The sequence below is a fragment of the Tenrec ecaudatus genome, chromosome 14 (genome assembly GCF_050624435.1).
Source record: "Tenrec ecaudatus isolate mTenEca1 chromosome 14, mTenEca1.hap1, whole genome shotgun sequence".
In the NCBI taxonomy this organism is placed as follows: Eukaryota; Metazoa; Chordata; class Mammalia; order Afrosoricida; family Tenrecidae; genus Tenrec; species Tenrec ecaudatus.
Genome location: NC_134543.1, coordinates 86392374 through 86454142, shown reverse-complemented (window position 1 = coordinate 86454142; position 61769 = coordinate 86392374). Strand labels below are relative to the sequence as shown.

At 41.9% G+C, this 61769-nt stretch overlaps 3 protein-coding genes and 1 pseudogene across 3 annotated transcripts; all 4 read left to right on the top strand.

The window, feature by feature from the left end:
• Nucleotides 1-4215: 4215 nt before the first annotated feature.
• Nucleotides 4216-5193, top strand: LOC142426119 (olfactory receptor 11H7-like; annotated as a pseudogene).
• A 12365-nt stretch (nucleotides 5194-17558) lies between these two features.
• LOC142425490 (olfactory receptor 11H4-like) lies at nucleotides 17559-18542 on the top strand. The gene has a single exon (XM_075530743.1). It carries the CDS (start codon nucleotides 17610-17612, stop codon nucleotides 18540-18542), a length of 933 nt encoding a protein of 310 aa, XP_075386858.1. The 5' UTR covers nucleotides 17559-17609.
• Nucleotides 18543-48226: 29684 nt separating this feature from the next.
• On the top strand, nucleotides 48227-49219 carry LOC142425489 (olfactory receptor 11H6-like). The gene has a single exon (XM_075530742.1). The coding sequence runs from the start codon at nucleotides 48227-48229 to the stop codon at nucleotides 49217-49219; it is 993 nt and encodes a 330-aa protein (XP_075386857.1).
• Nucleotides 49220-58430: 9211 nt separating this feature from the next.
• LOC142425983 (olfactory receptor 11H7-like) lies at nucleotides 58431-59375 on the top strand. The gene has a single exon (XM_075531471.1). It carries the CDS (start codon nucleotides 58431-58433, stop codon nucleotides 59373-59375), a length of 945 nt encoding a protein of 314 aa, XP_075387586.1.
• The last annotated feature ends 2394 nt before the right edge of the window (nucleotides 59376-61769 follow it).

The window sequence follows — 61769 nt, the reverse complement described above, 5'->3', positions numbered from 1 at the left end:
CGCAGATTACTGTTCAAATCCTGAGGGACCAAATTATCAAAAGATTGAACGAAACCCCAAGGAAAAAAAATAAGAAAGTCCTGAGGGAAAACAAGGAAAGTTACAGGAGACATGAACATTCTCCACTGAGGCTAAAATGAAGCATAAATTGAGGCTAGACCATGGTGTCCATTCACTTCAAAGTGGCTGCGAGAACCTCAGGGAGCCGGGCAGCGAAGTAAGACAGGCGTGGAGCGCTCGCGCAGGGGTTCACACAAGAGCCAAGGTCTTGGTGACGTCGCTATGGACTCTCTTCAAGTTGAACTAGGAAAGCTTCCAGGTATGCAGGGACATCGCTGGTGGCCATGGCTGCTGTGATATAACCCAGGCGAGCCTAGCCCTGTGCGTTTGATTGCTCAAAATGCTCAAGAGTTCAAACGACACTGGTTTCCCTTACAGATACATAACAATTTGTTGTTGTTGTTTCAATTCCTCCAAGTACTTAAGCCACTCAGCAATTAACACTCACCAAAATAAGTACACTAGAGGGAGCCAACATCTTCCCCCATCTCAGGGAGCCTCCGAGATACCAGAAATGATCTGATGGTCTTAGATTCTTGAGCAAAAAGGATGAAGCTCACTCTGTCTACTGAGATTGAAAATGGAGAGAAAATTGGAATTTGTGTCTTTGTTTGTTTGTTTGTTTGTTTCCTCTCTCCAGCTTTCCCCCTTTGCCCATTGTATTCCTCAATGATACTTTCTATTGAGGTGACAGAAAATTTTGCAAAACATTCACATCAAGCATGAGTAATAGGTCTATAGGGTTAAATGTTGAATATATTGGGAACAATTTCCTCCAGTTAAATTGGCAATTGTCTGTGAAATTCATTTTATTATGCTCCCCCTGTTTGCTAATAGTTTTCTGGAAGGTTGTTTGTATGTCACCCAGAGTGGTCACATTTTGGGTCAAAGTCTACGACTCTAAACTCAGGATTGTTGCTTAGGCTGCTCTGTTCCAGGGATAAATGATTGTTCACTGTTTCTCAATCTGGTTAAGAAGTTGAACTTCTTGCTTAGAAAAATGAAGAATGCATGCAGCTCCTGTAGTGGGGGACGATTTTTCTTGAAACTTCACCACAATGATCATCAAGACAGGTTACTTTACTGTTCATGAAAATCCTAGTCTAAAAAAAGGCATTTTGAAACTGAGGGACAGTTAGATTGATTGATGATCGATAAATAGACAGATAGAGACAGATAGATCATTGATAGATAGATACATACATAGATACATAAATGTGTGTGCATGTATGACCCAAACACACATGTATAATTACACTCTTCCAGTTCCCTCTTGCTGGTTTCTTGCTCATTAGACTACAGCCCGCTATGGCAGAACCAACACAGTAGGAAGGGTGTGTGTACTTCTAGAAATATGTGTTAGTAGCTTATAAATTATTAATTTGCTGAGCCTGCAACCACTATGTACAGTATTTCTTCTTTTTTTTTGTGAAACCACATTGAATAGAAGGACTTTTCCCAATTTGACTATTTTCAGTGAATACTATTAATTATATACCTCCATGCTTTTTTCAATACAGGAAACAAAATTAATCTGTTCACAGAAAAGATACTACTTCTCTGAGAAAGTTTTGAAGGCAAATTTTCGCCCTATAGGCATCGCCTGAGAAGTTTCTCTTCGGTCTCAGTGAGTTTTAGCATAAAAGCAGTTTCATTCAAATCTCCTTTCTTTTCTTTTTTTAAATCATTTTATTGGGGCTTTTACAGCTTTTATAAGATTACATTCATCAATTGTATCAAGCATATTTGTACATGTGTTGTCATCATTCTAAATGTTTACTTTCTATTCGAGCCTCTGTCTAAACTCTTTTTTCACTCCGTCCCCACACTCCCACCCTCATGATCCCTGATAAATTACACATTATTGTTGTTTTAATTTCCTACACCAACCACTATCTCCCTTCACCCATGTTTCTATTGTTCATCCCACTGGTAGAGGGAGAGAGTTGTGCATCGATCATTGTGATCGGTTCCCCTTCCTCTTCTCCTTTCCCTACATTTCCACGACCCTCCTATTATCTCCACTCCCATTTCTATTCACCAGTGGTTTATCTGACCTGGATTCCATGTGTTGTGACCTCTTATCTGTACCAGTGTACATGCTCTGGTCTAGCCAAAACTGAAACTCAGAACTGGGGTCATAATAGTGGGCGGGTGAGGAAGCCTAAAGAATCAGAGAAATATTGTGTGTTTCATCGGTGCTATACTGGTCCCTGATAGACTCATTTCTTCCTTGTGACCCTTCTGTGAGAGTATGTCCCATTGTCTACAGATGGGTTTGGGGCTTCTGCTATGATGCCCCTCATTTTCAACAATATGGTTTTTTTTTTGTTTGTATGTTTGTTTGTTTTGGATCTTTCTGGTGTCTGTTACCTGATTCCATCAACACCTCATGATCACATAAGCTGGTGTGCTTCTCCCATATGGGAGTGTTGCTTCTCTGCAAGATGCCCCCTTGTTTAACTTCAAGCTTTTAAGACCCCAGATGCTATGTCTTTTAATAGCCGGACACCATCTGCTTAATCCTCCACATTTGCTTATGTGCCCATTTACCTTCATTGATTGTGTTGGGAGGGTGAACATCACAGAATGCCAGGTTGTTAGAACAAAGTGTTCTTCTGTTGAGGGAGGCCTTGAGCAGAGGCCCAAGCTGCATCTACCTCCTCAATGTTTTGTCTTATAAACATTTGTACATATGCCAATACCTCTATTTTTATGAATTAATATATTTACATGAGGGCACACTTATGTTTATACCTCTATCCATAGCTTTGATTGCTAGATCTTCCTCTGTTTCGTTCACCTTCCTCCTTTCCCACCATCATGCTCACCCTTCTTCTGCCTCTTAGTAATTCCTCTCAGCAAGATGGCTGTTGCTCAAACTCCGCCAGGATCTCTATGTCCTCTGCATTGTTGCTTTTAATTCCCTACTTGTTCCCCTGCCTGTGGCTTTGTTTTTCAACAATCCTTTCCCCACCTCCTCCTCCCCACAGGCCCTCAGAACCATGGATTCTGTTGCTTTCACCTCAGGCTTGCTTGCCATGACTATCTTATATAAGTAAGCAGGCCAACAATAACAGAGACAAAACAAAAGCTTGAATTAAAAGGTGGGGGAAAAAAACAAAATTTTAAAACAAGAAGAAAAAACTAGCAAAAATAGGCATACATAATTCCTGATCTTTCCACTGACTTTTATGACTATTTCACCACTGGACCTGGGGGGTGAGGGGTTCTGAAAACTGCCCCCTCCTAGCCTGAAGGCTAATTGTGAGGCCTCTCAATGGTTTTGTGGCTTGGCTTTCCTCCTCTTGCTGATGTGTTATGTTGCATTCTTGTGAACCTTATTTTTTAAGAGAACAGTGTATGGCTATGAAATTGCTTGCTACTCCAGAAAAATGCCGCAGAAACTCTTGTGATGTTAAATGCAGCTTACAAGAACAGACCTATGGGAAAAACTCAAGTGGACAAGTGGTTTTCTCATTTCAAGAAGAGTGAAATGTCAATTGAAGATGTCTGTCAACTTGCATTTGGAGTTTGTTCCACAGGGTCAGACTGTTAATCAAGCTTTCTACTTAGAGGTTCTGAAAAGATTGTGTAGCAGAGTGTGATTTAAAAAAAGACCTGGTTTATAGCAGACGAGGGGGAAACTGGTTTGCCATCACCACAATGTACCTCAAGCAGCCATCTCGGTGCACGGGTTTTGTGCAAAATACCGCACGCCTCTCTTGGCCCACACACCTTACTGACCTGAACTTCCTCTGAGTGACTTCTTTTTCTTTCTGAGAATGAGGACGGACATGAGAGGATAGCGATTTGATGACTTAGAAGAGGTGAAGAAAAAAAAGAGAGGTTCTGTCAGCCATCGAAAGAGATGAGTTTGAAAAATGTTTCCAAGAATGGAATCACAGATTTAACAAATGTATGAAGTGCAATGGAGAGTACTAGAAAGGTGATAAGGTGGTTTGGTTTTAAAAAAAATTAAATACATATCTTTTGGGGAAAGAAAACATTTTTCTTGTTTTCGTGTGTGTGTGTGTGTGTGTGTGTGTGTGTGTGTGTGTGTGTAGTGTGTGTCCGTACATTTGCCTAAATGAATCAAACTCTCTGTCATAAGGAAAGTTTCAGGCTGCCCCAGAAGCAAAGTCAATTGTCATTATCTATCTGTCTTTTCTCCACAGTCTGGGAGCCATGAATAAGTCAGAGGTATCTATTGTCACACACTTTGTCCTGCTAGGATTTCCTGGCCCTTGGGAAATGCAGATTCTTCTTTTCTGGATGATTTTGTCTATCTACATCTTGACTCTGACTGGGAATATGGCCATCATTGGTGCAGTGAGATGGGACCCACGACTCCATACTCCCATGTATGTGCTCCTGGCCAACTTCTCCTTCCTTGAGCTTTGTTATGTGACCTGCACAGTTCCCAAGATGCTGGCTAACTTTCTTTCCAAAACCAAGACCATTTCGTTCTCTGGCTGCTTCACTCAATTTTATTTCTTCTTTGCCCTGGGAACAACTGAATGCTTCTTCCTTTGTATCATGGCTTTTGACCGGTACCTGGCCATCTGCTACCCACTGCATTACCCCTCCATCATGACTGTGAGGTTCTGTGGCATTCTGGTGTCTCTTTGTTGGCTCATTGGTTTCCTTGGACATTTAATTCCCATTTCAATCATTTCTCAACTACCTCTCTGTGGTCCTAACATCATTGATCATTTCCTATGTGATATGAACCCATTGATAGCTCTGTCCTGTGTCCCTGGACCCATCATAGAGCATGTATTTCACTTTGTGTGCACTCTGTTTATCATTGTCACACTTTTCTACATCCTTGGATCCTATGCCTTAGTGCTCAGATCTGTACTTCAAGTTCCTTCTTCAGGGGGTCGGCGAAAGGCCTTCTCTACCTGTGGATCCCACCTGGTGGTGGTGTCCCTGTTCTAGGGAACCATAATAGTGATGTATGTGTCTCCCACTTCTGGCAATTCAGTTGCTGTACAAAAGATCATCACACTGATATACTCTGTAGTTACACCTGCTTTAAACCCCATCATCTACAGCCTCCGAAACAAGGACATGAAATCTGCTCTCCATCATATAATTTGTGGGATGAGAATGATCCAAGGCTTATAAGTAGACTTTGTATAACCCAATGAATCTATAACTCTAAGTGGGAAAACAATTCTCTTTCTGCAATTCAAGTCAATTTTGCATTATTGACAACCATCACAGAAATTTAGTCCAAAACAAAATTTATCATATATTGATCACATGTTGATGCCCTTTTAGTTACAAAATCATGTTTCCATGGGGAAAAATACTAGTTACAAAAAAGCATTAAAAATAACTCTTTATAATCTTAATATTTACTTTCAGAAAGATTAAAACAACATGAAATATTGAAAAGAGAAATTAATAAAATTAATTATTTTCATACATAGTTTTCTATCACTTTTTTTTTTAGGAACGTAAAAATCTGCCTATTGTCTTATATTGCGGGCTGAAACTCCATATATCAATATTAAACATGTTGTAAGATTATGAATTGGTGTCACCAAACTTGTGATAGTTACATGATCTTGTGTCAACTTGAAGGTATAAGAGTGAAGGGGTGGGCTATGATAGTTGGGTTTCTTCTGCCAACGTGGCTCCTGAAGGAACATGTGAGCAGAGTTTAGCCTGTGAATCAGGGTGAAGCTTCACTGGACATCTACTGAGATTAGTGGCCCTTTGAGACCAGACTCTTCCTCTTTCTCCCTTTAAGCAGGCTGTACTCGCTCTGCCTTCACCTTCATGTTGACACTACCTGGAGACCTATGAGAGCCCTGAGGATGCTTCCACCACCACTGTACCCACATGACTTTGCACCCACTGGCCTGTGATCTTCCTGCATTTCCCATCATTGCATGTGTTGCATGAGTGTAAACAGGGACGTATGGACTGGTATTAGACTTATGTGCTAATATTGGATTTATGAACTTGATATTGACTGGGCTGCAATGTTTTCTTAATATACAATTACTCTTTCATATAGATCTCTCATACTTATATGAATGTCTCTGAATTTGTTTCTATAGTCAACCCATTGGAAGACAAAAGTCTTAGCTTCTCATCCCCCTCAGCAAGAATATTTTTGGTGAGATTTGTTAGTTATATGATGTCCCTAAGAAATGTGAATGGTGCACATACACACACACTTGACCTTGTTCCCTGGAGTTTGCGGGATGCTGTAACTTCCCTGTTTTCTATTTAAGGAGGAGAAATAAGTGGAAAGCCTAGTGTGGAGCTGGCAGTGAGAGCACAGCAGGAAGAGATGGGCTACAGAGGAAACAACTGCAGTCTGTCGAGAATAGAGCAAAAATACAGTCTAAGTTCACTCCATCATAGGTGATCCATTTGAGCCATCTTAAAAGAGATTTCATCAAAAAATACTATCAGAAGTACAGCAACCCCAAAAGAAAGTCTTTGTGAAGTGGGTCCCTGGACTGGAATGAGAGCGAATCATAAGAAGCCAGCAGGGAAAGCAATGTTCACCTCAGGGAATTGCAGTTGGGGCATTTCTATCTCGCTAGCAATCTACACACACACACACACACACACACACACACAGACGCACACACACACCGTACTATGTGAAAGAAAACTCAAAGTGCACCTTAGAATTTTGCCCCCGCAGTACATGACTGGATAGTCCAGGGAAGAACATTTCAGGCCTCGTTTTCTGAGTGGCAACAATTGGAACAGCAAATGAAAGAAGCAAATCAACCCTGAATCAGACCTACTAACAAGTTTCATTTTGATAAAAAATTACCATTTGGGATTTAGGCTGTACTAGAATTTCCAATATATGAATAAGGAGATTACATATTAATAATAAGACACCAGAAAAGCTATCGTATATTCTAAAAGTAAAAACAAATAGGAGATCAAAAAATGTTTGGCATGATCAGTACAATGAATTCCTTTGTTTTTGCACGCTACCAACACCAAATCACCCAACAATGCAGTTGCAAGTGAAAGTATTTAAACATTGCTATAACTTAAGAGTTGAGCCCTGGTGGCGTCATCGATTACGTGTTGGGCTGCTAAATTTGGGGTTAGGAGTTCAAGCCACTAACCCTTTCTTGAGGGAAAGATGATGGTTTCTATTCCAGTAAAGAGTTAACAGTCTCAGAACCCACAGCAGCAGTTCTAATGTCCTATACGTCCCCATGAGTCAATTTTAACTCATGGGAGAGTGTTTAGATTTTTATTACCCAAGTGAGGATGAAAACCCTTACCTGGAATACCTAGTGCTGCCTCGTGGAGTTCCCCAGGCAACAGGAGAAGACGCTCCCCAATAGACGGTTGCTATTGCTGATGCGTCTGCAGTTAGGTGCTATGTAGTCAATACGGACTCCATTAGACAGAGACAAACTGCCCTGGAGAGGTTCATACACTGTAACATCTGCAGGAGCAGATAACCAACTCATCTTCTTCAAAGTTATTAGGTAGGTTCAAATTGCCAACTTTTCAAATAGTTGCTGAACATTTAACTACTGCATCACTGATACATCTAACTATGAGGAAAGGAGGTCTGAAATACAGCTTCAGAAGATAGTCGAAGTAACCTTGAACGATGACCATATTTTTTGCCTGAAGTCAGTCTTCATGCCTGAGTCATTCAATGGAACTCGCGGGTTAATAGAAGCACAGGAAATGTTTTGTATATAATTCAATAACTACCATATGTCCTACTATTGTAACTTTTAACTTTGTAACTTCTAACTATGTAACTTCTCCTGCCAAACACCTATTTTTTAATTAAGATCCAACTCAGGAATCACTTCTATCAGAAAGCCTTCCTAAAACCTGAGGCGGGACTTGTGTTTCTCTTCATGCATAAGACTACGCCAAGTGCATATTCCAATCATTGTGCATATAGACTCTTAGAGATGAGTCTATGTCCACATCTCTTCCCCTAGTTTATGAGCCCTTGATCCCTTCCTTTTTTCCAACTGTCTAGCATAATGTCTGACTTGCAGTAAGAACAAGGAAAAGAAGCATTTGTAACATTGGATGAATGGGCTAGGTCTTTAATCCTGGAGCCCTGGTCGTGGCATACTGGTTACACTTTTAGGTGCTGTCCAAAAGTTGAGTGGTTTGAAGCCACCAGCCTCTCTGAGGAGAAGGATGGTGCTTTCTACTACTATAAACAGTTACAGTCTCAGAAACACACAGTTCTACCTGTGAGCTCCCAAGGTTTCCTGTGAGGAAATAGTAGTTCTACCGTGCCCTATAGGGTCACTAAGAGTCGCATTCAACACGATGGCAGTAAGTGTGGGTTAGGGCTTGGAAATTATATATATTTTAGAAGATGTTAAGTGATTATTTATTTTAAATATTAAAGGAACGTACCTATTTTCAAACCCGCATTTTGATATGTATCCTATCATACCTATTTTCAAACCTGAATTTTGATATGTATCTTACCACAAAAGGAGTACATGCTTTGTATGATTTCATATATATATATATATATATATATATATATATATATATATATATATATTCCCAACCAATAGTAGGGGTGTTAACAAAATCAGGGACAAGGGAACACAAGTGATCCAAATCGGTGGAGAGGAGGGTGTAGGAGGCCTAGTAGAGCATGATCAAGAGTAATGTAACCAAGAGGAATTACTGAAACCCAAATGAAGACTGAGCATGATAGTGGCACAAGAGCAAAGTCAAAGGAAATAGAGAAAACAGCTAGGAGGCAAAGGGAATTTATAGAGGTCTAAATAAAGGCATGTACATAGGCAAATTTATTTATATATGAGAATGGTGAAATAGGTCTATATGTATATATTTATAGGTTTAATATTAAGGTAGCACAAGGACATTAGGCCTCCACACTCAAGTTTTCCCTAAATGAAAGAATACGTTCTTCTATTAATTTGGCATTCTATGATGCTCACCTTCCCAATACAAGCGCTGAAGACAAAGCGGGTAAATAAGCAAATGTGGTGCAGAAAGCTGATGGTGCCCAGATTTCAAAAGTTATAGTGTCTGGAGTCTTAAAGGCTTGAAGGTAAACAAGTGACCATCTAGCTCAGAAGCAACAAAGCCCACGTGGAAGAAGCTCACCAGCCTGTGTGATCACAAGGTGCCAAAGTGATCAGTTATCAGGCATCAAAGAACAAAAAATCATATCATTGGGTGCTCATCTCACTGATACCAACACTGAAGACAAAGGAGTGCATAAGGAAATGTGGCAAAGAAAGCTTATGATGCCCAGCTATAAAAATATATAGCATCTGAGATCTTAAAGGCTTGAAGACAAACAAGAGGCCATATAGCTCAGAGTCAGCAAAACTCACGTAGAAGAAACATACCAGCCTGAACAATCACGAGGTGTCACAGGGATCGGGTATGAGGCGTCACCAGAACAAAAAATCATATCATTGTGAATGAGGTAGGAAGTGCGGAGTGGAGACGCAAAGCCCATTTTTATGCCTCTGGACATCCCCTAACAGAAGGGTATCAGGGAAGACATGAACCAGTCAGGGTGCGATGTAGCAACAATGAAACAGACAACTTTCCTCTAGTTCCTAAATGCTCCTTCCTCCAACACTATCGTGATTCCAATTCTAATTTACAAACCTGGCTAGACCAGAGGATGTACACTGGTACAAATAGGAAGTGAAAGCACATGGAATCCAGGTCGGAGGATCCTTTCAGGACCAGTGGTATGAGTGGCAATAGTAGGAGGGTGGAGGGAAGGTGGGTTGGAAAGGGGGAACCAATTACAAGGATCTACATATAACCTCCTCCCTGGGGGATGGACAACACAAAAGTTGGTGAAGGGAGACATTGGACAGGGCAAGATATGACAAAATAACAATTTATAAATTATGAAGGGTTCATGAGGGAGGGGGGGGAAACTGAGGAGCTGATGCCAGGGAGATTAAATATTTTGAGAATGATGAGGACAATGAATGTACAAATGTGCTTTACACAATAGAAGTATGTAAGGATTGTGATAAGAGTTGTATGAGCACATAATAAAACAATATTTAAAAAAAGAATTAAGGTTGCAGATGGACATAGGGCCTTGACTCAAGTACTTCCTCAACACAAGAGCAATTTGTTCTGACAATCCGTCATTCCATGATGCTTACCTTCCCGACAAAATCGCTGAAGCCAAAATCAGTGCAAAAGCAAATGTGCTGAATAAAACTGATGGTGCCCAGCTATCAAAAGAAATAGCATCTGGGATCTTAAAGGCTTGAAGATAAACAAGCAGCCATTTAGCTGAGAAGAAACAAACACCACATGGAAGAAGCACACCAGCCTATCTGATCATGAGGGGTCAATGGGATCAGATGTCAGGTATCTAAGACCCAGAAAAAAATCATACCCATTGTGAATGGGGGCAGGGGGAAGTGAGGGGAATGGAGACACAAAACCCATCTCTAGACAATTGGATATCCCCTCAAAGAGGGGTCACAGGGAAGAGATGAGCCGGTAAGGGCACAATACAGCACCAATGAAACACACAACTTTCCTCTAATTCTTTGGTGCCTTCCTTCACCCCACTATCACAACCTCAATTCTACCTTACAAATTGGATTAGACCAGAGCATGTACAGTGCTACAGATAAAAGCCCACAACACAGGGAATCCAGGATAGATAAGCCCCTCAGGAACAAAAATGAGAGTAGGGATACTAGAGGATTAGGGTCGGGTGAGGGGAGAAAGGGGAGAAAGAGGGAATCCATCACAAGGATCAAACTATATCCCCTACCACAGGGTAGAACAATGGAGAAGTGGTTGAGGGGTGACAGAAGACAAGGTAAGATATAAAAATAATAATCTAAAACTCATCAAGGGTTCATGAGGGAGGGCAGGAGGAGGAACGAGTGAGTGGGAAGAAATAGGGAGCTGATATCAGGGCTCAAGTGGGAAGAGAATGCTTTGAAAATGATGATGGCAGCAAATGTGCAAATGTGGTTTACACAGTGGATGAATATATGGATTGGGATAAGAGATGTAAGAGTCCCCAATAAAAGAATTTTTTTTTAAGAATATGAACCAAAAAGCTCACTCACTGTCATCAAGTCTATGCAGACTCATAATGACACCCTGTGGGTTTCTGAGTCTGTAAGAATTAGTGGTATTAGAAAGCGCAGTCTTTCTCCCACAGAGCTGCTGGTGGTTTTGAACTATTGACCATGAAAACTGCAGCCGAACACGTAACTACTACAAAAAAAGCTCACAGAGAGAAACAAAATGAAATTACTTAAATGGTTCACCATAAGACAAAGGGAATAAAGAACAAATAGGACAAATTAAAAAGAGAGAGGCTATCAATAACTAGAGTCTCACAGCAAAATTAAAGATGTTAATTGTGTGAAGACCCTTCCTCAGAAAACATAAACACTGTTCATTTTTTCAGCATTCTCTACATTCCCAGTGGAAAAGAACTTTCCTGGAAACAAAAACAGCTCTGTACATCCACACAGACATCTCCCATTGCCTATTAAAGGCATTCTTCCTGCCATCACACAAGGGGTCAATTTACCCTGAAGGAGATGCTGACTATGGCTGGAAGAAAGGGTGCTACCCAGGGACTCTTGAGGGAGTCACAAACCAGCCCAAAGGGACACAGAGAGTTTCACTACAATGTCTAAAGTGCAGCGTTAATTGTACCCCTTGAGAGCCTCAACAGCACTCTCTTCCTCTTCCATCACCTGCATTGCCCACCCCTTTCTAAATTGCCTCATGAACTCATACCCCAGTATTTCCATCAACACCAGAGCAAAAGTAACTAAGCGATAAAAATCTCATCTGGTGGACTCTCTCTGCTGGGACACACAAGAGCAAGGTCTGGGTGCCTTCAGGTGACTGAGGTCTGAGTTGTAGCAATTACGGCCCACAGCTCACCCACTGCTTGCAGGACTGTGTTTCTTCCCATTGCCCATCACTACTGCCCAACAGAAGGGCCCTCTTGTTATGACATTTTCTTTTGAGCGCCTCTGGAAGGGAGGAAGGAGGGGTTCAGTGTTTAGTTTGTGCATCCTGAGGTTTGGAATATCATCCAAGTGCACACCTTTATTCAGGAGAGCTCTCAAGGCTGAGATTCCTGGATTTGGATTCCAACAGAGGCATCAATGAGGGCATCCAGGCAGTGTTCTTCCCAGCTCTGTTCACATTTAGTCCTATCATGATGGGTAAGTAGCTTTCTACCTTTTCTTCCCAGGATTTCTCCGAAGACCTCCACACATGGAATCCTCTTTTACTATTAGTATGGATGTGGACTTTGTATATTTATATGTGATTTCACCCACAGTAAACTATCTCCAGTAACATAATAATAAAGCATGTTGTAATAACCTGCTGGCTGAGGATCCAATTGCTCAAATATTCCTCAATTCCCTTAAACTTTCGTGACTCATCGCTTACAAGGAAATGACCTCATTACTCAGAAAATTGATAACTTTTATAATTTGGTTTTAGAAGCCCATTCAGTTGGACACATAACTGACATTTTACAATCTCTCCAGTTAAGCACTCTCTTCCCAGTTACTCGTGTGTGTGTGTGTGTGTGTGTGTGTGTGTGATTTTTTAAAATTATTCATTAGGTTGGGGATGTTTAATTTTATTTATTATTTTTTGTTTTTTAACATTTTATTAGGAGCTCATACAACTCTTATCACAATCCATACATATACATACATCAATTGTATAAAGCACATCTGTACATTCTTTGCCTTAATCATTTTCAAAGAATTGCTCTCCATTCTAAGCCCTTTGCCTCAGGTCCTCTTTTTTCTTCTCCCTCCCCACTCACTCCTCCCTCATCAGCCCTTGATAATTTATAAATTATGACTTTGTCATATCTTGCCCTATCTGGCATCTCCCTTCACCCACTTTTCTGTTGTCCATCCCCCAGGGAGGAGGCCATATGTAGATCCTTGTAATCGGTTCCCCCTTTCCAACCCACTTACCCTCTACTCTCCCAGTATCGCCTCTCACACCCCTGGTCCTGAAGGTATCATCCACCCTGGATTCCCTGTGCCTCCAGCTCCTACATGCACCAGTGTACATTCTCTGCTCTATGCAGACTTGCAAGGTAGAATTGGGATCATGGTAGGGCGGGGGGAGGGGGGAGAGGAAGCATTTAGGAACTGGAGGAAAGCTGTATGCTTCATAAATGCTACGCTGCACCCTGACTGACTCATCTCCTCCCCTATACCCTTCTGTGAGGGGATCTCCAGTGGCCAAGGAGGTTATATTTTATATAATCAACTCTATATCCAACAGTTCAAACCACTCAGCAACACCCACATTAACCCTATATTCTATCCCACTATCCCCCTCCTCCATTCTCCCTTTCACTAAACTCATTACTGTCAACTGTCCAGTCCATCGCTTCATGTGGCCCCCCTGGCCTCCCTTCCCTTGGGAACCTCCAAAGTATGTTCCCTTTGGTAAGTCTTTGTCTGGGTTTTTATCTCATACAATATTTGTCCTCTTGTGATTGGCTAATTTCACTCAATATAATGATCTTCAGGTCTATCCAAGTCATGTGACGGTTTTATCATTAGTTTTCAAAATAATATACCGTTGTGTGTATAAACCAAAGTTTCTTCATCCATTTTTCTACTAATAGACATTTGAACTGTTTTCAACTTGTTGCTATTGTGAAATGTTGTCATTAATATTAAAGTGTATTTCATAAGGGTATATACCCAGCAGAACTATTGCTGGGTCATATAGCATTCCTACTCCCAGTTGTTTTAAGTAACACCATATACTCCCCACAATGGTCGTATATATTTACATGCTCACCAGCAGTGCATGAGGATTTCAATCTCTCTACACCCTCTCTGGCATATGTTGTTTTCTTTTTGGTTTGTTTTTCATTGAACTGGCCTCGTCTGTGTAAGCTGATAGCTCATCATTGCTTTTGATTTGCATCTCCTGGATAGCTAATGAGAGTGAGCATTTTTCAAATGTGTGTTAGGATTTGGATGTCAGTTTCGGTGAACTGTCTGTTCGTGTCCTTTGCCCAGTTTTTAAACTGTTATTCATTGCTCTTCTTATTGAGGTCTGTATATTTTAGAGTTTAGCCCCTTGTCCATTGTCATAGCCGAAGACATTTTTCCCAGTCCCTGCTTCTCCTTTTACTCTTTTAAAGGTGTTAACTCTTATGTATGCCCCAGATAATGTACTCCCTGTCCTTTAATCATGTACCTTCTGCATATTGGATTTCAAACACTAGTGTGGTTTCCTAAGGAGCCGTGGTGGTGTAGTGGTTATGCATTGGGCTGTGTGATAAGCATGGTCTCAAGGTTGCAGTTCAAAACCAACAGAAAGCTGAGCTTTCTATTCCTGTAAACAGTCTCAGAAAGCCACGGGAGTGGTGGGGGATGCTATGTATCACCATTGACTCAATGGCAGGGAGAGAGACAGAAGGTGATTTCATATATTCTTCCCATTATAAAATCAAGCTGTATGATCTGAGGGTCAGAATATTCAAGGTTAGCAAAATAAATATAGAGTAAGCTAGAGAGCTGCTTATAGCTCTTAACAAAATCTACTAAATTTACTTACATTTATTGTTTCACAATTAGGTTTTTAAGTGATTTTTAAACTAAGTTATTGTGCTAAACATTAGTACTCCAGCTACCTTGGAATCTTGGTGTGTAGTAGACTTCATTTCTCAATACCTTGTTATCTGACATTTCATATTTAGCTGAATCAATACATTTTTAACAATCAAATTCATTTTCAAGTATAAATGTATCGAGTTCATTATGGCTATTGAACTGACAAGGTATAACCATATTGTTTTAACATGGAAAGACGACTAAAATGTATTTTTCTAAAGTTATAAAACAGTGTATTTTGAAAATCTCATTTTCTTTTTCTTTTTTAAGACAAGAGAGGCACATTACTCCAAAAAGGTAAAACAGCTTTTTCCTCTGGGAAGTGAAGTTACTTTGCCTTTCTTTTGTTGCCTTTCTGTTCTAGCAAAGTGGCCCTGGTGACATATATTACATGTTAGGCTGCTAGGCGTAAGGTCAGCAATTCAAAACTACCAGCCACTCAGTCGGGAAAAGATGTGAGTTTCAAAAACCTAAGGAAACAATTCTTCCCAGGAATCAGAATCAACACAATGGCTATTAGTTTGGTTTTGAATTTTATATTTTTATCTTTTTAAGAGGGTTTCCTACTTTAGAAAAATACACTTTAAGTACTATGCTGCTGTAAACTAAAATAACAATTCACATGCATATAAGATTATCTGAAATTTTATACTAAAGAACTTAGAAAACATCTTTGCATTTGGATAAGCTTCATTGAATTTTTTACTTTGTGATATACATTTTACCTCTTGGTATCATCAAAATGAAAGAAAAGATGTTCAACAAGAATGATCTATGCTATAGAGAAACCTTTAGACATATACTATGCTTATTTGTTTGAGCTTTGATCAATGAGCTTTCTGGACTTATTAAAACTCAGTTACCTTGCAGATGGAATTACAGTCAGAAACGTGGAAAGGCATCATGTGCAATATCTGGACAGCAAAAGTATGATTGTTTGTAAGTAGCCCACCTATATATTTTTAAGAGAATTATTCATTTTCATGTGATTTCTGGTAGATTTATTTAAAACACTGTATTTGTTTAGGGGAGCAGTACTCTGGTGTTAGATTTCAGGAGTTTAAAATTAAAGTTTAAAGTAAAGTAAATTCAAGATCTGTTTTGAGGTAACTATTAACTGTCACTCTCTAGAAAAAAGTACTATTATATTTCCTTTTGGTCTCTATGTTGTGACTTACAGTTTACTAAAATGTCACAAAAATATTCTGATATAAAACAACTCAGATCAATGGATTTTCGCAGCTGTAAATTACCTGAGAAGTGTGTAAAGTATTTTCAACTTGGTGAAAAACATCAAAAGAGTGTAATCACTCCACTACTAATTCTTGGTTTAAAAGTCATGTAGACTATTAAGGTAGCAGATGGACATTGGGCCTCCCCTCAAGTATTCCCTCAATGCAAGAACACTATGTTCTATTAAACTGGCATTCCATGATACTCACCTTTCTGACATGATCACTGTAAACAAAGCAGGTGCATAAGCAAATGTGGTGAAGAAAGCTGATGGTGCCTGCTATCAAAAGATATAGCGTCTGGGGTCTTAAAGGCTTGAAAATAAACAAGTGGCCATCTAGCTGAGAAGCAACAAAGTCCACATGGAAGAAGCACACCAGCCTAGGTGATCAAGAGGTGTCCAGGGAATCAGGTATTAGGCATCACTGAACAATAAAATCATATCATTATGAATGAGGGGTAGTGCAGAGTGGGGACCCAAAGCCTATCTGACCATCGCCTTACAAAAGGGTCACAGAGAGGAGACGAGCCAGTCAGGGTGCAGTGTAGCAACAATGAAACATACAACTTTCGTGTAGTTCTTAAATGCTTACTCCCCTCCCCCCTCACTATCATGTTCCCAATTCTACCTTATAAATCACACTAGACCAGAGGATGTACACTGGTACAGATAGGAACTGGAAACACACGGAATCCCGGATAGATGAACCCCTCTGGACCAGTGGTGAGAGTGGCAATGCTGGAAGGGCAGAGGAAATGTGGGGTAGAAAGCAGGAACCGACCACAAGCATCTATATATAACCCCCTCCATGAGGGACAAATAAAAGAAAAGTGGGTGAAGAAAGATGTTGGTCAATGTAAGACATGACCAAATAATAATAATTTATAAATTATCAAGGGTTCATGAGGGAGGGGGAGGGGCAGGAGGAAGAAAAATGAAGAGCTGATATAAAGGGCTCAAGTAGAAAGCAAATGTTTTGAGAATGATGATGGCAACAAACACACAAATGTGCTTGATACAATGAATGGATGGATGGATTGTGATGAGAGTTTGTACGAGCCCCTAATGAAATGGGTTTTTTTAAATAATTTAGACTATGAGCTGTTCTATCAAAATAAATAACTATGGAGGGTAAAAAAGGAATGCAAACTCATAGTTACCTTGTTGCCTTTCACGGACGTGAGAGAGGGTGATTATTTCTGGGTTTTGAAATGTTTAAAGAGAAAGATTTTAAAACTAAATCATTAATAAAGAATATTTATAAAACATAAAGATTCTGTTGCTATGAACTCAATTTTATTGAAATTTATAACCAGTGGAAGCATTAAATGGTGATCATTAGGAATTGAGTCAATGAATAGATTGCGAAATGGCTAACATGTGTGTCATGCATAGGTTTTCTTTTTTTTTTTAGACAAAATGAACTTTACTTTTTTTTGTTTTAAACGTTTTATTAGGGACTCATACAACTCTTATCACAGTCCATACATATACATACATCAATTGTATAAAGCACATCTGTACATTCTTTGCCCTAATCATTTTCTTTTCTTTCTTTCTTTTTTTTTCCTTTTCTTATGCATAGGTTTTCTATAGCTTTCTTGGGTAACAAAACAACTTGTGTAACGGTGTCCTCCGTTTTGTCTACAGCCCTGGGATTCATGAACAGTTCAGTGACAAGCACCGTAACTGAGTTTGTCCTCCTAGGCTTACCTGGTGGCCAAGACATGCAAATCTTCTTCTTCTCCCTGTTCCTCGGAATCTATGTGTTCACCATCACAGGAAACGGTGCCATTGTATGTGCTGTGAGGTGGGACCAACGACTCCACACCCCGATGTATATGCTCCTAGGGAACTTTGCTTTCCTGGAAATCTGGTACACCACTTCCACGGTGCCCAGCATGCTGGCTAATTCCCTCTCAGAGACAAAAACCATCTCCTTTGTTGGCTGTTTCCTTCAGTTCTATTTCTTCACTTCCCTTGCTGCAACTGAAACGTATTTTCTCTGCATCATGGCATATGATCGATACCTTGCCATCTGCCACCCACTACACTACCCTGCCATTATGACCCTACAGTTCTGCTATATTTTGATGTCCCTTTGCTGGGTATTTGGGTTTCTTACTTACTCGGTCTCCATGGTGCAACTCTCCCAATTGGATTTCTGTGGGCCCAACATCATTGATCACTTTTTGTGTGACATGGACCCACTGATGGCTCTGTCCTGTGCTCCATCTCCTGTCACGGAGATTGTGTTCTATATCCTGAGCTCCCTCATTATCATCCTCACTCTGCTGTATATCCTTGGCTCCTATACCCTTTTACTGATAGCTGTATTCAAAGTCCCTTCAGCAGCTGGCCGAAGAAAGGCCTTTTCCACCTGTGGATCGCATCTGACAGTGGTGTGTTTATTCTATGGGGCCCTCTCGGTAATGTATATAAGCCCCACATTTGATATCCCAGCTGAAATTCAGAAGATTATAACTTTGTTCTATTCTGTGATCACTCCCTTCTTAAACCCTCTGATTTACAGCTTACGAAACAAGGAGATGAAGGCTGCACTGAAGAAACTCTTGAGGTTAGAACGAGCATAATCTACCAGACGCCAAGCAAACCACTGTCCACCCAGAGGAGATCATGTAAGAGAGACATTACTCCCAATTGCCACTGTAAAATATTTGTCCCCTCAGTGGAGTCCCTCACTAATTTATTCCTCAACTAACCAAGAAGAGCTCTGTCATAAATGACTTACATAGAAAACAATGTTTTCAATATGCACCAAGCCAGTAGATCTAATGCATGATATCTCTGGGATTTTTCTCTGTTTTAGGCTATGGGAGAAATGGGTATAGAAGGTAGAAGATCATTTAAAATTCATACCATTGTGAATAAGGGGAAGCGTGGAGTGGAGAACCAAAGCCCACCTGTAGGCAATTGTACATTCCCTAACAGAAGGGTCGTGGGGAGGAGATGAGCCAGTGAGGGTGCAGTGTAGCAACGATGAAACATACAACTTTCCTCTACTTCCTAAATGCTTCCTCTCCCTCTCCGCCCCCACTATCATAATCCCAATTCTGCCTTACCAATCTGGCACAGAGCATGTACACAGGTACATATAGGAATTGGCAACACAGGGAATCCAGGACGGATGAGCCCTTCAGGACCAGTGGTGAGAGTGGCGATACTGGGAGGGTAGAGGGAGGGTGGGTTGGAAAGGGGAAACCGATTACAAGGGTCTACATATAACCTCCTCCCTAGGGGATGGACAACAGAAAAGTGGGTGAAGAGAGAAGCAGAACAGTGTAAGATATGACAAAATAATAATTTATAAAATGCAAGGGTTTATTAGGGAGGGAGAGCAGGGCGGATGGGGAAAATGAGGAACTGAATCCAGGGGCTTAGGTGGATAGAAAATGTTCTGAGAATGATGACAGCAATGAATGTACAAATGTGCTTTACACAATTGATGTATGTAGGGATTGTGAGAAGAGTTTTATGAGCCCCCAATAAAATGATTTTTAAAAGAAAGGGTAGAAGAGCAGTTGTGTCCGAGGTCTGTCACCTTGATGTCCTTAAGGCATTTCTGAACACACTCTAATATTTTTAAGTGAATAAAGGATCACATTTTAATACTTAATAACTACAGACATAAAGGATTTAGTAACAGAACAGTTTTCCAATTCCCATGGCTCTTTCTAGTTGAGGGTCTTCTAGACGTGGGACCAACTGGAAGTCTTAGGCTTTCAAGAGTGGTAGATGTGTTAGCATTAGATTAACAGTTGTCATTCTTTCATTGAACAGTTACTATTGCGTGCCTGCTATGTTCTGGGCACTCTGTCAGTCACTAGAGGCACTCTAACCAAAATGGCTACAATCCGCTACCCTTGTAGAGCAGACATTTTAGATGGACAGAGAGAAATAATAAATAAGTGAAATATTCAGCATGTCAGAAAGAGAGGTACTATGGAGAAAAGGGAAAGGGAGTAGAACGTGGAAGAAGGCTGAAACCTTAAATAGAGTGATAAAGGAAGCCACCTGGAAAGGCAATGCCTAATCAAAAGCTCAAAGAAGGTGGGGAATGAGCCAAGTAGAGACCTGAGAGAAGAAGAGCATTCTACGCTGAAGGAAGCAGCTTCTCTACAAAATTCTCTAAAAAGAAGTGTGTTCACGGAACACCAAAGAGTTAACAGGGAGACAAGACCTTGGGAATCATTTTAAGAATTTTTATCCCTACATGAGATGAGAAGCCTTTGGAAACGGTTTGAGCAAAAGAGCGACATCATCATGTTTACATCGCAAATCACTCAACTCCTGGACTATTTTGTTGATAATGGACGACAGGAAGATATGGTCAAAAACCAGTAACCAACTGGGAGGTTATTAGAAGATTGAGTCTGAGATAAAAACTCACAGAAGAACTTACTCATCCTTATTTACTACTATTTTTCCTATGAAATGGCAATAATATTAAAAGACGAACATAATGTAATCATTTCACAAAGTAAATCTATTTTAATTTGAACCCTCTAAAATTTCCCCCAAGAAACCTTGCTATTTAATGGGTTACAAACAGAAAATTGGAATTTTCATATTTATATACATATATATGACTCACATTTAACTCCTTAATGCCTACACAATATATGTGATTCATGATCCTCGTCCTCATGATTTCATCCTTTTTTTCCATCATATGACTGACATTCATAGTGGTTACTGGTCATGATGAGACGTACTATTGAAACATCCTCGTTTACTCTAAACCATAACTCCTGACTCCTGAGTCAATCTGATTCATGGTGTTGCCTAGTAGAAATGCTCCAGAGAGTGATCTTGCACAGGTGTGGGAAAGTAGATTCAAACTTATCTTGCAAAAGTATTGTTAGATCTCTCTGGGGATAGATATACCTCGGTCCGTAGCTCTGCGGGAGAAAGAATTCATGCCGAAGCCTGGTTTGTGATCCAAGTGAGTTTTATGGGTGTTAGAAGCAGTTTCAGGTTTACACAGGCACCCACAGGGCTCCTCACTAACATGCAACCTTCCTGGAAGCTGCTCACAGAGTCATGCAAAGTCCCCAGACAAATCCGAGCTCCTGCCTTTTCAATGATTCCTCAGGAAGGCAAGGGGGATGACTCCATTGGCTGAATTGAATTCATCTAGCTTAGGTGGGCCAATCCAGATGCAGCACCCACCCATGCGTACCCAGCAGGAAACCTGAACTTCTGAGCATATGCAGTGTGCCACTCCTTTGTTTCCGTAGCTTGGACCAATGGGCATATGTTAAAGGATGTCCCAGTCTGACGCTAGCCTACCTAAAATTGCCCCCTGAAGAGAAATGGACCAAATCTTTGGGGATACTGGGTGACAACATCTCCAGCTACTTCCTGCTAACAAAAGGGGCGAAGTGGGGCTTGGGGTCAATACCCTTCCTACTCTGTTAGAAGGGGTTGTCCATTTAGAGCCCCGGATTGATAAGGTCGAGGTGGTCCAGGAGATGGTGGTCCTGGAGCTAACACACTTGGTTCAGAGGCCTTGGTAACCTGAGAACTTCTGGACAAAAAAAGGACAAACAGGTGAACCGTTCAAGTCAGACAAGGGTAAGATTGCTAGCTGGCAGTGCCCTTGAAGTTAGATTAGTGTCACAGGAAATTAATAGACATCTTAGGACTAGCAGGCATGAGTGTTTGGTTACTGTTAACACAAGAACAGGGTAAAGGCATTTACTCGTCTAAAGGCTGTGAGGGTCTGAGGTAGAATTGTCTGTGTAACCCTAATCTGCGCATTGTGGCGATTAAATATCATCCTAAGACCGCCCAGTGCCTCACAGGAGTATTCGTCTGCAGCCTCTGCCTCGGAAGGGTCAGATGGTGATGGTTTCCAGGGTTTCACCTGTGTATGGTGGATCCAAACACTCTGCCCTGGAACTTTGACAGCAGTGGGCATAGAGAGAATTACTGGCAAAGGTCCCTTCCAGATTGGCTGAAGCTGGGAATTAGGGGACCAGTCCTTCCAAGTTTTCACAAGAACTAGATCTCCTGGCTGGCACAAGGGTGGTAACTTTTCCTCCCCTTTGGTCTGAGTGAGCCCAAACTAATGGAATGCATCCTGACATTGGACTACATGGGTGGCATATTGCTGTATGAAGGCTACCTCAGCGTCTATAGCTGGCTCTGTTATTTTAAAAAGGCCACCTGTATAAAACTTCATAGGGGCTCAAACGTGTAGGTTCCCGTGGGACAATCCTAAGACGTGGCAGAGCTATGGGTAGTGCATCTCTCCAGCTATGGGTAGTGCATCTCAGTTTCTTGTGTCAGCCTTCTGAAGGTTAACTTCAGGTGTTGATTAATTCTCTCTACCTGCCCAGAAGACTGAGGCCTCCTGGCACAGTGGAGACGATAGGTTATTCCCAAATGCTGAGAGACTGCCTGAGTGATTTGGGAGATAAAAGCAGGCCCATTATTACTCTGCAGTGATTTGGGAAGACCAAATTGAGGAATTATTTCCTGAAGTAGTTTTTAAGCCACTTCATGAGGCTTTTCAGTGCAGGTAGGATACACTTCAAACCATCCAGTGAAGGTGTCTATAAACACCAGAAGATACTTAAATCCCTGGACAGCAGGAACCTGGGTAAAATCTATCTGCCAGTCTTCCCCAGGGTAGGATCCCTTGCGCTGGACAGGTTGAGCAAGATTCTGAGCACCCCTTGGGGGTTGTTGGTTTGACAGGTGAGACAATGGGAAGTTACTGACCTGATGGTTGAGGTTAAGCTGGCTCTACAGAACTGCTGAGTGAGTAGGGTCAAGGAGGGTTTATGGCTAAGATGAGTGACATCGTGGAAGGCTTTCAAGATGTTCTATTGTAACCTTTGTGGCAAAAGGAGCTTGTTGTCTTTCTCCCATCATCCATCAGGTCGAAGGCAGAATTCCTCCGTCTTCGCTTATTCCACTTCTTCTGGAGAGTAATCTGGAAGAGGGAGCTGGTTTGGGGGAATTAGGGCATTTACAGAAGCTGAAGGGCTGGTGCCCAAGGCTGCCCCTCTGGCGGCCTTATCAGCGGCTTGGTTGCCCACAGCAACTTCTGAATCCCCCTTCTGGTCCCACAGCAGTGCACTACTGCCACTTCACCTGGTTTGAGGACAGCTTCCAAGAGAGCCTTGATTTGGCTCCCATACTTCATGGGGCTTCCCTGAGGGGTGAGATATCCTCGTTCCTGCCAGATAGAAGAGTGGGCATGGGGAACCAAAAACCCATATTTGGAGTCAGTAAATAAGGTTAGTTTCTTCCCCTCTGCTAGTTCAAGGCTCCGGGTTAAGGCTATGACTTCATCCAGCTGGACTGAAGTTCCTGGGGACAGGGGATTAACTTCAATGACTTGGTCGAGGGAGACAATGGCATAACCTGCCTTGCGCACTCCATCAATCACAAAGCTGCTTCCATCTGAGAGCCACACACAGTCTGCAACTGCCAGCAGTTGGTCTTTGAGATCTGGTTGTGGCAGGATATTAGTAGAGAGCAGCTCAAAGCAGGAATGAAGGAGTATAGTGTCTTCCCCTGGATCAGGGAGTAATGTGGCTGAATTAAGTGTGCTACAAGTCTGGATAGTGACATCAAGGTTTTCTACAAGAAGAACCTGGTGCTTCAATAGGCGGCTATCAGAAAGTCAATGATAGCTTTTAGCGTATAGCACTTTGGAGATCCTATGATTAGTTAGGACATCGAAAGGTCCTCCTATGATGATCTTTACTGCCTCTTGGGCCAAGAGGGCCACAGTGGCAATTTCTCGTGACAAGGTGGCCAGCCTGCTGAAGTGGGATCTAACCTCTTTGATAGGTAGGCCACTGGCTGTGGCTGAGGTCATAGCTTCTAACCAGCACCCCCAGAGCCACCCCCTTTCTCTCATGAGCATACAGGGAAAACTTCTTGCAGCGTCTAGGAGACCCAGTGCTGGAGCTTGGAGCAGAAGAGTTCTTAAGCTGGTTTACTGCTTCCTCCAAAGGAAAACTGCTCTAACATAAGGCATCTCCGCCCATTTCCCCATTGTTCCACAAAAATGTTCCAGCTGGTTCAGGGTTGGAAGGGAAAGTGTGCCATCTTCTGATTGTCCCGCCTCTCTATATCAAATCTATCCCAATAGGACAGGATACATCCAAGGGGGCAATTCCTGGGTATCGAGCTGGTACATCCCATCTAGAAAATCACACAACAAGGAGGCTATTGAGAGCTTGATGCCTCAAGGTCAATAACCGCAGCTTCAGTGCTCACGTCTGGAGTGCCGTGAATCTGAGGCCTCAGGCAGGTGCCCCTGCAAAGGAAAGGGGTCAAAGACCAGTCGCTGCAGTTGACATTTTGGTCTGAGCATTTTCTAGACCACAAGCTAGGAGGGCAATTGTTTGGTGTGGCCCCATGGCCTTCAAAGATACCTGCTGGCAGGAGAAGACTCTCAAATCTCTGAAGGGAAGGGACGTCTATCCAGCAGCTCGGGGAACCTTTAGGAAATTGGAATTTCTGGCTGGAACATTGTGGCAGCGGAGCTGTATTAAGAGCTGTCCCAAAAAATGCCAGAGGCAGCATCGCTGAAAGGTGAAAGTGAACAGTTACTCAGCTCTGCTTCCGAACGCCTCTGGGTTAGGCCTGGGAAACAGAAAGCCAGCCGTTAGCTAGGAACAAACCTACTCTGGGAGAACACGAAAGCAGCTTGTTTGAAAAACCAGGAGAAATTTAAGGGAGTGGAGAGAAAGGGGAAACCTTCGGGTCTGGGACTAGAGCAAGGGCTAACTCCCAGGCCTAAGAAACCAGCTACCTAGGCACCACCACTCCACGTGGTTGGAGGAGTGGGGCCATCTTGGCAGGGTCACGTGCTCCGTTGCCCCACAGCCAAATTGGTGGGCCACCGGTGGTGCCATGCTGCCAGGGAATAGAGACTCACGTGGTTGGGAAAATGGCAGCTGTACCTTGTGGCCTAGCTGAAAGCCAGCATGGGGCCAGCCCCCAAAGCCAGAGCCCGGCAGAAACCAACAGGGTTTACATGGGAGCATCCCGCCAGCCAGCCAGCTGAAGCACAAAGCAGCCCACTGAGATGCGAAAAGGGTTGGGAACACGATCCTCCCACCCTGCAGGCAACAGCATCCCAGTCCCTTCCCAGAAATCCAGCCTGAGGAAGGAAGGCAAGTTCCCCGGAAGGCAGGCATAGAAAGGCACACGTATAATCCCGAACACCAGCAAGAATAGGTGAAAAGATAGACACAAAATGATGGGGCTGTGGCAATACATTACGAGTGTCCCCATGAGTCTGTTTGGGGAACCATCCACCTCCAAGGTGCTGCCAGAACGGTTCAGTCTGGCTTCCTGTCATACTACGTGCCACCTCCCAAGGGTGATGATGTGAAAAGAATCCAGCAGGTACCCGAAAACCGCGAGACCAGGATGTGAAGGCCCGCTCCTGAGGCCGGCTTACCTTATATATCCACGTCATGGTACAACTAATGGTGGATCTCTCTGGGGACAGATAGCCCTCGGTCCTTGTGTCCATGCGAGAAAGAATTCACGCCGAAGCCCGTTTTGTGATCCAAGTGAGTTTTATGAGCGTTAGAAGGTTCAGGTTTACACAGGCCCACCGCAGGGCTCCTCATGAACATGCAGCCTCCCTAGAAGATGCTCGGAAAGTCACGCAAAATCCCCCCCAGTCGACTCCGGGCTCCAGCCTTTTCAATGATTCCACAGGGAGGCGTGGTGGACGACCCCTGGTCGACCCCATTGGCTGAATTGAATTCACCTGGCTTAGTGGGCCAATCCAGGTACAGCGCGCACCCAAGCGTAGCCAGCAGGAAACGTGAACCTCTGAGCATATGCAGTGTGCCATTCCTTTGTTTCCATAGCTTGGACCAATGGACATGCGTAATGGACGCCCCAGCCCCGGGAGGACACTCCCTATACACCCTCAGTTATTATGAGAGCTTCTTCCAAGCTAATGTCTAACAAATTCAGCTTTACTTGTCTCTCTGTTCAGTTTAGGGTAACTATTGATTGAAGCCATTCATTCTGGGCAAGGACTCTGTGTTTAGAGATAATGATAGTGTGGATAAAATTTAAATATTACTGTGGTATATGAAGAAATGCTACCCTTTCATTTTACATGTTCAACATAAATAATGACAAAAGACGGGGAGTGACACACAGCAAGGTTGTGAAGCTTTGGTAACAGGATATCCAGTTTCTCCACCTCATTCTATTCTTGTTTGTTCACCCTACTGTTGGCCAGACAGAACTGGGAAAAGGGGGGAAAGAAGGTGACAATGAAAGGGATCCTAACACAAAAGGGAGGTGAAGACTCACTTGCCCCACCCCTTCCCAGAATACAGAAAGGTGAAGGGCAGATCAAATGCATTTCCTTATTTTTTTAATTTTCTTTTTAAATCATTTTATTGGGGGCTCATACAACTCTTATAACAGTCTATATATACATATATTGTGTCAAGAACATATGTATATTTGTTGCCATCATCATTCTCAAAATACCTACCTTCTACTTGAGCCCTCAATATCTGCTGTTCATTTTCCCACTCCGTGCCCACTCCCCCAACTCATGAACCCTTCATCATTCATATATTATTATTATTTTGTCATATATTATACTGTCCAACGTATCCCCCCCACCATCTTCTCTGCTGTCCCTCCCCAAGGGAGGAGGCTATACGTAGATTCTTGTAATCAGTTCCCCCTTTCTACCCCACATTCTCTCCACCCTCCAGGCATCACCACTATCATCACCAGTCCTGGAGGAGTCATCTATACTGAATCCCTGTGTTTCCAGTTGCTATCTGTGCCTATGTACATCCACTGGTCTAGCCAGAGTTGTAAGGTAGAATTGAGATCATGATAGTGGAGGGGGAGGAAGCATTTAGGAACTAGAGGAAAGTTATATGTTTCATCGTTCCTACCTTGCACCCTGACTGGCTCATCTTCTCCCCACAAGCCTTCAGTAAGGGGTGTCCGGTTGGCTACCATTGGGCTTTGAGTCTCTACTCTGCGCTCACCCACATTTTGAATGATATGATTTTTGTTCCTTGATGCTTGATACCTGATCCTTTGGACAGCTCGTGGTCACACAGGCTGGTGTGTTTCCTCTATGTGGGCTTTTTGTTTCTGGGCTAGATGGCCACTTGTTTATCTTGAAGCCTTTAAGAAACCACATGCTATATCTTTTGATAGCAGGGCACCATTAGCTTTCTTCAGCACATTTGCTTATGCACACGTTTGTCTTCAGTGGTTGTATCAGGAAGGTGGGCACCCACTGATATGATTATTAGTTCTTTGATGTCTGATAACTGGTCCCTTCTACACCTCGTGGTCAGCCAAGCTGGTGTGCATCTTCCATGTGGGCTTTGATGCTTCTCAGCTACATGGCTGCTTGTTTTTCTTCAAGCCTTTAAGACCCCAGACGCTATATCTTTTGATAGCCAGGCACCATCTTTTTTCTTCACCACATTTGCTTAGGCACACATTTTTCTTCAGAAATCGTGTTGGGAAGGTGTGCATCCTGGAATGCCAATTTAATAGAACAAAGTGTTCTTGAATTGAGTAAGTGCTTGAGTGGAGACCCAGTGTCCATCTGCTGCCTTAGTACTAAACCTATAAATATATGCACCTAGATCTGTTTCCCTACACTCATATAAATATGTTTACATATATACAATCCAATCTTTGGACTTCTATAAATACCCTTTGTCACCTAGTTCTTTCTTCTAATTCCTTTGACTTTCCTCTTGTCCCACTATCATGTTCAGACTTCATTTGGGTTTCAGTAATTTCTCTAGGTTACCTTACCCTTGCTTTTTAGCAATGCATATTCCATTGTATGTATGTACCACAGTTTTTTAATCCATTGGTCTGTTGATGGAAATTTGGGTTGTTTCCAACTCCTTGCCATTGTGAACTGTGCCGCAATGAACACTGGAGCACAGATGTCTGACCATGGTTTGTTTCTTGCCTCTTCTGGTTATATGCCCAGTAGAGGGATTGCTGGGCCGTGTGGTAACTCAATTCCCATCTGTTTGAGAAATCGCCAAATCAATTTCCATAGTGGCGGTACATACCTACAGGTCCACTAGCATGGATGAGAGTTCCTATCTCACCACAGCCCCTCCAACACTTGTTGCTTTCTGGTTTTGTGAATTGGGCTATTTTTGAGGGTGTTAGGTTATATCTCATAGTTGTTTTGCTTTGCATTTCCCTTATGGCTAATGATCGGGAACATTTTCTCATATGTTTATTGGTCATTCGGATTTCAGACTCTGTGAAACTTCTGTTCAGGTTCTTTGCCCATCTCCTCAGTGGGCAATTAGTTTTTCTCTTATTGTAAGCTTGCAAAGTATTGTGGATTTTAGTAATAAGGCCTTTGTCTGATGTGTCATTAGTAGAGATGTTTTCCCTGTGTGTGGGCTTTCTTATTATTCTCTCGGTGAATTCTTTCGATGTACACAGGTGACTTATCTTCAGTATATCCCACTTGTCTACTTGTGACTGCTCTGTATGCGTATCCTTCCCTATTTCTGATAGCCTATGTATTCCCTGTGCCAAGGTTCTCAGGTTTGTCTCAATTCCCTCATTAATGGCCCTAATTGTTTGGGGTTTTATCTCAAGGTCTGTGATCCACCTTGAGTTTATTCTTGTGCATAGAGTTAGGTCAGAGTCTTGCTTCATTTTTCTGCAGGTAGATATCCATTTTTTCCAGCACCATTTATTGAAGAGGATATCTGATTTGATACCCTAATTTGATTTTTGGATGCTTATCAAAGATCAGTTGCCTGTATGCTGCTATTTTTATTTCTGGATCTTCAGCTTTTTTCCCTTGGTCTGAATGTTTATCATTATACCAGTACCACACTGTTTGACTACTGTGGCCACAGAGTATGGGCTAACATCAGGTAGAGCAAGCCTTCCCACTTTGTCCTTCTTCTTTGGGTTCTCTGCTACTTCTGGGCTTCTTCCTTCCCCCATTCTGTTAAGAAGGGCGGTGGTATTTGTATCAGGATAGCTTTGAACTTAAATAGTGCCTTGGGCAGAGCTGACATCTTTGCTATATTCAGTCTGCCAATCGATGAGCATGGGATATTCTTCCATTTGTTGAGGTCACTCTTGATTTCTTGAAGTAGTGTCTTATAATTTTCCTCATACAAATCTTTCAATATTTTAGTCAGGTATATCCCTAGGTATTTCCATTTGTGCTTGGCAATTGTAAAGGGTACTACCTTTTTAATTGTCTCTTCTGTGGTCTTGTCTGATGTGTAGAGCAGTCCAGTAGACTTATGTTTGTTGATTTTTGTATCCTGCCACTCTGCCATATTCCTCTATTGTTTCCAACACTCTGCTTGTGGAGTTTAAGGGATCTTCAATATATAGAATCATGTCGTCTGAAAATAATGATAATATCGCCTCTTCCTTCCCCAGCTGAATACCTTTAATATCTTTCCTTTGTCTTATATTGTTAGCTAGGACCTCCAGTATGATGTTAAATAGGAGTGGGGACAAGGGGCATCCTTGTCTGGTCCCCTTTTTCAGTGGAATTATTTGCATCTTTTCTCTGTCAACTACTACATTAGCTGTTGTTTTTTTGTATATGGCTTGTATAATATTGAGGAATTTTCCTTCTATTCCTATCTTCTTAAGTGTCTTAAACAGGAATGCGTGTTGGATGTTGTAGAATGCTTTTTCCGCCTCTATTGATATTATGATGTGGTCTTTATCATTTTTCCTGCCAATGCAGTAAATAATGCTGATGGTCTTTCATATGTTGAACCATCCCTGGTGTGAATCCCAATTGGGCGTGGTGAATTATTTTTTATTAACGCACTTTGAACATTTTATCCGGAAAGACCAGAACCTGGAAAAGGACATTTACACTTGGTAGAATAGAGGGGTAACAAAAAAAGAAAAAGAGCCTCAATAAGATGAATTGACACGATGGCTGCAGCAGTGGATCTGAGCATCACAATTGTGAGGGTGGCACAGGACCAGGCAACGTTTAGTTCTTTGGTATTAGGGTCACGGAGGCAGAACTGATTGGACAACAACTAACAACAAGAATGCACAATTCAATACCGCTGGTGACACCGCTTTCAGCATCATAGCAATGCATAAGCCAACACAGTTTGACAAACTGACAAAAGTGGTGGATTTCTCTTTATGGCTGAATAATATGCCATTGTATATGTGTACCACGTTGTGTTTACCCCGTCATGTCATTGCAGACATTTAGATCAATTTCATCTTTTGAATCTGTGAAAAATGCTAACTTAAACCTAATGTATAGGTTTCTAAAATAACAACAAAACAAAAAGAAGAGGAAAATTACAGCCTTAAAAACCCTAGTGAGTCAGTTCTACTCTGTCTGTATGTCTGGGATCAATACATTGACACTGAACTTGATATCAGCAGAGGCTAGAAAACCAGTTGTACATTGTGTCCCTCTTCTTTTAAAAAAACCATTTTATTAGGGACTCATACAACTCTTATCACATTCCATACTACATCAATTGTATAAAGCACATCTGTACATTCTTTGCCCTTTTTTTCAGGTGAATTATTTTTTAATATGCTTTTGTATTCTATTGGCCAGTATTTTGTTAAAGATTTTTGCATCAATGTTCATTAGGGATATTGGTCTATAGTCCTCTATTCTTGAGGCATCTTTGCCCACTTTAGGTATCAAAGTTATACTAGCTTCATAGAAAGAACTTGGGAGTTTTCTGTCTTTTTCTATGTTCTGGAAGAGTTTGTATAGGGTTGGTGTCAGTTCTTCCCTAAGTGCTTGGTAGAATTCTCCTGTGAAGCCATCTGGCCCAGGGGATTTTTTGTTGGTAATCCCTTGATTATGCTGTCTATTTCTTCCTTTGCTATGGGTCTGTTGAGGTTGTTGACATCCATCTGGGAAAGTCTAGGGAGGGATTGTGTTTTCAAATATTTGTCCATGTCTTCCAAATTGTTTAATTCATTGGAATATAAATCTTCTTAGTACTGTGTAATTATCCTTCTGATTTCATTAGGGTCTGTTGTAATGTCCCCTCTTTCATCCCTCATCCTGCAAATGTCGTTTGTTCCTTCCTTTCTTTGGTTAGGTTTGCTGGGGATCTATCAAGTCTGTTAAATCTTTCAAAGAACCAACTTATAGGACCATTAATTTTTTCCATAGTTTTCTTGTTTTTCCTCTCCTGTATCTCTGCTCTGACTTTTATTATATCTATCCTTTTGCTATTAATAGGGTTGTTCTGTTGACTTTGCTCTAATTGGTGCAAGTTTGTGTCAGCATATCATCCACGAGTCTCTCTTCTTTTTTTAATGTGTGCGTTTATTGCTATAAGCCTTCCTCTGATAAATGCCTTTGCTGGGTCCCTCAGGTTTTGGTACAACGTATTTTCATTCTCATTGGTTTCTAAAAACTTCTTGATTTCATCTCTGATCTGGGTCCACACCCACTCCTTTTGCAATAGGAAATTGTTCATCCTCCAATTGTTTACCCTTGTTTTCTTCACTGTCCTTCTGTTAATTTCCAGCTTTATGGAGCAATGATCAGAGAGACATGTCTGTGTAATCTCTATGTGCTTAAATTTACTCAAGTTTGACTTGTGTCTCAACATGTGGTCTATTTTTGAATATGTTCTGTGTGAGCTTGAAAAGAATGTGAATTTGTTTGCATGCAGGTGAAAAGCTCTGAAAATATCTATCAAGTCAAGTTGTCCAATTGTGCTATTTAGATTTGTAGCCTCCTTGTTGAGTTTCTTTCCTGTCTTTATCAGAGAGTGGTGTATTAAAGTGACCAGCTATAATTGTTGAGCATGTGATCTCTTTTTTCAGCTTTTGGAGTATTTGATTTATGAATTTCGCAAGTCTCTCGTTAGGTGCATATATGTTTATTATGCTCACTCATTCTTGGTCTATTGTTCCCTTGACCATTATATAGTGCCCCTCCTTGTCTCTTGTTATGGCCTGTATCTTGAGGTCAATTTGGTCAGATATTAAGATCACTACCCCTGCTATTTTTTCATTACCATTTGCTTGGTATATTTTTCTCCAGTCTTTAATTCTCAACCTGTTTTTGTCTGTAAGCTTGACATGAGTCTCCTGGAGGCAGCAGATCGATGGATTCTGTTTCCTGAGCCAGTCTGTTTGCTGCTGCCTTTTAATGCCTGAGTTCAGGTCATTGATATTCAGTGTTATTATATCTATCTGTGTACTCTGTGATGTCATATTGTACCTTTTGTGATGGATAATTTTCAATCTACCTGTCTTGTTTTGTGTGAGTGGTTTATGTTTGTCTTCTTTCCACTATTGAGCTGATGCTATCCTGGGGGCTGTTTCGCCCTATGGGTGGAGTTGTTCTAGGTGATGGTCTCTTATTTGCCCTCAGTGAGTATTGATCTTCTATCCATACTGAATCAGCAAGGATCTTTTGTAGGGTTGGATTTCTTTTTATGTATTCTTTGAGGTTGTCCCTGTCAGAGAAGACTTACTTCTCCATCTACCTTTATAGATAATTTAGCTGGGTAAAGTATTCCTGGGTTTGCCTTGTTTTCCTTCAATTTTTGGAATATGTTACTCCATTCCCTCCTCTTCTTCATCGTTTCCGCTGATAAATCTTAAGATACTCTTGTTGGGGTGCCTTTATATGTCACTGTTTACTTTTCCCTAGCTGCTTTTATGATCTTCTCCTTTATCTCATAGTTGGATAGTTTGACAATTCTGTGTCTTGGTGACTTCTTCTTTTTTTTTTTAATTTATTTATTTATTTATTTTAACAATTTATTGGGGCTGATACAATTCTTTTCACAGTTCATACATATACATACATCAATTGTATAAAGCACATCTGTACAGTCTTTGCCCTAATCATTTTTTTTCTCTTTTCTTCTTTTACATTTTATTAGGGACTCAAACAGCTCTTACCACAATCCATACATATACATCCATCCATTGTATAAAGCACATCCATACATTCCCTGCCCCAATCATTCTCAAGGCATTTGCTCTCCACTTAAGCCCCTTGCATCAGGTCCTCTTTTTTTTTTCTCCCCTCCCTCCCCATTCCCCCCTCCCTCATATGCCCTTGGTAATTTATACATCGTTATTTTGTCATATCCTGCCCTATCCGGAGTCTCCCTTCTCTGCTGTCCCTCTCCCAGGGAAGAGGTCACATGTGGATCCTTGTAATCAGTTCCCCCTTTCCAACCCACTCACCCTCCACTCTCCCAGCATCGTCCCTCACACCCTTGGTCCTGAAGGTATCATCCACCCTGGATTCCCTGTACCTCCAACCTTCATATGTACCCGTGTACAGCCTCTGTCCTATCCAGCCCTGCAAGGTAGTATTCGGATCATGGTAGTTGGGGGGAGGAAGCATCCAGGATCTGGGGGAAAGTTGTGTTCTTCATCGATACTACCTCACACCCTAATTAACCCATCTCCTATCCTAAACCCCTTCTTCTTGGGATTCCATCTGGCTGGTGTTTTTTCAGCCTCTTGTATGATTTCTTGATTTTCATTTATTAATCTGGGGAAGTTTCCCACCATATTAAATGAAGGGGGAAGTGCAGAGTGGAGACCCAAGGCCCAAGTGTCGGCCAATGGAGATCCCCTCATAGAGATAGGGCAGAGGCTGTACACTGGTACATATGAGGGCTGGAGACACAGAGAATCTAGGGTGGATGATACCTTCAAGACCAAGGGTGTGAGGGGCGATGCTGGGAGAGTGGAGGGTGAGTGGGTTGGAAAGGGGGAACTCATTACAAGGATCCACATGTGACCTCTTCCCTGGGAGAGGGAAAGCAGAGAAGGGGAGCAGGGGAGACTCCGGATAGGGCAAGATATGACAAAATAACGATGTATAAATTACCAAGGGCACATGAGGGAGGGGGGAAAGGGGAGGGAGGGGGGGAAAAAAGAGGACCTGATGCAAGGGGCTTAACTGGAGAGCAAATGCTTTGAGAATGATTGGGGCAGGGAATGTATGGATGTGCTTTATACAATTGATGTATGTATATGTATGGATTGTGATAAGAGTTCTATGAGTCCCTAATAAAATGTAATAAAAGAAACGAGGAGAAAAAATGATTAGGGCAAAGAATGTACAGATGTGCTTTATACAATTGATGTATGTATATGTATGGACTGTGATAAGAGTTGTATGAGCCCCTAATAAATTGTTTAAAAAAAAAGAATTCCCTTGCTATTTTCGCTGTTGACTTCTTTGTTGTGTCTTGTTCCAGTAGTCCAATTATTCTAATATCGTTTCTTTTCATAGCATCTGAAATTGCTCTCAAGTTTTCTTCAGCTTCTTTGGTTGTCTTATTTGACTGCTTTTCCCATCTGCTTGGTTGTCCTCTAGGTCACTGGTGCGATTCTCTGCCTCCCCAAGCCTATTCGCAAGGTCTGTCAATTTGTCACTGGATTCTGTTATTTCATGCTTTAACTCTAGTGTTTCCCTTTAGTGCATTTCTATCATTTCATCTTTTTTCTGAATAGCTTCCATCATATCCTTTATGACTTTAAGCAGCATTTTGAAATTTTCTTTCTTTGACAGGTCAATATCTGCTTCTTTTATACACATCATTAAATTCATGACTTCTTCTGTCATTGTTTTCTGTTTTTCCCGATTTTTCGTGGATGCTGTTAGAACTGGTTGCTGTTTACGTGTTGTTTTAGATGAGCCTGAAGTATCTTCCTGAGTCAAAGATCTCTAGGCTCTCTCTTGGGGGACTTGTATTAGTACTTCTATGAACTACCTCCCGGTAGTTGTTCTTAGGGGTCAGGCTATTGCTATATCTTCCTGTGGTTTCCCTCTTATCTGAGCTGTCCAGAATTCTGTTACTTGGAATTTGTATTGGATATTCCTCTCATGTTACACTGATCGGGTTGTTGTGGGCCCACGATGGTGTTGCTTCCCGGCCTATCTCTAAGTAGGCTTCACAGTTCGTGTAGCACCTTGGCTATCCTGTTGTGTTTTTCTCTGCAGCTGTAGTGCTGAGGAGGGCATGCAGGTATACCCTCCTTGGTGTAGAGCTCTGTAGCTGGCAGGGGAATTACCGTAGTCACAGAGATTGCCTTGGAGGTTGAGTGGATGTTCCCCACAGTAGCGTGGAGCCCCACAAGTGGTGGTCAGGCATTTCCCCCCCATCACTTGTAATGCCTCAGGACTTAGGCTTGGGATGCCCCCACTTTTTTAGAGGAGAACTGCTTGGTGTGTGGAAGAGGACCGGTGTGAATTCTTCAGCTGCCTGCCAAACCAGTAAATGTGGGTGGGATCTCCCCCAGTTGGGCCTTCAGAGTTGCCCTAGGTAGAGGGGAGTGGCCTAGAGGCTGCTAGTGTCTTATGACAGGAATGAGAGTGAAATGAGAGGAAAAAGAGAGAAAGAGGAAGACACAGACTGGGGCAATAATGCCAAGCAAACTGACACCCACGCACAAATAAAATGCACAGAGTAAGCAAAGGCAGCCAACCGCGCAGAGAGCTCCAGAATGGGGTTCCCCTCGTGTATGGGATTCTGTCCTCTCAGCTGTCTGCCTGCAGAAATCACTGATCCTGACAAGGGCACAGAGGGCGCCTGCGGGCTCGCCAAAGCTTTGTGAGTGGAAATCCCACTCAAAAAGGGGTTCAGAAGAAACCCTGGTACCCTTGTTCTAATTTCAGGACTCCACCTCACCGTTTCCTTTGCCTTAGCTCCCAATTTTCTGGTCTGGCAGCAGGAGCTCCGGAGGGATGAGTCCTAGCTCGTTGCCATTTTCTCCCTTTCCCGCATTTCCTTATTAATGCAAGAGACTGAGAGAATGAAAGAGTGTGGGCAGGGAAATACAGGATGTTCACAATATCCCCAATATGAATAGATTGGCCCTTGGTTTCAGGGGGTGTAGGGACACAGCATGAACTCTGGGGTTCAAGGGTATATGTACCTGGAAAGAAGAGGTACACTAAAAAAAGACATCTAGTTGCAGAGGACCCACCAGGAAGCCAGCTAATGGTGGATGTTCTTCCAGTAGCATGATAAAAACCTAGCTCTGCATTCTAAGCAGGCCTCAGATTAACTTGGGGTCCTTTGGTGTTTTATACAAAAGTGCCTCCTTCATAAACTCACTCGTTCAATTCAGACCTTTTATCTGACTCTGCTCTGAATGCTGCCCATCATCGGAATTCTCCATAAAGAACCCAGAGAGGAGAGACTTGAAACCTTCAGCTGCCACCCGGAAACTCTGCTCAAGTTCCAGGGAGCCTTCTGAATCCCTTTCTACTGCTGAGTCAGCGCCTCAAAACAGAGGCACCTATGACACAGTCTTGATTTCATCCTAAGCCTTAAAATTGGTCCAAATGCCATCTAGAGTACCCCACATTCACTTTTTTACCACCAACCTGTCAAAGGGAAGTCCAAGGAGACAGGAAAGGACAGTAGCCCTGAGCAATCTCCTGGGAAATCCAGGAAGGCAGGCAGGAGCTGGTTTCTTACGGGAAAGATAGATGAAGGAGCACACGCCACATGAATGGACAAGAACATTGACAAAGAATAGAGAGGCAAAGGGACAACACAGACAAAGGTTAAGTGTAGACCTAAAGAGGTTCCTCTCAAAACCAAAATATTCAGATAGGAGAGAGCCTTCTCTTTTGTCCTCCCCAACTTTGGCCTAATGGGTCAACAAAACACCCCACCTGTTTTATCAGAAAGCCTTTGACAATGGCTTTGCAGAAGTTACTGTTTGTTACTCATCTGTTTGAAGAACTCAACCAACTCTGCATTAAAGACCCAACTGGGTCTACCTTCCTTTTTTTTTAATTAATAAATGTTTTTATTGGGGCTCATACAACTCTTATTACAATCCGTACATACATCAATTGAGCAAAGCACCCTTATACATTCGTTGCACAAGTCATTCTCAAAATTCACCTTCCACTTGGGTTCCTGGAATCAGCTCGGTTTCCCTTTTTTTCTCCCTCCCCCTCCCTCCCCGCTTCCCCCTTCCCCCTTGTCCATTGATAGTTTTTTTGTTTTTGTTTTTTTCATGTGGATCCTTGTAATCAGCTCCCCCCTTCCAACCCACTCACCCTCCACTCTCCCAGCATCATCCCTCACACCCTTCCTTGGTCCTGAAAGTATCATCCACCCTGGATTCCCTGTACCTCCAGCCCTCATATGTACCAGTGTACAGCCTCTGTCCTATCCAGCCCTGCAAGGTAGAATTCGGATCATGGTAGTTGGGGGGAGGAAGCATCCAGGATCTGGGGGAAAGCTGTGTTCTTCATCGGTACTACCTCATACCCTAATTAACCCATCTCCTCTCCTAAACCAATCTATGAGGGGATCTCCATTGGCCGACACTTGGGCCTTGGGTCTCCACTCTGCACTTCCCCCTTCATTTAATATGGTATATATATACATATACATATACACATACATACACACACTTATATCTTTTTTTTTTTTGCATGATGCCTTCTACCTGGTCCGTTGGCACCTCATGATCGTACTGGCCGGTGTGCTTCTTCCATTTGGGCTTTTTTGCTTCTGAGCTAGATGGCCGCTTGTTCACCTTCAAGCCTTTAAGACCCCAGACACTATCTCTTTTGATAGCCGGGCACCATCAGCTTTCTTCACCACATTTGCTTATGCACCCATTTGTCTTCAGCGATCCTATCATGGAGGTGTGCAGTCAATGATATGATTTTTTGTTCTTTGATGCCTGGTAACTGATCCCTTTGGGACCACTCGATCACACAGGCTGGTGTGTTCTTCCATGTGGACTTTGTTGCTTCTGAGCTAGATGGCCACTTGTTTATCTTCAAGCCTTTAAGACCCCAGTCACTATCTCTATTGATAGCCGGGAACCATCAGCTTTCTTCACCACATTTACTTGTTCACCCGCTTTGGCTTCAGCAGTTGTGTCGGCAGGGTGAGCATCATAGAATGCCAATTTAATAAAGAAAGTATTCAATGCATAGGTTTTCTATAGCTTTCTTGAGTAACAAAACAACTTGTGTAACAGTGTTCTCTCTTTTGTCTACAGGCCTAGGATTCATGAACAGTTCAGTGACAAGCACCGTAACTGAGTTTGTCCTCCTAGGCTTACCTGGTGGCCAAGACATGCAAATCTTCTTCTTCTCCCTGTTCCTCGGAATCTATGTGTTCACCATCACAGGAAACGGTGCCATTGTCTGTGCTGTGAGGTGGGACCAACGACTCCACACCCCGATGTATATTCTCCTAGGGAACTTTGCTTTCCTGGAAATCTGGTACATCACTTCCACAGTGCCCAGCATGCTGGCTAATTCCCTCTCAGAGACAAAAAACCATCTCCTTTGTTGGCTGTTTCCTTCAGTTCTATTTCCTCAGTTCCCTTGGTACAACTGAAACATATTTTCTCTGCATCATGGCATATGATAGATACCTTGCAACCTTCCACTTGGGTTCCTGGAATCAGCTCGGTTTCCATTTTTTTCTCCCTTCCACTCCCTCCCAGTTCTCCCTTTCCCCCTGCTCCCTTGATAGTTTATAGATAATTATTATATCTTATCTTACACTCGCCGGCGTCTCCCCTCACCCACCTCCCCATTGCCCATCACCCAGAGAGGAGGTTACACATAGATCTCCAAGATCGGTTCTCCCTTTCTATACCCCCTTCCATCCTGGTGTCGCCACTCCTACCACGGGTGTTGAGGGGTTCGTCTGTCCTAGATTCCCTGTGTTTCCAGATCCCTACTGCACTGCTGTACATCCTCTGGTCTAACCAGGTCCACAAGATAGAATTGGGGTCATGATAATTGGAAGGGGAGGAAGCGTTCAGGAACTAGAGGAAGGTTTTGAGTTTCATTGTTGCTACACTGAACCCTGAGTGACTCATTGCCTCCCCACTACCCCTCTGGAAGGGATGTCCAGCTGTCTACAGATGGGCATTGGGTCCCCATCACGCACTCCCCCTCATTCACGGTGATGTGATTATCACCACCACCCTGCCTTTGTTGTTTGAGACCTGGTCCCCTCTGCCCTTGACGATCACATATGTTGGTGTGCTGCTTCCGTGTGGGCTTTGTTGCTTCTGGGCTAGATGGCCGCTTGTTTGCTTTCAAGCCTTTAAGTCCCCAGACGCTATATATCTCAGTAGCCGGGCACCATCAGCCTTCTTCACCACACTTGTTTATGCACACTTTCATCTTCAGCTTTTATATGAGGAAGGTGATCACACAATGATTGTTTTTGTTCCTTGGTGTCTGCTACATGATCCATTCAACACCTTGTATTCGCTTAGACCGTGTGCTTCTTCTCTGTGGGCTTTGTTGCTTCTGAGCTAGATGGCCACTTGTTTGCCTTCAAGCCTTTAAGACCCCAGACGCTATAACGTTTTGATAGCCAGGCGCCATCAGCTTTCTTCATCACGTTTGCTTACACACACGTCTCTCTTCAGTGATCATGTCAGGAAGGTGGGTATGACCGTTTAGCAGGGCGAGGTGCTATTGTATTGGGGGAGTATGCGTGAGGAGGCCCAATGCCCATCTGCTACCCTACTACTGAACCTATAAATATATGCACATAGGTCTATTGCCCCCATAATCATAAATATATTTACATATGTACATGTCTGTATTTAGGCTTCTCTGTATGCACTTTTCCTCCTACTCGTTTCCTCTATTTCCTTTCGCCTTCTTCCCGTCCCACTACCATGTTCAGCCTTCATTCTGGTTTCAGTAATTCCTCTCAGTTACCTTGCCCTTGGCACTCCCTACCAGTCCTCCCATCCCCTCCCTCCTCTGGTTTTGAACCACTTGCTGTTCCCATGTCCCTGTGTTGGGTGACCCCTCCTCCCTTCCCCTACCTCCCATGCTCTCATGTCCCTCCAGGACCATTGGTCCCGTTATTTTCTTCTCTCATTATTTGTCCAGCCTATCTTGTCTAGGTGGACATGCTGATATAGTAATATGTGCATACAAATGCAGATCACTTTGACAGTGCCTAAGTGGCACATATGAACATGGCTTCAACAGCAGCAACACCGACACGCTGATAATCAGAAAAGCCACTAACATACAAAATTTACAAGGTAAAAAAAAGAAAACAAAAAGATGGCAAATATTTAAAAAGAAAAATTGAGGGAGGGGGGAGCGGGAAGGGAGGAGAAAAAAAGAGGACCTGATGCAAAGGGCTTGGGTGGAGAGCAGAGGCTTTGAAAATGATTAGGGCAAAGAATGTATGGATGTGCTTTATACAATAGATGTATGTATATGTATGGATTGTGATAAGAGTTGTATGAGCCCCTAATAAAATGTTTTTTAAAAAAAAGAAAGAAAAATTGCTAGTAGCTCAAGGTCAGTTCGTTGGCCTTTAGGAGTGTTTTCTAGATGTAACTTGTGAGGTGCCACGTCCTGGACCGAAAGTCCATCCTTTATACTCCCTCGGGATCCATTTGCTCTGCTTCCTCCGCTGCTCCATTGCACGCCTCCAGTGTTTTCCTCAATGTGGTGGGGTCAGCTCAGTCGCACATCCCCCACTGTGTCTCAGGTGCTGTCCCGTGTAGGGCCATGTGTTGGTGCAGGATGTCGCATCTCGCAGTGTGGCCAGCTGTATGGTCCTCTCTGTACGATGAGCCCTTCGAGCTGGTCTATCGTCCTTGGGCTTGGTGGACCCAGGTGTACTCCACTACGTCCTTTCTCCATCCTTTGTTTCAGCTTCCTTCTGGATGTGGTGTAATGAGGTTTACCTTCCTGTTGTACTCCGTCAGAAGAGACCTTCGTGGACTGTCAGTGTTTTTTTCTCCTTGACCAATATGCTGAATGAAATTCTCTTTTCTCCTCACTATTATAATCTTATGATAACTTTCCCCCAAGACATTGAAACTTAAGAATTTTCTATAATCATTTATAACATTTTCTAGGAGCCTCTCATGCCAATGTGTCCATTTTCTTGAGTATTTGCATTTTAAAACTCTTATTCTTTTTGGTTGTCAATTTTTTTTTAAGTTTCTTCTTAAAGAGTTTTTCTCTCTCCTTCACCTGCTTTGAGAATATGTTTTGGGGAAGCTCAGGAGCTTAGTTGTCCCAGAGGATTGGAAACTTCTCGAAATTCTCTTAAGGGAATTCTAATTCAGGGATGTTTACATTGCAATCATAAGGGGGAAACTTGCAAGTTAGAAACCCACCCTTTAGCCACACATAGTCATAATTATTATATAATATTTTACAAAATATTTTTATCCCATTATCTCATTTCATCCGCATAGCTCATGTTAGTCCTATGGGGAACACAAGATAGGTGATCGTGTATTTGATACTGGAGGAAACTGGAATTCACCAAACTCTTGCATATAATACGTGATAATACTCAGACTAGATCCCAAGTGTCCTGTGTCTCAGTAGTCCCTCTTTATCCCAGGTCATCCATGGTCATAAAATGAGTGAAGAATCTTTCCCACCATTGCCCTGCCTACCCTAGGCCTATTTCCAAAATTCCTCCAGTTGCTTAACTCCAACCCTGGTTGTCCAGATATGTACCTCTTAGTCTGAAATTATTTCTGGTCATGCAGTGAGTTAAGTGTTGTTAAGCTAATTCCATAGTTGACATTCCAAACTGTTACCTGAACATGTTTGCAACCAAAGGTTCCTTTATCAGCCCGGTAAGCAAGTTTATTGGATAGAGGTGGTGGGGTTGGAAGGGTGCTTTTTGTTGGAGGGAGGGTGGGGGGGAGCTAAGACAATGCAGACCACAACTCTCCCAACAAAGGAAAAGGGGAGGCTTTCAAGGAAGTCGACTTGGAATGAGCATTATGTTTATTCATGAAAACTCACTGCCATTGAGTCAATTCTGACTCATAGTGACCTCAGAGAACAGAGTAGAGCTGCCCCTGGGGGCTTCAAAGACTGAATCTTTTTTTTCCCCATTTGCTGAATTTATTTAAACAAATCAACTTAGAAGAATTACTGAGTTAAAATAAATTTCTGACCTGAAAATATACAGCCATGTTCCTGAAACAGATGTGAACACCCCACATCACTTACAGCTGAACTTGAAGTGCCAATTATCCCTACAAATACTATTTTTTACTTTTTTTAATTATTTTTGAAACTTTAAGAAATACTGAACATAGATACGATAATTCAAGTGTGGTACCTGGATTAGATAGAATTTCATCATCATTCAGTTCCAATATCAAAGTTATTATAGGTAAGACCATGACATTTCCTAACACTTGATTTTAATATGTTGTGTTCATTTTCTAAATAAAGGAATCTCTATTTATAGTTTTGGGAGTACTTATGCAAAAGCTGGCATCAAGTATATTTATAGGTATATATTCAAATATATATATGCACCTATAAAAATATATATATATACAGATATGTGTGCGTATTATATAAATAAAGAGGGAGAATCAGATTATATAAACAGCAGTAACAGAGTAGAAAGTTTGAGACACGGGATTCTGAACACGTAACATGTTGAGTGTCTGCTAATACAGGTCCAGTTGATTGGGAGAATAGGCAGTGCTACTCTGACTTACACACTGAGCAGGTTCGGGAGGGGAGATGATCTGGGAAGGCGTTATGCTGACCACAAGTTCCAAGGGGCTACGCTGATATACTGCGTCTACAGGGATGGTAGTACTTTGAGCAATCTGCAGCAATTCAGTGCAGTGTTTAATTGATTCTGCCATGCTACTTGTCTCTTCAAGGGTTTCCATTTTGTTTTCCTCTGCTCATCATCTTTGTTGTCTGGAAGTTTGTCATCCAAAAGCTTTCATTGTTCTTTCAAGATTTGTAGAGAAGCATCAGCTGATGGTGGTAAGTGTCTTATCAGATGGTGGAAGGAAGGAGGCACAGAGCAGAGAAATATTCATGCCCATGGCCTCACCTGGAGCAAGCAGCAAAAACTCTGTGGGCTAGCCTCTCTCCAAGACCCTCCCAATCTACTCACTCCAAAGTGACGAGCAAGAAAGCCACTGGCCAGACCCTTCCTTTGCCCTCTTGCTTCCAGGGAAGAACATGGGGGGCTGCACCTGAACACCCCTTGTTCTTTCCCCATAACTAGAACCCTAGGCTGCAGCACTGTGCAAATAGCCTTAACCTTCTTTTCAAACTCGGCTTGATAGGACTCCTGATTCTACTGACTCCGATTCTTTGTCTTCCACCACAGTTGTGGTCAAAGGTTCGTGTGCATCACTAAGCTTGTGAGCCCAAATCATGGACCGCTCAGGCAGAGCGTCTGACTCCACAGGTCAGGGTGGGGCCTGAAAACATACATTTCTAACAAGCTGTGGAGTGATGTAGTGCATGGACTACATTCTGAGAAAGCTTACCGTTCCTCATCCTCACTCTACGCTTAGCCATGGACTCTACCTGAGCTCTCACTGAGATTGAATTCACCTTTCTCTCAAGTACTCAGGTTCTCTGCCTCCTGTTTGTCCTCTTGCCATGCTTCCCACCTTCAAACCATTAACAGTGCCAAACTTTCAGCATTAGCATGTCCTGTCCACCAATGCTCTTACAACTCTGCTTTTAGAGAAGGCTATTTCTTTTCAAATAGATGTTTTCTAGCTATATCTAACATTGAAAAAGAGACTCTTTTAGATTGAATATAACAAAAAATTTAAATTAGGTCCATACAAAGATTTTGTATGTGATTATTGGTTAGACAACAAATATGAAGTGTCGTCAGAATCATGGTGTGAATCTGAGTGTGTGTTTTATCTTCTCCCCCATGAAGCAACACTCCCACCTTCCACACCACCTTCTTCATTCCCACTCTTCACCTTTCTCCCTTCCCCCAGAAGATTTACTCCTTAGAGAATGATGTCTCCACAAAGAGAAAAGTTTCCCTGGCTTCCCCAGAGAGACATCCTGATCTCTGTATAGCACTAGTTGAGCACCTGGGGAAATATGAACAAACATAGATCTCATTCGATGCATGCACAGCGAGGGATGCCTCCCAAGGAACACACTGGGGACCATGGATCCTGTTCAGGGGAGACTTGTCAACTCTTGATAACCACGCATTGGAAAATAAATTTCATTTTCTTCAGAGTAATAAAAACTCTTTGCACATTAAGGAAGCAAGTCTCTGATAACACAGATAATGTTCTCCATCGATGAGTCCTTTTTTAGATCATGGTAAAAGCAAAGGCTTGTGGCTAGAGTTTCTCGCGCAACTTACTCTTGGAGTCAGAAACACCAACAGGTATGTAAGGAAGGTGCATGAATCAAGGTGTCACCGCTTCTGGGCATCACTGCTGTCAGAGTCTAAGAGCATGCAGGCCCTTTTATGAACCTGCTGGCTCTTCATTCCTTATTTCTTTGTGCACATTTTCAGTGTTCTTGTCCTAGCACACTCCTGAGAGATCACATGTAGGGGTCCCAAGACATCTATCAGAGAGGGCCTACTACACAGATCACATAGGGAAATGATGATAAAACATCTTTGATATAATGTTTTGCCTATTAAATATCCACTCGATTGTAATAAGCAGCTGTTCACCAGGGCACTTGCTGTAGGGTCAGGCCTCACTCAAGGTGACCCCATGTATGTCAGAGAGCTGAACTCCACTGGATTTTCAGAAGCAGTTTTTTTTCTTTTCAGATAGAAAACCAGGCCTGTCTTCTTCAGTACCTCTTGGTGGGCTTCAAACCCCTAACCTTCTAGTCTGAACTGTTTGAACTATATTGGGGATCTGATAGTGCTTTCTTTTATTGATAGATTGCTCTTTATCACAAACAATTAAAAGTGGTGTGTTGTTTTAATCAAGTTGATGATTGCAAATTGAGGAAATAATAGCCCAGCAGATTCACTTGTCCTTTAGATTTCCTCCAAGGTTACCTATAAATACATACATGTGTAAAGGAAGAAGAATGCTTTGGCAGCAAGTGACCGATCTGACCAGGAATTGTCTGCCTCCCTTTCTAGTTTGTACAGGATGGATTGTCCAGACTTCTTGTTTTCTTTCTTCTCCACAACTGTCCATTTATACTAACTCTTGAGGTGAGTAAAAAAGTGGAAAGGGTAAATTTCATTTTCCATTTAAGATACTAATAGACAGACTTAGGAGTTAGGTGCAATGTGGTCAAAGGCAGTAAGCTTTCAAATTACTTGTGAAGTTCATTTCTCTGCCTCATCCATTTTCTCTCACCCTGTGCTCCATAGACAACTGAGATTTCTCTGCAGCACAAACCAGAACACCAAAATCTCAGACATAAAGTCAAGTGGCCTGGTAGCGCTCAACATGTACAAGATCTGGTTCCAGAGCACAGACCATGAGTTCAGATAGTATTTCTGGCCTTAGAGGCCAGAATTGCTTGGACGGTAATAGAGTGAGTTAATTTATGGCTCCTCTTTCTACCTATTGCATCAAAAGTTCCAATACATCCATTGAAGGACGCACAACTGTGCTGTATGATAAATGCCCATTCACTATCTCCTGTCTGAGAATGGGTAGAATAGCTACTAATGAGCATAAAGTAAGCTATGTGTTTTAATTTGGCCTCTAAAGAAACCCAGAACTATGGTAAGCTCTCTGGGTGAGGTTAAGGAGCAAGGGCTAGTATCTGGTACAAAATAAGTCTGGCTCACTTTGAACCAAACCAACAAACTCAAACAATGCTGTCAAGTCAGTGCTGATGCATAGAGACCCATAAAACCTAGCCCACTTGAACAGGCCTCCATTTTATCTATGGGGGAGGGGAACTTCCAACTATTTTTACCTTCTATTATAACCCACCCCCACTCGGCTTTCATTGTTCCTTCATCTATCTAATCTCTCTACACGCTTTTGGAATATAGACAAAGCTGCCCAACTAGTATTTAAACTTCGGGGAGAAGACGTTTGGAGATTCCTCCAAAGACATGAACTGAGGCAAACTTGGATGGGAGCTACTTCTGTGGAAAGGAGCCTAACTTCGGGAAACCTGGGCTGATAATAAAGTGTGCTGTTTTCCTCATTCCTGCCCTGTTTACTCCGGGAGAACCTTCATCACTCTAGTTCTGGCCGTGAAATGTATCTCATCTGTGCTCTACTCAGGAAAGACCTTCGGTAAGAATTTGTGAATATAATGTCATTGTATTCACGTTATGAAAAAAATAAGTCTGTTAGCCTGCCACTCTCACCATATGCACTTATCTAAACTGCTTCTAACGAGAATAAATATTGGTTTCCAGGTGCACAGATGACATCTGGGTATGCTTTCGAAGCACACTGCTCTGGGAAGCTCAATTACATGAACACAAAACTGGACAGATGTGGTGGCAGTACTGATCATGATTCTAAGCCACAATTCCAAAAAAGGGAGAAATTTTGGTTTTCATGTTCACCCTTGTACCCAAGAACTCACCATACTTCTAGGAACATAACGCTAAAATAATTTTTGTTGTTGTTAAATGTCTGAATGTATAAATAAATGGAGGAAATTCTGCCACCTATATTCAGTATTTCATTTCTATATTAGTATTAGAGCCCAGTAAACATCATTTTCAACAAACGATGGCAGCATGTAGTCTACATTACACTTGTGGAAGAATTTTTCTAATTGTAATGCTCCTAGAAATGTTGTTGCATATGATCCTCATAATTATCATGCCATGAACCAAATCTCTTGAACAAAATTTACACTTGCATAAGGCAGTTTTTCTCCTCCTCTAAAAAAAATATACATGAATACAAATATCCAAAGCAACATTAATAATAAAAAATGTCTCATCTGAGTTTCTTCCAGTTTTGATCAAGTACTTAAAATGTGAACCTCCCACTCTCTGCAGATGGCATTAACGGAATAAGGATGGAATTAGGTGAGTGATCTAAGTAGATAATTTGATCCTTTATTCTATTTTTAAAGTTAATATAATGCTGCACTTAAAATATTGATGTTGGTTTACCCAAACACTCTGAGTTTTAGTTGGCAATGTTTAGGACATAGAGATCAACCTGGGCTAATTGTTCTAAGAAAGTTGTTAGCAAAATTGAGGTTTATAGTTTTGTCTCAACTCCTGGTTCAGTCATCATTAGAAAGATCTTTATGGTCTCTGTACATCCTACAGAGGTCTTTATTAAATATTTCTTTTAACTTGAGTACATAAAATATTCTTTAGGTAATAAATACCAATAAATGTCATAAATACTTTATGTAGGCAATACCAAGATGATGAAAGAACTTCATTCCTTTCAAAACTTGAAGACACATGATTGTGTATACTAGAGAAATTAATTAACTCAGCAGGAAAGCATCAAGATGTCTCAGGGGCCCAGCCAGGACTGAAGTATTACAGAATAGTATAATTTCTGGGGGAACCATCCAGGTAAAATGATGACAAAACAAATTATGTATAGGTCACGTAAGAGCTGCCTTCAGTATCTTCAGTCACCTCCATGGTGAGAAACTTGACTTATTTTTGGTAGCTGCAAAGCTGATCTGGGATCTGATGCTATAGAAGTAATAACAGAGACGGTGTGTGCAACCTAAGAAAGTGCTTTGAGAGAACCAGGGATCCTCGATCATGAAATGAACTAAAATCCAGATCCAGATTTAGACGGAACCACATTTGGTGATTTGCAAAACATTTCCACAGAATTCTGAGGTGCTCTGGTGGCATAGGAGGTTGTAAGTTGGGCTGCTAACTGCAGTTTGCAACCACCAGCCCCTCTGCAAGAGCAAGATGAGGCTTTCTACTCCCAAAAAGAGTTACAGTCCCAGAAACCCACCGGGGCAGTTCTACTCTGTTCAATAGGGTCACTATAAGGCAGAATCAACATGATGGCAATGAGCTTGATTTTTGGAAGGATTCTGTAGCTCATTGGAAGTAGCAAAGTACCCAAAGCTTGTTACCACCAAGCTCCATTGTCATCTGCTTTTAGTGGACTTCTATACATGAAACCATGACTGAGAAGGCAACTTAACAGCTATTTGTCTTTCAGATCCATACTCAATTTTGTGTAAAAGTTTTTAAAAATGGGCCTTTTAATACTTGTATGGAGGAGATCCATGAGGCAATGATTCTACCCTTAAAGCTGAAACTGAGTCTTAGGGTTATAGGAACAGTTTAGATGTTGCATATCCCAACCAGCTTCTAAATGAGGCCTGAAGATCTAGAAATTATTGGCTTTGCACATTCAAATAAACTCCTTAAATCTCCCTCAACTTCAGTTTCCTTGTCTGTAAAAATTAGATGAAGGAGGCACACCTTCCCGGAGGTTCAAGGGGACATGAAGTAAATGGAATGAGACAATGCATGTGAACATACTTAATGTATTTTCAAGCACCTATTAGCATAACCTACAGATGTTCATTGTTATTCATTCTTTGTTCTCTTCTCTTTCTGGAATAGCTTTGACACCCAGGAATAGAACCATACATGTTGTGACTGAATTTGTCCTCCTGGGTTTCTCTTGTCAAAGGGAGACTCAAAACCTCGTGTTCTCGCTGATCCTCCTGGTCTACCTCCTGACCCTGCTAGGGAATGGAGCTATTGTCTGTGCAGTGAAATGGGACAGCAGGCTGCACACACCCATGTACATCCTCCTGGGAAATTTTGCCTTCCTAGAGATCTGGTATGTTTCCTCCACTGTACCAAACATGCTGGTCAACATCTTCTCTGAAACCAAGACCATCACTTTCTCGGGCTGCTTCCTCCAATTCTACTTCTTTTTCTCACTGGGTACAACCGAGTGTTTCTTCTTGTCTGTTATGGCCTATGATAGGTACTTGGCCATTTGCCGCCCACTGCACTACCCCTCTATCATGACTGGAAAGTTCTGTGTGATCCTGGTCTGCATTTGCTGGGTGAGTGGATTTATCTACTATCCACTCCCCATTGTCCTGATCTCCCAACTTCCCTTCTGTGGACCCAATATCATTGACCACATCGTGTGTGACCCAGGTCCATTGTTTGCACTGGTCTGTGTTCCTGCACCATCTACTGAGCTTATCTGCTACACCTTCAGCTCTATGGTTATCTTTGGGCCCTTCCTCTCCATTTTGTGGTCCTACACACTGGTACTCCGAGCTGTTCTGCGTGTTCCCTCTGGAGCTGGTAGAACTAAAGCTTTCTCCACATGTGGGTCCCACCTGATGGTAGTGTCTCTGTTTTATGGGACACTTATGGTTGTGTATGTGAGTCCAACATCCGAGAACCCAGCAGGGATGCAGAAAATCATCACGCTGATGTATTCAACAGTAACTCCACTATTAAACCCCCTTATTTACAGTCTACGGAACAAGGACATGAAAAATGCTCTAAAGAAAATCCTGGGATTGACAATTGGCCAAACCTGAGACATCCTTGACAATTCCAAAACCAACCTGCTATCAAGTCCATCCTGTCTCACAGTGAGCCTATAGGACAGAATAGAACTTCCCCTTTGGGTTTCTTAGATCATAAATCTCTACAGGAGTAAAAAGCCCCATCTTTCTCCAATGGAGTGACTGTGGATTTGAATTACTGCCTTTGCAGTTAGCATCCAAACTTGTAACCCACTACACCACCTGAGCTCCAGAAACATCTTTGAAAAAGAAGCTGTGTTTGTCACTTTGGGCTATTCTATTCATGATAGCAACAGAGAATGACTTCAGTAAATCATATTCTGGCTCACACTGGAGAAGAGAAAGCAAATTATCTTTCACTTGTCCCTAACTGCTCAAGTTCAGCTCATTGATGAGCTCCTCAATAAAACGTTTTAAATGTGCACGTCTCATCAAGTACTTATATGGTGTTGTATAAATATACTTTGGCTGGGATGCATCTTTGCTGGTTTTAATTTTTACTGATCAAAGAAATCAATTGCATGGATTCCTGAAGCCTTTCAAAAGACAGAGGAATCTTGTAAATTCAGAAAAAAAATATTTTTAATGACAATGGATCAGGGGACCTACAAAAAAGAAACATACTTATAATGGATATCACTCAATGTTTGAAAATATCTTTCGCACCAAAAACATCTCTATCGAGTAAAAATGATGTACAAACGTATGCCATTCAAAACCCATTCAATAGAATGCTCTCAAAACTCAGTGACCCCACTCAAGGCTAACGAATAACTGATGATAGGTGAATTAATACATTGGATTGTGTAAGTGATGGCAAAATAATAACAATGAAGAATATAACAACAACTGTTCCTCGGTATAAGTTGGGGTGTGGATAAAGATGAGCTGATATCAAAGAGTTCAAGAAGAAAGAAGATGTTTTGAAAATGACTGTGGCGGCAACTGCACAAATATGCTTGATCTAATTGAACTATGGATTGTTATAATATCTGTAAGAGCTACCAATAAAATGTTAAAAATAATTTAAATGCAAAAAACCCTCAAGGTCATCAAGCCAAATCATCTATGATTAGACCCCTATGATTCAGCTTGATGGCAGACCCTATAAGGTAGAAATGCCCCTGTGAGTTTCTGAAACAGTAACTCTTTAAGGGAGTAGAAAGCTTCACCTTTCTCTCATCGAGAGGCAACTTGCTTCATACTGCTGGCATTTGGACCTCTGTCCAACAATTAGCTACTAGTCACCAAGGCTCCTGGCAACAGACTGCTAGACCCACTCTTTTGTCCTACTGCTCTGATACATGATCCTGACCTTCATTTTCTTGGATGTTTAATAGCCTTTATTAGGTACAACTTAAAAACTAAATATAATACTAAAAGGGATGTTTAAAAAGCTGAATTTAAGTTTCCATATTTTACATTGATGACAGATTTCTAGAATACTTGATCCTGACCTTCATAATGCTCAACCTTCTTACTTCTCTTCAGCACATTTATCCCCAATTGAGTGTTTCAGGTTAATGTTTCCTCTAACCATGTTCCCCTGACTATGACTGAGAATAGAGGCATTTAAGTTATAGAATTGCCTAAGAATATTGAATGTACCATGGGCTGACAGAGAACAAACAAATGTGTCTTAAAAGATGCTAAGGAGCCAGCATGCTCCTTAGAAGGGAGGTTTTCGTGAAAGTTCATCTCACATGCTTTGGACATGTTATCCAGAGGGATCAGTCCCTGGAAAAGGACCTTAGGCTTGGTAACGTGGAGGGTCATTGATAAAGAAGGTCCTTGAAGAGATGGATTGATACAGTGGCTACAACAAATGACTCAGCCATAGCAACAACAGTGAGGATGGCGCCAAGCTGGCCGGTGTTTGACTGGGATCCAGAGCTAACTCCACGGCAACTGCTGAATTAAGCAAATCTTGAGCAATGCTTTCTTTTCCATAAGACAATACCTAATATTCCATGAACTCTCCTTTCCTAGAAACATATCTATCTATAATTTGGTCATTTAATTGTGTATTATTTTGTAGGGATCCTTAGTAATTGTTTTATGGACAACACTAAAACTTAGATATGTTCTGCCTCCTCTCCACGTAAATCAAGAAAAAGTACACAACAGACACAAGCCAGTACCTATCAAATAAATTCTCAAGTATCTAGAGTAAAACTTAAAAATGAAATGCTGTTCAAACAACTTTAATTTTGACCAAGAAGTGAAAAAAGATATATATTACCGTATATACTTGAATATAAGCCAACACAAGTCTAACCCAAGGTACCTAATTATTACCTGGGAAACCAGAAAAACTGATTGACTCGAGTATAAGCCTAGGGTGGAAAAGGCAGACGCTATTGGTAAGTTTCAATAATCAAAACAAATGAAAATAAAATTACTAAAATTTGACACATCCGTGGGATAATGTATTTAAATATTTATTGTAAATAAAAAACATAAATAAAAGGACAACAAGTCATTTAACATTAGTAAACCAGAACAGTAAGTGGAAAATAGGTTCAACAAAAAAAATAAGGTATGTTGAAACCTTAAGCGTACTATTCCCTGAGCTCAATCAGCAACCAAGCTAAAATGTAAAGAGTTAAAAATCCTACAAAACTGGATTCCTCGTCATCCTTATCCCAATGCAGAGCTTCAGCTGGTGTGAGGTCATTATAGACACTGTCCTCACTGAGATCACTGTCATCACCATCACTGCTGTCATTTGCATACAAAGCGCAGTCATAACTGCCATCCATAGCATTACTAATACTACATTTCTGGAAGGCACGTCACAGCATGTCTTCTGGAATGTCTTGCCATGCATCGAGAACCCACTTTGCTATTAACTCTATGTCAGGCTTCATGAGATTTCCTCCTTTTGTTAGTCGGGCTTGACCAGATGACATCCATTCATGCCACATCCTTCGCACACGGTCTTTAAAAGGCTTATTAAAAGATACATCCAGACACTTCAGTACAGATGTAAGCCCACCTGGAATAACGGCTAAAGTAACTTTACTAGATTTTGCCAATTTTTGTCATCCTGTAGGTAGGCTCAGGACATATCCCAAACAAGTAACGATGGATTTTTCTTTAAGGTTGCTCCTGGTTGTCGATTCTAAATTTCTTCCAGCCGAGTCTCAGCGGGGCTTTGAATGAACAGCGGAGAAAGGGCAATCACTTGCGAGATTATGGGCACTCGTCCCGTTACCTCGGGGGGCCCCAGCAAGATTTACACATTGCTAGGGTACCACTGACCCATGTATAAGCCGAACCCCAGTTTTTCAGCACATTTTTTGTGCTGAAAAACTCGGCTTATACACGAGTATGGACAGTGTGTGTGCGCAAAGAACCTGAGTACTTGAGAGAAAGGTGAATTCAATCAGTGAGAGCTCAAGTAGAGTCCATAGCTAAGTTTAGAGTGAGGATGAGGAACGGTAAGTTTTCTCAGAATATAGTCCATGCACTACATCACTCCACAGCTTGTTAGAAATGTATGTTTTCAGGCCCCACCCTGACCTGCAGAGTCAGACGCTCTGCCAGAGGAATCCATGATTTGGGCTCACAAACTTTGTGATGCACATGAACCTTTGACCACAACTGTGGTAGGAGATAGAGCACCGGAGTCAGTAGAATCAGGAGTCTATCAAGCCTAGTTTGAAAATGCGGGTAAGGCTATTTGCACAGTGCTGCAGCCTGGGGATCTAGTTATGGGGAAAGAACAAGGGGTGTTCAGGTGCAGCCCCTCATTTTCTTCCCTGGAAGCAAGAAGGCAAGGGAAGGGGCTGGCCAGTGGCTTTCTTGCTGGTCACTTTGGAGTCATAGACAGAGAACATTATCTGTGTTATCAGGGACTTGCTTCTTTAATGAGCAAAGAGTTTTTATTACTCTGAAAAAATTGAAATTGATTTTCCAATGTGTGGTTAACAAGAGTTGACAAGTCTCCCCTGAACAGGACCCATGGTCCCCAGTGTGTTCCTTGGGAGGCATCCCTCGCTGTGCATACATCGAATCAGATCAATGTTTGTTCACATTCCACGAAGCACTCAACTAGTGCTACACAGAGATCAGGATGTCTCTCTGGGGAAGCCAGGGAAACTATTCTCTTTGTGGAGACATTATTCTCTAAGGAGCAGATCTACAGAGGGAAGGGAGGAAAGTGAAGAGTGGGAATGAAGAAGGTGGTGTGGAAGGTGGGAGTGTTGCTTCATGGGGGAGAAGCTAAAACACACACTCAGGAATTGGAAAAGGGGAACCAATTACAAGGATCCATATGTGACCTCCTCTCTGACGGACGGACAACAGAAAAGGGGGTGAAGGGAGACGTTGGGGAGGGCAAGATATGACAAAATAATAATCTATAAATTATCAAGGGCTCATGAGGGTGGGGGGAGTGAAGAGAGAGGGGAGAGGACGTGATGCAAAGGGATAAGTGGAGAGAAAATGCTTTGAAAATGATGAGGTCAAAGAATGATAAAGAGAGGCTATTCCATAATAGAAAGAGCTCTGCTGGGCAGTGGTTAAAGCACTTGGCCATTAAGCACAAGACTGGCAGTTCAAATCTAGCAGCAGCTCCAAGGGAGAAAACATTTCCATTTGCATCTGTCAAGTGCACAGCCCTGGAGCAATTCTCTGTTCTATAGGCTCACTCTGGGCCTGGACTGACTGGGCAGCACCAGGCTTGTTCGACAGCAAACAGATATTCCCAGTGATAGAAAATGATCTCCTCTAAAACTGACCCCTCAGGAAAACTTCCAACTGGGGGCTTTGTGCACCTCGCGGCACAACATCACGCACGGGAGGGGCGCTGAAAGACGCATGGGGTGTCTCAAGAGCTAAAGTCGCGGATTACTTTTTCAAACCCTGAGGGATCAAATTATCAAAAGATTGAACGAAACCCCAAGAAAAAAAATAAGAAAGTCCTGAGGGAAAACAAGGAAAGTTACAGGAGACATGAACATTCTCCACTGCGGCTAAAATGAAGCATAAATTGAGGCTAGATCATCGTGGCGATCCACTTTATGGGGAAAGTGGCTGCGAGAACCTCAGGGAGCCGGGCAGCGAAGTAAGACAGGCGTGGAGCTCTCGCGCAGGGGTTCACACGAGAGCCAAGGTCTTGGTGACGTCGCTATGGACTCTCTTCAAGTTGAACTAGGAAAGCTTCCAGGTATGCAGGGACATCGCTGGTGGCCATGGCTGCTGTGATATAACCCAGGCGAGCCTAGCCCCTGTGCGTTTGATTGCTCAATATGCTGAAGAGTTCAAACGATACTGGTTTCCCTTACAGCTACATAACAGTTTGTTGTTGTTGTTTTAATTCCTCCAAGTACTTCAGCCACTCAGCAATTAACACTCACCAAAATAAGTACACTACAGGGAGCCAACATCTTCCCCCAACTCAGGGAGCCTCCGAGATACCAGAAATGATCTGATGGTCCTAGATTCTTGAGCAAAAAGGATGAAGCTCACTCTGTCTACTGAGATTGAAAATCAAGGGAAAATTGGAATTTGTGTCTTTGTTTGTTTGTTTGTTTCCTCTCTCCAGCTTTCCCCCTTTGCCCATTCTATTTCTCAACTATACTTTCAGATGAGGTGACTAAAAATATTGCTAAACATTCACATCAAGCATGAGTAACAGGTCTATAGGATTTAATGTTAAATATATTGGGAACAGTTACCTACAGTTAAATTGGTAATAGTCTGTGAAATTCATATATCATGTTACCCCTGTGACTAATAGTTTTCTGGAAGGTTGCTTGTTTGTATGTCACCCAGAGTGGTCACATTTTGGGTCAAAGTCTATATCTCTAAACTCAGGATTGTTGCTTATGCTGCTCTGTTCCAGGAATAGATGATTGTTCACTGTTTCTCAATCTGGTTAAGGAGTTGAACTTCTTCCTTAGAAAAATGAAGAATGCATGCAGCTCCTGTAGTGGGGGACGATTTTTCATGAAACTTCACCACAATGATCATCAAGACAGGTTACTTTACTGTTCATGAAAATCCTAGTCTAAAAAAAGGCATTTGGAAACTGAGGGACAATTAGATTGATTGATGATCGATAAATAGACAGATAGAGACAGACAGATCATTGATAGATAGATACATACATACATAGATACATAAATGTGTGTTCATGTATGACCCAAACACACATGTATAATTACACTCTTCCAGTTCCCTCTTGCTGGTTTCTTGCTCACTAGACTACAGCCTGCTATGGCAGAACCAACACAGTAGGAAGGGTGTGTGTACTTCTAGAAATATGTGTTAGTAGCTTATAAATTACTAATTTGCTGAGCCTGCAACCACTATGTACAGTATTTCTTCTTTTTTTCGTGAAACCACATTGAATAGAAGGACTTTTTCCAATTTGACTATTTTCAGTGAATACTATTAATTATATACCTCCATGCTTTTTTCAATACAGGAAACAAAATTAATCTGTTCACAGAAAAGATACTACTTCTCTGAGAAAGTTTTGAAGGCAAATTTTCGCCCTATAGGCATCGCCTGAGAAGTTTCTCTTCGGTCACAGTGAGTTTTATCATAAAAGCAGTTTCATTCAAATCTTAACTTTTCTTTTTTTAAAATCATTTTATTGGGGCTTTTACAGCTTTTATAAGATTATATTCATCAATTGTATCAAGCATATTTGTACATATTTTGTCACTATTTTCTAAATGTTTACTTTCTATTTGAGCCTCGGTATAAACTCTTTTTTTTAACAATTTATTGGGGCTCATACAATTCTTATCACAGTTCATACATATACATACATCAATTGTATAAAGCACATCTGTACAGTCTTTGCATAAACTCTTTTTTCACTCCGTCCCCACTCTCCCACCCTCATGATCCCTGATAAATTATACATTATTGTTGTTTTAATTTCTTACACCAACCACTATCTCCCTTCACCCATGTTTCTGTTGTTCATCCCACTGCTGGAGGTAGAGGGTTGTGCATCGATCATTGTGATCGGTTCCCCCTTCCTCTTCTCCTTTCCCTATGTTATACCTACCCTCCTATTACCTCCACTCCCATTTCTGTTCCTCAGTGGTTTATCTGACCTGGATTCCATGTGTTATGACCTCTTATCTGTACCAGTGTACATGCTCCGGTCTAGCCAAAACTGAAACGCAGAACTGGGGTCATAATAGTGGGGGGGTGAGGAAGCCTAAAGAATCATAGAAATAGTATATGTTTCATCGGTGCTATACTGATCCCTGATAGACTCATTCCTCCCTTGTGACCCTTCTTTGAGAGTATGTCCCATTGTCTACAGATGGGTTTGGGGCTTCTGCTTTGATCCCCCTCATTCTCAACAATATGTTTTGTTTGTTTGTTTGTTTGTTTGGGGTCTTTCTGGTGTCTGTTACCTGATTCCATCAACACCTCATGATCACATAAGCTGGTGTGCTTCTCCCATGTGGGAGTGTTTCTTTTCTGCTAGATGACCCCTTGTTTAACTTCAAGCTTTTAAGACCCCAGATGCTATGTCTTTTAATAGCCGGACACCATCTGCTTAATCCTCCACATTTGCTTTTGTGCCCATTTACCTTCATTGATCGTGTTGGGAGGGTGAACATCACAGAATGCCAGGTTGTTTGGACAAAGTGTTCTTCTGTTGAGGGAGGCCTTGAGCAGAGGCCCAAGCTGCATCTACTTCCTCAATGTTTTCTCTTATAAACATTTGTACATATGCCAATACCTCTATTTTTATGAATTAATATATTTACATGAGGGCACACTTATGTTTATACCTCTATCCATAGCTTTGATTCCTAGATCTTCCTCTGTTTCGTTCACCTTCCTTCTTTCCCACCATCATGCTCACCCTTCTTCTGCCTCTTAGTAATTCCTCTCAGCTAGATGGCTGTTGCTCCAACTCCCCCAGGATCTCTGTGTCCTCTGCATTGTTGCTTTTAATTCCCTACTTGTTCCTCTGCCTGTGGCTTGGTTTTTCACCACTCCTTTCCCCACCCTATCCTCCCCACAAGTCCTTCCAGAACCATGGGTTCAGTTGCTTTCTCCTCGGGCTTGCTTCCCATGACTATCTTATGTAAGTAGGAAAACAAACAATAACAGAGGCAAAAGCTTGAATTAAAAAGAGGAAAAAAAACAAAATTTAAAAAAAAGAAGAAAAAACGAGCAAATATAAGCATACATAATTCCAGGTCTGTCCACTGACCTTTCTGACTATCTCCCCACTGGACCTGGGGGAGAGGGGGTTCTGAAAACTGCCCCTCCTAGCCTGAAGGCTAATTGTGAGGCATGTCAAGGGGTTTGTGGCTTGGCTTTGCTCCTCTTACTGATCAGTTATGTTCTATACTTGGGAACCTTGTTTTTTAAGAGAACAGTTTATGGCTATGAATTGGCTTCCTACTCCAGAAAATTGCTGCAGAATCTCTTGTGATGTTGAATACAGCTTACAAGGACAGAACTATGGGGAAAACTCAAGTGTACAGTGGTTTTCTTATTTCAAAAAAAGTGAAATGTCAATTGAAGACGTCTGTCAACTTCACAAATGGACAAAAATGTAAACTCATAGTGCATTTGGAGTTTGTTCCACAGGGTCAGACTGTTACTCAAGCTTTCTATTTAGAGGCTCTGAAAAGATTGTGCAGCAGGGTGTGACAAAAAAAGACCTGGTTTGTAGCAGACAAGGGGGAAACTGGTTTGCCACCACCACAATATACCTCTCGCAGCCATCTAAGTGAACAGGTTTTGTGCAAAATACCGCACGCCTCTCTTGGCCCACACACCTTACTAACCTGAACTTCCTCTGAGTGACTTCTTTTTATTTCCGAGAATAAAGAGGGACATGAGAGGACAGCGATTTGATGACTTAGAAGAGATGAAGGAAAAAAAGAGAGGTGCTGTCAGCCATGAAAACAGATGAGTTTGAAAAATGTTTCCAAGAATGGAATCACGGATTTAACAAATGTATTAAGTGCAATGGAGACTACTCAAAAGGTGATAAGGTGGTTTGGTTAAAAAAAAAAAACTAAAATACACATCTTTGGGGGAAGGAAAACATTTTTTGTTTTCGTGTGTGTGCGTGTGTGTGTGTGCATGTGTGTGTGTGTGTGTTGTGTGTGTCCATACATTTGCCTAAATGAATCAAGCTCTGCCATAAGGAAAGTTTCAGGCTGCCCCCGCAACAAAGTCAATTGTCATTATCTACCTGTCTTTTCTCCACAGTATGGGAGCCATGAATAAGTCAGAGGTATCTATTGTCACACACTTTGTCCTGCTAGGCTTTCCTGGCCCGTGGGAAATGCAGATCCTCCTTTTCTGGATAATTTTGTCAATCTACATCTTGACTCTGACTGGGAATATGGCCATCATTGGTGCAGTGAGATGGGACCCACGACTCCATACTCCCATGTATGTGCTCCTGGCCAACTTCTCCTTCCTTGAGCTTTGTTATGTGACCTGCACAGTTCCCAAGATGCTGGCTAACTTTCTTTCCAAAACCAAGACCATTTCGTTCTCTGGCTGCTTCACTCAATTTTATTTCTTCTTTGCCCTGGGAACAACTGAATGCTTTCTCCTTTGTATCATGGCTTTTGACCGGTACCTGGCCATCTGCTACCCATTGCATTACCCCTCCATCATGACTGTGCGGCTCTGTGGCATTCTGGTTTCTCTTTGTTGGCTCATTGGTTTCCTTGGACATTTAATTCCCATTTCATTCATTTCTCAACTACCTTTTTGTGGTCCTAACATCATTGATCATTTCCTATGTGATATGAACCCATTGGTAGCTCTGTCCTGTGTCCCTGGACCCATCATAGAGCATGTATTTCACTTTGTGTGCACTCTGTTTATCATTGTCACACTTTTCTACATCCTTGGATCCTATGCCTTAGTGCTCAGATCTGTACTTCAAGTTCCTTCTTCAGGGGGTCGGCGAAAGGCCTTCTCTACCTGTGGATCCCACCTGGTGGTGGTGTCCCTGTTCTATGGAACCATAATAGTGATGTATGTGTCTCCCACATTTGGCAATTCAGTTGCTATGCAAAAGATCATCACACTGATATACTCTGTAGTTACACCTGCTTTAAACCCCATCATCTACAGCCTCCGAAACAAGGACATGAAATCTGCTCTCCATCATATAATCTGTGGGATGAGAATGATCCAAGGCTCATAAGTAGACTTTGTATAACCCAATGAATCTATAACTCTAAGTGGGAAAACAATTCTCTTTCTGCAATTCAAGTCAATTTTGCATTATTGACAACCATCACAGAAATTTAGTCCAAAACAAAATTTATCATATATTGATCACATGTTGATGCCCTTTTAGTTACAAAATCATGTTTCCATGGGGAAAAGTACTAGTTACAAAAAAGCATTAAAAATTACTCTTTATAATCTTAATATTTACTTTCAGAAAAATTAAAAACAACATGAAATATTAAAAAGAGAAATTAATCAAATTAATTATTTTCATACATAGTTTTCTTTCACTTTTTTTTAGGAATGTAAAAATCTGCCTATTGTCTTATATTGGGGGCTGAAATTCCATACATCAATATTAAACATGTTGGAAGATTATGAATTGGTGTCACAAAACTTGTGATAGTTACATAATCTTGTGTCAACTTGAAGGTATAAGAGTGAAGGGGTGTGCTATGATGGTTGGGTTTCTTCTGCCAACGTGGCTCCTATAGGAACATGTGGGCAGAGTTTAGCCTGTGAATCAGGGTGAAGCTTCACTGGACGTCTGCTGAGACTAATGGCTCTTCGAGACCAGACTCTTCCTCTTTCTCCCTATAAGCAGGCTACTCTCGCTCTGCCTTCACCTTCATGTTGACACTACCTGGAGACCTATGAGTGCCCTGGGGATGCTTCCACTACCACTGTACCCACATGACTTTGAACCCACTGGCCTGTGATCTTCCTGCATTTCCCATCATTGCATGTGCTGCATGAGTCTAAACAGGGACTTATGGACTGGTATTGGACTTATGTGCTAATATTGGATTTATGGACTTGATCTTCACTGGGCTGTGATGTTTTCTTAATATACAATTACTCTTTCATATAGATCTCTTTCTTATATGTATATGAATGTCTCTGAATTTGTTTCTATAGTCAACCCATTGGAAGACAAAAGTCTTAGCTTCTCATCCCCCTCAGCAAGAATATTTTTGGTGAGACTTGTTAGTGTGCTATATGATGTCCCTAAGAAATGTGAGTGGTGCACAAACACACACACTTGACCTTGTTCCCTGGAGATTGCGGGTTGCTTTAACTCCCTGTTTTCTATTTAAGTAGGAGAAATAAGTGTAAAGCCTAGTGTGGAGCTGACTCTGAGAGCACAGCAGGAAGAGATGGGCTATAGAGGAAACAAATGAAATCTGTCGAGAATAGAGCAAAAATACAGTCTAGGTTCACCCATGGTAGGTGATCCATTTGAGCCTTCTTAAAAGAGATTTCATCAAAAAATGCTATCAGAAGTACAGCAACCCCAAAAGAGAGTCTTTGTGGAATGGGTGCCTGGACAGGAATGAGAGGGAATCATAAGGAGCCAGCAGAAAAAGCAATGTCCACCTCAGGGAATTGCTGTTGGGGCATTTCTATCTCGCTAGCAATCTACACACACACACACACAGACACACACCGTACTATGTGAAAGAAAACTCAAAGTGCACTTTAGAATTTTGCCCCCACAGTACATGACTGGATAGTCCAGGGAAGAACCTTTCAGGCCTCGTGTTCTGAGTGGCAACAATTGGAACAGCAAATGAAAGAAACAAATCAACCCTGAATCAAACCTACTAACAAGTTTCATTTTGATAAAAAATTACCATTTGGGCTTTAGGCTGTACTAGAAATTCCAATTAATGAATACGGAGATTACATACTAATAATAAGTCACCAGAAAAGCTATCATATCTTCTGAAAGTAGAAACAAATAGGAGATCAGAAAATGTTTGGCATGATCAGTACAATGAAGTTCCTTTGTGTTTCATGCTACCAACACCAAATCACCCAACAATGCAGTTGCAAGTGAAAGTATTTAAACATTGCTATAAATTAAGAGTTGAGCCCTGGTGGCGTCATCGATTACATGTTGGGCTGCTAAATTCGTGGTTAGGAATTCAAGCCACTAACCCTTTCTTGACGGAAAGATGATGGTTTCTGTTCCAGTAAAGAGTTAACAGTCTCAGAACCCACAGCAGCAGTTCTAATGTCCTATACGTCCCCATGAGTCAATTCTAATTCATGGGAGAGCGTTTACATTGTTATTACCCAAGAGAGGATGAAAACCCTCACCTGGAATACCTAGTGCTGCCTCCTGGAGTTCCCCAGGCAACAGGAGAAGACGCTGCCCTTCAGACGGTTGCTATTGCTGCTGCGGCTTCAGTTAGGTGCTATGTAGTCATTACGGACTCCATTAGACAGAGACAAACTGCCCTGGAGAGGTTCATACACTGTAACATCTGCAGGAGCAGATAACCAACTCATCTTCTGCAAAGTAATTGGGTAGGTTCAAATTGCCAACTTTTCAAATAGCTGCTGAACATTTAACTACTGC

Coding starts and splice junctions, on each gene's coding strand:
- LOC142425490 (XM_075530743.1), top strand. CDS start 17,610: ATGAACAGTTCAGTGACAAGCACCGTAACTGAGTTTGTCCTCCTAGGC.
- LOC142425489 (XM_075530742.1), top strand. CDS start 48,227: ATGTTCATTGTTATTCATTCTTTGTTCTCTTCTCTTTCTGGAATAGCT.
- LOC142425983 (XM_075531471.1), top strand. CDS start 58,431: ATGAATAAGTCAGAGGTATCTATTGTCACACACTTTGTCCTGCTAGGC.